This window comes from Ambystoma mexicanum, chromosome 2q (genome assembly GCF_040938575.1).
Source record: "Ambystoma mexicanum isolate Mex_15411 chromosome 2q, UKY_AmexF1_1, whole genome shotgun sequence".
Lineage (NCBI taxonomy): Eukaryota > Metazoa > Chordata > Amphibia > Caudata > Ambystomatidae > Ambystoma > Ambystoma mexicanum.
In genome coordinates this window covers 1,118,758,549-1,118,830,637 of record NC_090924.1, presented here as the reverse complement: position 1 = coordinate 1,118,830,637, position 72,089 = coordinate 1,118,758,549, and positions in this window count along the sequence as shown.

Below are 72,089 nucleotides of genomic sequence, written 5' to 3'. Positions count from 1 at the left end.
GACAATAGCAAATCGCTGAATATTCACTAAACAATTCATGTGAAATAAATGTACTTTACCAAATGTACAATCCTGCTGTTTACTTTTAAACCACAGTTTCATATTCCGAATTGTGGCGCACTGAGTTGTAAGCTGATCTAACACCCTCTGTACCACAAAGGAACATCGCGTGCCTCAACATGAACTTTTGCGGATCGACAACAAAGACAGATGCAAATTGCTGAATATTCTCTAAACATTTGATGTCAAATAAATGTACTTTACAAAATTTACAATCTTGCTGTTTGCTTTTAAATCACTGTTTCATATTCCGAATTGTGGCGCGCTGTGTTGTGACATAATATGTGTTGTCTTCCGGGTTCTGTGTAAAGTCACTTAGGACTGCAGAGGACTGGGCGCGTTTGATGACGCACCCTGTAACGTCACGGAGAGAGGCGGGGAATATGAATGCTTTGATAATATCAGGCTTAGGGGCGGGAGATATGATTTAGTGTTGCAAAAGCAAGTCAGCCAGGTCAATAGCGCCAGTCATAGGATTATCACATAATTTCGGCGCACACCAGCCGGATTTATCGTTTCTTTAGTGGACAAAAAGTCAGTTGACGCCCATAGGAAATTGTACTATTAGCGGACAAAAGGAGTGGTCTTAAAACACTTTCACCCTGACAACGAACAATACAAACAGCGTTCTCAGAACACCCCCATTTTGTGTAATTGCAACCATTTCGGGACACTGCGAGTGTTCTTAGAACACATTCAACTAGACAGATTACAATACGGAAAGCGTCCTGAGGACACCCCCAGTTTGTGTATTTACGAACAATTAAGTACACCGCGAGTGTTCATAGCTCATTTTTACCTTCCTTGCGAACAAAAATGACACATACTCTGTCCTCTAAACACCCCACCATTTAGTTTATTTACAAAATGTCAGAACAGTCGTGTTCTCCGCGGAAAAATCGAACGCAACAAAAACGTCTAGCACATAAAAAAACAAAACATTGAACCTATCTCATACTCCCCCATGCTCCCCAAACACTCTTACACACCAACACATGGCACTAAATACAATTTTTTATCCACGTTTCACCGCGCTGTACGCGTTCGACGGCGAATACAAGATGGCGGGCGCCACAGAAAATCTGACACGCTCCACGCCCCTCGCCGTCCAATCAGCGAACACATCGCATGTCCGCGGACATGACACAAGGCCATGGGCCAATCGGGGTCCTGTCCGCGGAGCGAACAGGGAAGTCCGTCCGCGAAGCGAACACAGATATCACTAATTTTTTTGCCTTACGTTTTGGTCATTTTATAAAAAACTACTGGACGGATTTACACCAAATTTGCAAAAGCATGCTTTCGGGACCAAGCCCCCGCTCCTGCCGCAAATTTGGTGTAAATCCGTCCAGCGGTTTGGCCTGTGGCCGTGTGCAAAGTTTTTTCCCATTATGTCTATGGGAAAAAAAAAGTTTTGGGACCCCCCTATAACTTTGCCCTCCCTTGACGAATCCTCACCAAACTTTGCAAAAAAATGCAGAGTGACCCAAATACTTTTTTTGCAAAGTATGGTGAGGATTCGACCAGGGACAGCAAAGTTATAAGCCACCCAAAAAGTGCTCTTCCTATGGAATCACCAACTTAACCATAACTACATGGCCACTACCGTGGCCATGTAATGTAATATGTCCTCCCACCAGCCTAATGTAATGCTATGCTTTATATTCACATGTGCCTTATCCTGCAACTTTTTTATGTAATCTTATTTTCCTGTTCTTTGTTGCGCCCTGTTACCTCTGGGTTTTGTGTGCCATACTAAATAAATAAACAAACAAACAAACAGAGTGGCAACCAGGAAGGCACCAAGTCAGTGGGGTTTAGGCCAGCTGACCTAGATCCACTTGCACCTTCTGCAAAGCAAAAGAGGCTGGAGGGCTCCTTAAGTAGGGAAAAAGAGCAGCAACCAGGAATGCACCAGGTGGGAGGGGCTTAGGCCAGGTGAGGCAGGAGGGTTCCTTAAGTAGGGAAAAAGAGCAGCAACCAGGAGTGCACCAGGTGGGAGGGGCTTAGGCCAGGTGACCTACAACCACATGCACCTGCTCCCCAACTGCAAAGCAAAAGAGGCAGCAAGGCACGAGGAGGGTGGGGCTTAGGTCAGGTGAGGCTCAAGGGCTCCTTAAGTAGGGAAAACGAGCGGCAACCAGGAAGGCACCAAGGTGGGTGGAGCTTAGACCAGGTGACCTAGATCCACTTGCACCTGCGCCCCATCTGCCTGTAAAGGGTAACTGACATTTTTCTCCCAAATGCATAGAGCAGGACCAGGTACAGTGAACACTTCCCTCACAAACAAGTACAACATTGACAGGGACTTTAGGATGGCCCATATATGTGAAAACAGCACATCGTTCTTTGTATGGTTAATGTATTCCAACAAAGAACACCTTTTCCTTTTTCACAAGCCATGATCTTTGGCTTTGCCAATTCTACAATATACTCTATAATATAGTGTACACTTTGAACTAAATCAGTTCTGACTCATAATTATGTCAGTTAAGGCACAGTGGATTTACATGATTGCACAGGATCACAAACTTTACTTATTTGGGAGGGGCTAGCTAGGATGTAATCCTAGTCTTCAATTTAGGCTATTGATGACTTAACTAACCAGCTCTAGGTGGTACTAATGTGTGTTAACGGTTGGTCTCACAGGTCTAAAATAATATTTATTTTTTCAATAATGAATTTAAAAGTGAATACGTGAATATTTAGCAATGAGTTTAAAAGTACACACATTTTGTAATTAACTAACCTCACCCAATATAAATCAGTACAGAATTATGTTGAGCAAAAGGGGTATGACCATAGTTTTATTTTTACTATACGTAAATGTAAGGCAGATGCCAGGCCACACATCTGTGCATGGCGGCATTGAAAATAATAATCTTTCCGTCGTGAGCTCTGTCTCAAGACAGCAGAGAAGTTGCAATTATGATGCATCTTTTGTAAGCTTCTATGTCGCTCTGATTTCCCTTGTGCCTTTCAGTGACTCTGTAAGGGGCATCACACAAGCAAAGTGAGGGTGGGCAGCCGGATCGTATGAGGTGCTGGCCAGGTGGCCCTAAGCAGTTCAAGGGCACTGTGCTCATGAACGGGAGATCAATGCCGAACACCAATGTACTCAGCATCAAAAAAAAGTCTCTGCTTGTGACGAGCTTGCTTCTGTGGCTTCAATTAGTGGTGGCACTCTGAGTCAAATATTCTACACATTCTCAAAATAATGTTTCAAGGCGCTCCTTTTCCATATTTCTAAACTTCATTTAACCCACGCTTATTTTCAAAACAAGGAGTCGGTAAAGTCCGTCCATTAAAATACCCATATGCTTGAAAAGCAGATTTCCACCACTTAAGGCCTGATCCATGGAATTATTTGTGCAGAAAATAGGGCACTTGTGCGCAGAAATGCGTGCAAATTCCACCCTCGTCGATTTATGGAATCGAATACGCAGTACTTTTCCTAGACTTGCATGCAGTTCACACTAGCTTAGCAAGTCTGTGCAAGCCGCCAAGGGCCTTGCACGAGAATCCACGCAGAGCATGACTAGGAAGGGTGCAGAAGACCAAAAATGGGGAAGAACTTCCAAAAATGTGGCCATTCCGAGGGACAACCTACATGCAGACCCTTGCACTCCCACTATTGTGCAGCACGAGACGTATTCATGGATTCGATCATGCAACCTCGTGGCTGTGAAATGGCCATGTAAATCCTTCAGACGATTCGCCACACAAAGGTAGGCGTGAGCACACTTGCGTGTAGGATTTGCAGAGCGGAGGTGGGGTTGTGTGTCCAATTTGGGGGTGTATGTACTCAACTGGGGTTTCGATGTAACTCAGGGGTACGTAAGCAGTGTAGCATGGTGCAGGAACGGTTTATGGGGGTTCTCACGCAGATTAAGTTTAGTCCAAGTTACAATTTTTCATATGCAGGTCTGCTTGCGGGGGACCCCACAAACTGTTTGAAGGGTGTGTGTTTTCGCGCCCGGGGCAGTGCGTATAGGTAGCTGATCTGGCACTTTATGCTTTGCGTGTTGGCGTGTCGGGGCATCCCTGACGCAACTTGCAAATACGGTTACTTTGAGTTAACAATTCCACGAAAACACAGGGTGTGCATTTTTTATTGTGCGCACAGGCTCGTGCCGTGTCCTTCTCGGCGCGTGGCACTTGCGGGATTTGTATGCACCTTTCCATGAATCGGTCCCTTAGTGTCTAAGATTCTTTCTTTTTTCTTATGAAAAGTGCCGTTTCAGGAATAGGCATACATGGTTAATTTGTGCAGTTCCTTTCATTGGAATGTAACCTTTGTACCAGACCTCCTTGACCTGCTTTTTCAACATCCCAGCACCACAAGCTCTGATCATGAGCTACAGGTGAATGAAAAAGGCTCAAAGAGAGCCTTTCCATTCGCCTCCTAAAAGACCCTTGAAGCTAGTAATATAGACAAACCAATGCACACTCTTCTTCTCCAAAACAATATGCAGAATCAGAGTTCTATAAATCCTGTACTGCACATCCTGTCTTATTTACTGCATGCCATTTTGCATTCCTGTATATTTGTAGCTTCCCACATTATTATTAGCTTGTGTCTATGAGTACCAGAAGGCAATATGATGGAAGCCTGATTATTTAATGGCTCACATGAGAAAACCCCAAAAGCCTTTCGGTCATTGTGTTACAATGCATGCATCTTGCAATGCAGGACCTGCATACAATGTGCAATTATTAAAAAATGGCGAGTATATTGGTTTCATGTTATCAAAGCAGACACAAGACAGACTCGTCTGCATTGCTGGGTTTGAAACAGGTTTTGTTGTGAAGGTATTTCCTTTGATGCAGGAACTGATTGAGGCTCTTTGAAATGTTTATGGCCAGTTCAAGTAAACTGTTGTTGACATGACATAGAAATGGGCTAGCCTCACTCACTATTTCACAGCTTGCAAAGGAATGCATGCCAAAGGAGCTATTCAGAAGAAACAATGGGGTGCGGGTGCAAATTGTTTGTATTCTGTGAGACCCTGCTGGTACACTGCTTTAGCATTTTATAAACGCCCTTGATCAGATCCTCCTTAGCCTTAACCAAACAAGCAACCCTTAATCAGGAGAAAGGCGGAAAGTCCATTATGTACTCCTTAAAGAAGCGTAATTTTCCGCATTTTAGTGACCTTTCTGCGCTTTAGTAAGAACCGCCGCAGGGGCTTCAAGGTCGGCTGCTCCAGCACCTGACCTTCGCCCCAGAGCAATAATAATTAATCATCCTGGAGCCCCATACACCCATGTAACTTCGCACCTATGATTCTCATGTATGTAAAAAAGAATATGAACCACTCGGATAATATGTTTCTGTAAATAATGATGATCTTTCATATTTTCATTACTATGTTGATGTATATTGTTGCACAGTCTGTGTGTGTAGGGCAGGAGATTTAAAACTTCAGGGCTTTACTGTGCAGTAACAGTCTCCTGAAGAATACCGGGATAAGCTTATAGTCTAGCCAACTATCCATTGAAACATGTAATGTGACTCATACTGTGCAACGCTTTCACCCATGGGCAGTCTCCAGGCACTACCTTGGCTCCACAAGAAAGTGGGTGGGGTTGGTTAGTGAGGGCAGAGGGATAGGATAGTTCCAGAACCAGGAGAAACTGGTGTCTGTGTGTGTGTGTTGGTTTGCAGATGAGTTGTTTGCGTGCACTGGCCTGTATCCGAAAGGGTGAGGCCCAATGCCTGGGTTGTTTGTTGTATGTGAATATTTGTTATGTTGAGTGTGTGTTTTATGTGTAAATTGGCTGGTATTTAAGGTTGTGGTTGAGAACACTGGCTTGTGAATCCTTATCAGTTAGGCCCAGTGCCTGGGTTGCTTGTTGTATGTGAATATCTGTTATGTTGGGTGTGTTTGTGTGTTTCATGTGTACATTGCTGGTGTTTAAGGTTATGGCAGCACATCCTGGCTTGTTGTGTCCGCAGGGGTCTGGTGCAATGCCTGGGATTGTTGCTGTGTGCAAGTGTTAGTTATGTTGGGTGTGTGTTTGTGTGGAGTTTGGCTAGCCCATGGGTGTGTATAGTACAAGGGATGTGTGTAGGAGGGGAGCAGGAGTGGGGGCGAGGGGGGAGTTGGTACACTGGGTACTCTCAAAGTTTTTCTAGGTTGCTAATCTTCACAATTCTTTTTAAATGTGACCCATGTCTAACTGTAACACATCTAAATGTGAGGCAAGGCTAATCTTTACAAATCTATCTAAATGTGAGGCAAGGCTAATCTTTACAAATCTATCTAAATGTGAGGCATGGCTAATCTTTACACATCTATCTAAATGTTAGACAAGGCCAATCTTTACAGATCTATCTAAATGTGAGGCATGGCTAATCTTTACAAATCTATGTAAATGTGAGGCAAGGCTAATCTGTACAAATCTATCTAAAGGTGAGGCATGGCTAATCTTTACACATCTATCTGAATGTGAGGCAAGGCTAATCTTTACACATCTATCTAAATTTGACGCATGGCTAATCTTTACACATCTGTCTGAATGTGACATGTGAAATGTTCAACATGTGTTGAACCAGTTGATTTTTGGGAAATAAGGAGTGATGTATGAGTTGAGGAATATCTAATAGACTACCCATGTATGTTTAATCAGCCACGTATAATGTTTAAATCAGAACAAATCCATGTTTACGACAGATCGTGGGTTTCATTTCCTTGAAATGTTATTTATAGTATTGTGGTGTGTTGTTTTAGTGCAAAATGATATTTGGTAGTGATAAAGAAGATTCAGGAATATATTTCATGCAGACAATTCTCTTTGGATTTTGCCCAATTGATATTTCATTTAAAATATTTTAGTAGCAGATGTTGGATTGGCGCTAAGCACATACCATAGTAACCTTCCTGCCATGAGTGACAGTCTTTCCTAAAGTGCTCATCTCCTATCCGTGTAGATTTACAGCATCAGCCACTGTCTTTGAGCACAGCCTTGCACTAAGCTAAATTGTGTTTGAACAATGTGTAACACATGCCATTCCCTACATACGTCGTAGACTGATGTCCCTTTAAAGAACTGTGAGCCTTGGTTACACATGTATTAAAGGCATTGCAGGCAGGCTCGGACTGGCCTATAAGGCAATAGGGCAGTGCTGAAACAAAAACACAAAATGCTAGTGTGGCCCCCTTTTTTGGTCAAAGTGGGACACTTTTTTGGCCTATTCTGATGAGTTATTTCACCATGCGGCTAGTAGTTTTGACCAGTGTTACTGAATGAATAGTCTTTAAAATGCACAATTTGCATCACATTTTATCAAAAACCTAACCCTTGGGTACTACTTAAACAGTCTGTCACAAAAGGAACGAATTGCCATTTGCAACTGTGGGGCACGTTTTCATTGGTCCGTGAGACAATTGTATGCCCCACTCCGACCCTGATTGCAGGATTGCTGGCAGAAAACCGTGGTGGCGTAGACGGCTATTCCCCAACTGGTGAGTGCAATAGAACAATGCTTTGCAGGGTGCGAAGTGTCCAGTCGCTTTACAGGGGCATGTGTGGCTATGTCAGTTGCTGGTTCTGAATGCGTGTGTGGAGGAGGAGTGTTTTGAGGACATCGGAGGATACACAAGAGGTCAGTGATATTCTTGTAGAATAATAAAACCATGTCTTCTTAGTGATTATTATGTTGGCCTTCTGTTTGGGTTTTTTATCGATTGTGTTGTTATTGTATTTGTAATCTTTGCTGTAAGTAAACTCTGAGCATTAATAAGAATGTATACGGCGCAGGCAGTGATCTTTAGGGCCTCAACCGAAGGCATTATTGCCATAAGTAGCCCAAGAAAATGAACAGGATGCTAACGTGTTTCTGGGGAGCATGGCAGAAGATAGATAAAAAATAAAAGAAGAAACCCCTACGAGCAATCTGATATCATGCTGATAGGACAGGGAGAGTGGACAAGTCTAGGGGATCAGATGGCATTCCTTTGAATTTCTATTTGATATGATAAGATATGGCAGTTGTAACGCGCCTATACACAAGTGTTTCAATTGTTTGCAGCCGGGAAGTTCGACTGGTGGGGGGCTTGGTAGTCTGGGCGCCAGAGATGGTATGAAGAGCAAGAGCAGCCAACAGGCTGTGCAGAATGTGGACTTACACTGTTAGGTAAACAGAAGCAAGCCAGCCTCAACATTTTGGGGGGAGCTTGATGATAGTTTTGAAAGCTGGTGGTGAGTAGGGATATTAGCCTGTTGTGCTGTCGCCCTCCCTGCTTTCAGCCCAGGAAGCTGAATAACTGTCCCCCGTCATTTGGCCCATTAGATGCATCTTTCACCCCAATTCAAGGCTATGTAGTGTCATAAAGTGAAGGTACTCAATGTAGGTGTGAGTCGTCTAAAGGCAGTTAAGCCATTGGCTCTATCTTAGAGGGTACACTCTTAACACCTAGGGGGGCTTCTGTACAAGCATGGTACCGCGCACCGTCACCAACGGAATTGTGATTGTTTATTGTCTGCTGAAGCTGTCACGTGATCTGATTGTTTAAATGTAAATACTTTGCTCTCCCAAGTGAACATTTGGAAGGCTCTTGCAGTAGCACCCCTTTCTGAATGGTGTCCCAGGCTGAGAGTCACAGCAGAGTACTGGCGTCTGCCTGCAACCTCCTTAAAGTGAAACGCTTAAGCCCCAAAAAGCAAGGGGCTAGCACCACCCCTGTTCCCCTTCTCAGCGACTTGAATGGGTACGCCACAGGCAAGAGTGCCAATAGAACATTCAACATTCAAAAGGATGTTAAACAATGACGAGACAGGGATCAATAGACTAAAATGCATAGGCCATAATTCTCTTTTGTTCTTCGTGATATTACTAAATGATATGATATTTATAACGCGCTTAATACCCAGAGATTTCTAAGCGCGGACCCGGGACCGAAACTGTGTGGCTCTGTGTCCTCTTGCTTCCAAGACGAGCAAGTTGCTGCTAAGCTATCCTCCCGAGAATCCTCCCCGAAAAATCTGTTTAGTATGTTTTTTAATACCGGTGTCGACATGTTTGTTCTGTGAATCCAGATAGGTCCACATTTCTTTGAAATTGTTGCATCATGCTGCAGTGAATTCCTTGAAGTAGTTTATTATTGATTCTGTATACTTATAACGAAAAATGACGACACGCACCGGATACACCATGAGAATTGTCTTGTAAGCCTTGACTGCCACCTAAAGGCTGCACTCCTCACAAAGCTCATTAAACAGCGCCGTTCTGTGTGTGACCTGCATTCGGGGAAAGTCCTCGGCGTTCTTCATTTAGACCTGCTGGTATGTTTAAATTCAATGGCAAGGTGAGACCGTGGCAATGAAAACGTTCGCCTTGCAAATCACGTTTATCTGCATCATGGAAGAGTCCAGAGGGAACACGCGAGCCGAGGTTTCCACATAAATTGCAAATGTAGTGTGTGTGAAAGGTGGGATCATTAGAAAGCACACGACAACTTCTGTCACTTTCCACTTAGGTTGAGCATTCCCGGGACCCGCAAACAAGGCACATAACGAGTTCTAAACATTCTAGAAACGACAACAGAAACACGGGTGTCACAGAAATAGAACACGAATGGCTGCGCATCGCTTTAGAATCGTGTTCGGACTAGAGCATGCACGATGGGATTTAAGAGCGTCATGAATTTGGCATTCAAAGTTCTTAATTGGCTTAACATTCCAGGCATTTTTTCAATCTGCCTCATGCCTCGTTCACGGCAAGCAGAAACGTTTTGTTTGACTGTGGAAATGTGTTTTTATTTTTTTATTTGTCGGGTGCTACCTCACTGTTAGCAACCTCTGGGTTTCTGCTGAGTTAAGTGCACGAGGAAATGACCTGTCCGGTCTGGCAAGAAAACAATGAACAATGTCGCGATTATTTACTGCTAATTCCCATTAGTCGTATTATCACTGACTCACTCGTGTATTTAGCATAAGCTAACAATGACAAATATCTTCAGTACTTACTGCTAAATCATATTACTCGAATTCTCACTGAGTCACTCCCGTAATCTTCATGAACTGATGGTCACCCTCGTGACACCGAACATGCACATAATGGCTGACAAGTCCATGCCATTGTCTGGGAGGGGGCGATATAGGGCACCTTCTCACACAATCCACCCTGGGTTTCCAGTTAATCCCCAAGACAACCAAACAGTAGATCAAGGTAGATCAGGATCCTACAACCCCCAACTCTCTAAATGCTTTGGACTACGTCTCCCATGATCTTTAACCATTGAGTATGATTGCAAGGGCTGATGAGTGTTGTAGTCCAAAGCATCTGAAGAGACCAAGATTTCAGACCCTTGGAGTCGTCCACCCATAGGGAGGTACAGAAGGGCAGGAAGATTCAAATGAGGGCAAGATAATTGGAGTTATGAGTAGTAAGAGAGAGAATATAACAGCTGGTCATCTAAACACTAACGGGAATACACGTTTAGGCCTGGGCGAACGTTCACATGTCTGATCTTGCAAGATGAGTCGAATATCATATTCAGGATTTGGAGGCACCACAATTTCTTCTGGGCTGAGCCAGCAACCCAAAAAGGTTCTGGAGCCTGCAGAGTGGGGGCCTGACTTTGACAGGTCAGTTTGGTCTGTAGACAGTAAGACATATCTTTCCAATCATAGCCTTTAGAATCTCTGGAGATGATTGGTGATTTGATAAAACACCTGCCTACATACTGTTTCTCTTAGAATTTTGCTTGGCAGCTAAAGGGCGGAACAGAGCACCAAAGCTCATTCCTTGTTCACTGTGAACTTAGATTTGTGCCTTTTTCACATGTCAATTCTTGATTAAGGCAAGTCCCACCTGCTTTGTGTTGCTTATCATGTTGTTGTTGAATGTTTGCCATGATGCCTTCGGACTGCAGCGCGTGACACATATATAAAAAATAAATACAAATAAATGATGGTGAAATTGAACTTTGTTTTGTGAAGTTTCTTACATTCTGACTCACCTTTGTGATTTTATGTTTTTTTAAATTCCTTTCCTCCTTCAACTCTCCCAAAATAAACCTTTTATGAAAACGCTTTGAAAAGCCTGTCTGAATGTCTGCCTTTGACATCTTTCCCTTCCCTTTATTTCTTACTGCAAAAAAAAAAAAAGCAAGAATAGGAAATTGACCATGAAACCCTTTGCCAAATAAACATTGGGCTCATTATGACTGAGACCTGGTAATTACCCATTGCCGGGTGCCGGTAATTATTACTCTCCATTCCCATTTGAGCCCATTAGGGCTCAATGAGAATGAGGAGGCCGGTAGCACCGGCACCGTTAATAACGGTGTAGGCCTGCTCGCGGGTGCTGTTCCGCCCGGCAGGTCACACCTGCTGGGCTGACAGGCACCCACGAGCAGACCTCGCAGTCTGTCGGTCTGGTAACAATGGTAGCGGCAAGCTTACTGGTCATAATGAGGCCCATAGACATTAGGCAAGAGAAGATATATCATTAATGATGCAAGAAGGAAAAGAATAATCATCTTACTTTGGATGTCACATAGACACAACAACAGACATTGGGCCTCATTATGACTGAGCCAGTAGCACTGGAGTAATTTTTTACCGGCACCCGGCAATGGGCAATTACCAGGACATTCTGGCCCTGCTGGACCCGGTAATTGCCCATTGCCGGGTGTCGGTAATTATTACTCCCCATTCCCATTGAGCCCCATGGGGCTCAATGGGAATGGGGAGGCCGGTAGCACCGGCACCGTTAATAACGGTGCTGGCGCTACCGTGTAGGTCTGCTCACAGGTGCCTTTCCGCACAGCAGGTCAGACCTGCCGGGCTGACAGGCACCCACAAGAAGATCTCGTAGTTTGCCGGTCCGGTAACAAAGGTACCGGCAAGCTAAGTGGTACCGTTGTTACCGGAACAGCAACCTTGTAATGAGGCCCACTGTCTCTACTAAAAAATGACATAAGAAATGTTTCAAAACATTTAACAAAACAAACATGATTAGCTATGAACTGCAATTCTCTTCTGCTATCTGCAGGATTTAATAAAGTCCTTTTGGAAAATATCTCAAGTATAATTATTTAAAATGGCCTCCCTAATATGGTGTCATTTTTTCGAATATAAAAGTTTCGAAAGGCAAACTTTCTAATTTTATTTTCGAAATGCCATACTTTCGAATGACAATTTATTTGAAAAAAATTCGAAAACATTTAGAAATGTTGCCTTTCGATACTTGGGTTAGGGTTAGGGTTGGGGCTTGGGTTAGGGTTGGGGGGTGGGAAGGTGGCATGGGAGTTGGGGGGGTTAAGGGGGAACCCCCCCAATATACACTAAAACCTTGAAACGTTACATGGAGCTGTCCAGTGCTGAAATTACAGCACTGGACACCTCCATCTAACGTTTCAACGTTACCAAAAAAAAAACATTGAAATGCTACTTTTAACATGTAAAAGTGCATTTAAATTGAAACCAATCCATGACTATTGTTGACGGATTCGTTTCAAAAGAAATGCACTTTGCATGTTAAACATAGCATGTTGCAGCTTTTGTTTTTGAAACTTTTCTTTCAAAACTTTTGTTTTTCGAATCTTTTGATTCGAAACTATGACTATGAACCCCCTAATATATGACAAATGCTATCTGCCTGTTTTCTTATATAGACACTGTTGGCATCCCTCAAACCTTTGCTTACTTAATGGGGATTGTTCATCAATGACATCTTAGACTGCACTGTATTCCAGCTTCCACCAGCTAACAACCACACCAAACCTCAGGCAATGTGTGCCTCATTGGACTGGTGATCTATATTTCCACCACCAGGGGATAGAGAGTCAACACAGTTTGAATTGCTGCAGATGGTGGCACTAGCTGTGGTTGGACCTCTGTATCACCTTGCTGTACTTTGTCTTGCTAGGGGAAAACATGTATTTTCCGATATAGTTTTGCAGCTCCTTCTCCTACACCTCTAAATTAGGGTAGACTGGTTGCAGGAGCAGAAGTTGCCACACGGGTGTTAACTCCTCAAGCTCATACTAAATGATGTTTGTTTTATTATTTGTAATGTGCTCCAGAGCCAAGGGTATTAGAGTGCAACAGTTACAAGAATATGCAAAGCTTAGTTACAGTGAATCATAAAGTGAAATACATTACTTAGAAAAGCAGGATATACAGATATTTACAGATAGTACAGGCATTGTACACAAAAATCAAGTTACCGCTGTGGGGATAGCAGGTAGGCATTACTAGTTGCATTTCCGTTACACAGGCATAGATTGTGCATTGTGCAAATTAATGGTCTGTAGATTTTATCCACAAGATAGTATTAGTTCTGAAATTCTGGTAGGACTGGTCTACTCTCAGTGAAGGAGGCAGGGAGTTCCATAGTTTGGCCGCTTTGACAGGTAAGCTATTACCTGCAATCATGCATAGTTTGAATCTGGGGATGGACAAGCAGTCCCGGTTTGCTGATCTGGTTGGTCTTAGGGATGTTCATTTGTGGATTCTTTCAGAGAGGTAGATAGGTGCAGTGTTGTTAAGAGATTTATGGGTAAGCAACACAGTTTTTAGTAGGATTTTGTCATTGGTCCTGAGCCAGTTGTTCTGTCATCTACTCTCAGAAATGTGCTCTCTTCTGGAGATACCTAAGGAGCAGTCTTTTTTCTATTGCTGTTTCTGAAAGGAGGTGCCTTACTTTTAAATGCTCACCCCACCATCGGAGCGCAACAGGGTTCGGTGTGAGTGCTCTTGTGTTCCTGTGACTCCTGGGCTTAAGGGCGCAGAGGGGCAAGCCCCGCCAGGCTTTATATAATAAATCTAACGATTGTGCTTGAGGATGTGTGCAAGGAGAGGAGGACCTGTTGGATCTGTGAGGCAGTCTTGCCCGATCGTATACAACGCTCGTGAAAACCAAGGCTGTTCTGGAGAAGCCTGACGGTTTCTGCTGTTTCAATGATGAGCTCAAAGTAAGGGTATTATACAATTACTGTGACCACAATTACTGCAACCCCCAAAATGTCGACCTTTTTAAAAAAAATTCAACCTCATTTAAACCCCATATATATGTGGAGGGATGGGTATAGTATTTAATGCATATAGACAGGGTTGCGGGGGGGTTTCACCCTGCATATATATAGGGTGAAAGGGGGTCAAAATCAAAAAGTTAACATTTTCAGGGATTGCAGTAATTTGGGCACAGTAATCACATAGATCCAAAGTAAGTGTGTAGGAGGAGCACACATTTACATTCATCCTACAACTCAACTGCCGGATTGACTCGCTGTTCAACACTGTTTGACATTGGTAGCTATCTGCAAAAACATATATTTATTTATTTATGTATTTATTTTACTGTGGTGTAGTTTGATACAAACCTTTCACACAACATAAGAATAGCAATCAAGTTCAAAATCAGAAGAATTCATACATTCATAAAATGATTGCATAGCAATACTACAGTACACCACAGAATTGAGAAGGAAAAACTCAGGATATTATGTCCAGAGATAACAAACAGTTCAACTGTAGATATCCAGGATAGTTGAGATCTTCCTCCACAGATGTGTGAAGTAAATGATACACGCTTCACTCTTACCACTTAAAAATAGCTCCCAACCTCCATGCATCGTTTCTGCATTTGTCATACCTATGGCCAACAGTGTAGTTTGTCTCAATGTCCCCAGAAGCTCGCACTCAAACAAAAGATGGTTTTCTATTTCAAGGATACCTGCCCCACACAGTCAGTATTCCCTGCATTCCCTACGATTGCCATTACCACGTTCCCTCTATCTCCCTAGTTCTGACGGTGTTGAATTTCAATTTAATATAGTCCCAGACAAGGGAATTTCCAATAAAGTGTTGTATGTATTGATGTGGTATGTTCTGATTCTGGATATGCCAGTAGAATTCAGATGCATGTTTTTCAGTCTCTAGATTAGCCATTGACTGCTGTAAGCTATTCGCGTTCAGCGGGTCCTTGAGTCAATGCTTAAATGTTCTTAATGTCATGTCCAGCATTAGGTCTCCTTGCTGTAGCCAGTGGTTGGTTGGTGAGTGTTTATTTTGGCCAAGTGGCTCTTTGGCATTAATGATGCTTGTGTAGTTTTGGCCATATGCATAAGGCTCATGAGTGTTTGAGCTGGCGCATTTGCGAGTTTCCACGCTGTGACAAGGCAGCTAGATTGAATTATTTGGGCTATGGGCAAAACATTATATTCAAGAAGATCATGTCAATGGCAGTTCACTCTGGGAATCTTAATAGCCTTTTTAACAAGGTGCACTCTATTTTGCTGACCATTTGTGAGATTTTGCGTAGCCCATAGTTCTGCTCCATAAAGGATGGTAGAGGACACCTTAGCTTGGTAAAGTTTGAGCAATGCATCAATTGAGAACCTTCCTGCTTTGTTGGCAAGAGAGCTGATGGTTCCAATGAGGATGGAGGTTCTGGTCCAGACGCACTCTAGATGGACTGTGCCTTGTAGCTTGTTATCAAGTTGCAGGCCCAAGTACTTGTAGTTGTTAACAACTTCGATTTGTCTTCCGCTCATCTCCTACTTTGTTTGCTTTACTTTTTTTCTGGGCGGCAAAATACCATGATTTTGGTCTTTGATGTATTCATCACCAGAGAATTGCAATTTGTGTATTCCTTCATGTTGTCCAAGGGGGCCTCCAAGCCCTGTGGAGTAAACTCAAGAACGGCAATGTCGTCCGCATAACCCAGCCATTTCATTGCAAGGGAGCCTAGTTTCGGGTGGATGATGGCTGGACTAATCAAAGTGGGCCCATATCAGCTTGATAAAGATTGAAGAGTATTGGCGCAACCCTACTTAAGGCCTGTATGTGTGTCTATCCATGCAGTGGTTCTTCCATGTTGGTCCATCATGATTATGACTCAGGTGTTCTTGTGTAGGGAAATAATCATGCTCAGTAGGCCAGGAGGAATATCCCAGCCAGCCAATTTGGCCCAAAGACAGTTACGGTACAATATCGAATGTGTCACTGAGATCGATCAATGTCACGTAGACCAGGGTTTGTCTTACCATCTATGCCTGCTGACTGATTGTGGTAAGGGTCAAGGTGTTAGTGGTGGTGTTGTGCCCCTTCTGAAATGTCATTTGATTAGGGAGATGATTTCACATTCCTCTGCCCATGATTCTAGTTCCTGTTAGACTATTCTGGAAAAGATCTTAGCTGGGGCATCTAACAGTGCCCGTATACGATAACTACCTGGATCAGCTGGATTGCCCTTCTTATATACAGGAACAACAATACTGTCGCCCCAGGATAGAGGGATTTTCTGAGTGATTCCAATAGTGGAGAAGAGTACTTGTAGGGCCTCAGCCCAAACATCAGTGACCGATTTTATTAGTGAGCTGGAAATGCCATTGGGTCCCTGTGCCTTAGAGGATTTCAATGCGCTAATGTGTCTACTAATATCGCTAGGTGTGAGGCAGTATAGCCAGATGGTATGTTGGTCGTATGCACTCTGTATCCACTCCTGAACGACCCGAAATGCCTTTTAAATGTGCAATTTCCATGCTGTTTCCAAGACACCATTTAGGTCCCTAGTTTCCTTGCTCTTCGAGGCCCCTTCTCTGATGATACGCCACAATTCACGGGAGTAATTCGATTAAGATGCAAAGACCAGAGCTTTCCAGTTGTTACATTTCATAAGGTACCAATGCCTTCTCAACCAATTGGAATATCCATTTTGTAAGTCCTTGTGTTTTTGACAATGATCAGTCGGATCTAATTCAGTCATTGCAAGAGCCCGAAGATCACTCTTTGGGGCTCATTTATGATCTCGTATAGCCCTGTCATAGGAATGACTATGTCTTTTATTAGTAGTGATACCAATCCTGCTAGCTGACTTACTTCTTTCAGCGGCACACATGCTAATGTTCTCCATCATGGTCACAAATGCATCAGGGGCTGAGGTTGCGGTTTCAACACTTTTTGTGGTGTTGAGTTCCTGGAACACCCCAATATGCCTCTAATGCCTTGGATCGCAGGGCACGATATCAAATTTATTTTTGCATTTTTTTTAAAGCGCTCACAAGGCCTGCGGGCTTCGAGGCGCTGTTACAGGAATTGTTTTTTTGTTTGTTGCGTAATTGTTTTTTTTTGTCTTAGTTGAGTATTTATAACGTGCATAAATACCCTGAGGTTTCTAAGTGCCGACCCGGTAATCGAACTTGTGTTGCTTCGTGATGTCTTGCTTCAAAGGCAAACACGTTGCTGCTGAGCTATGCCACCCATCCACTACAAGGGGGTTGGTCAAGCAAGTTTCCTGTAAAGTTATTATGCTCAGTCGATCTATATGTTCCAATAGGCCATCTTCACTAAGCAAGTGTGTGGAGCTCGGGTGTTCCAGTTTAGCAGGAGAAACTGGGGGTTTCCACGGTTAGGAACTCAGATTGCCCCGGCTTGACACCATATTGGCCCACCACGACCAATGTGACTCTTCTACCGATGGATCACCTTTGTTGCTGATCTCCTCTATGTTTCTACTGATTCTTGTTGATAGTATGGTTGTGGGTATCTTTGGTGCAGTGTTGGTTACGTTAGGGTGAGATTCTCTGACAATGTTGGATTGCGCAGTTGATTGGCCTTTTTCATTAGTGGTCCTGATTGCCAACCTGGATGGCATATATAATCGGGTGTCTCATGCCACAATCATGGAGCATTCATAGCCCAATTTGTATAAAGAATGAGAGTGTTCAAAGGTATAAAGAAGAGTATTCTCTGTAAAGAAGTGAACTATTCATGTAGCATGACTGACATTTTCGCAGATGTCACCTATGGCAATAATAACACTGTTAATAAGTTCTAGTGGGATGATGTTGAGCAGAAGGTACATTACATGTCCAGTTAAGGAAGAAATTCTGCCCTTTACAGAAGACACTCTCGATCTTCAAGGACCTAACCGTGTCCATTGTGGTTGAGGGCTCAATTCTGGTCTGATCAGTGTTCTCCCAGCCCCTTGTTTCTGGGTGAGTCATTGTGCCTCTAACAGTGTCCACTGTGGTTGTGGGCTTGATTCTGGTGTGATCAGTATTCTCCCAGCCCCTTCTCAGTAGGTGAGTCATTGTGCCTCTAAAAGTGTCCACTGTGGTTCGGGGCTAGATTCTGATGTGATCAGTGTTCTCCTAGACCCTTTTCGGTAGGTGAGTCGTTGTGCCTAAAATGCGTGGAGCAAGTCCTTTCCCAGTCTTGGGGGCTCCTCATTGGTGTTTGGAATCTCTGTATTACCACAGTTAGATCTATCAGCGGCTGCTGTATCTTTGCACCAGCGACTCTGGTTGTAGTGGAGTCATCCTCCACTGCTAGAAAGGAATACGATACACAATTAAGAGTAGCGGAGGTCGTGCATTTTCTATTTCGGGGGGTTATCTTTAGTGTTTCTTGTGTCCAGATTATTCAGTGGAGACTCAATGTTTCCAGACTCAAGATGAATTGGCCGCAATAGTTTTTTTAGTCTTTTAGTCTTGTCGGACAAGTGTTCATACATTGTGGTCTGCTTCACCACTTTTCTCTGTTTCTATTGATACCAAACAATTGAATTTGTATCTGGCCCACTTACCACCCAATTGTGGATAGGTGTTGGTGCACATGATGTTGCTTGCTTCTGGGAAGTACTTATCACATTTCTGGTATCTTTGCTGATTTTGTCAATTAAGCTGGTAAAAGTGCTCATGCGCTTGTAAAGGCTGTTTAGTGACATTGCAACTTTTTAACGTTGTTGCACAATTTGTTCAACTTAATGTCAGTGGCGTCGCCTTCGTCAGATAGTTGCATCAAAAGGTACTCTAGAACTGAGAACACAGTAGCTGAGGAGCTGCTGGCATTTCCACGCTGAGTGTTTTTACTTAGATCTGCATCTTCGCCAGCCTTGTCAGTGCAATCCCGCAGGCGGCAGGTCTCACCCTCAGGTGACCTCTCCTTCACCGATTGAAGAAAGAGCCGGTTGAGGGATGTTTGCATGTTGTTTGATATGTTTGTAGCAGTAGCCACCTCCTGCACTGATTGTAGTTGGATGTTTTCATGAATGTTATGTTCATCTTGATCATCTTGAGGCTCCCCAGAGAAAGGAGAGGGACAGATGAAGGATGCACTGAGTGAGGGTGTACTAGAAGCAGGCTCTACAAGATCCAAGTTAGTCCCCGGTTAAGAACAATCAAGGCTCTAACGATCGTCTCAATGGTCTTTGAGCCAAGACAAGGGACTGCTGCAGTAAGCACCTCGGTGAGCTCCTATGTGAGCTCCTCAGCTGAGTCAGAGCGAAGATCAGAGCAGAGATCGATCACCTCATGCTGCTCCTTAGGGCTCTGTGCCAAGAAATAGTCAGTCATAGGTAACATCTTAACAGCAGGCTTCTTTTTGTCCAGCTCATCAATTAGCTTCACTGTTCATTGTGCGCATGCTTGTGCAGAGCCTCTCGTTCTTTTTTCCTGAATTGCAGGGGTGTTAGTTGCTTACAATCTGAACCAGGAAAGTTTTTTTTATTTAAATTGTTCCTAGTGCTTAGGGTCTGTTGGAGTATGTTTCATTTGTCACATTAGTTACTTCCGTTACATCAGTTATATCCCCACCCTCCGCTTATCAGTGAGCCAGGCTGTAAGGAAGGGTTACTATTTCCTTGATCAGCCAACATGGCCCAATTGGCAGTTCATAGGCAATTGCTGTGGTGGCTCGGCACTTCAGGTTTAAGTTAGGTAGAGCTGAACTATCCACAGTTTTAGCTTATATGAGGCTCACAGGAAGGGGGAGAAAGAAGCTCAAATGAATCTGGAGTCCAATGTTATCATGCACTGGGCATGAGCAATGAACAAGTGACAACAATGTCACGTACTGGTAGAGCTGTGTGTGGTCCTCAGGTCCCAAGTGGCTGACTCAGCGGGCAGTCAGGCAAGCGAGTAGCTCCCCTTCGCACTCTCGTACCAGAACACCAAAACTCTCAGCAACACTCTGAAGTGGCTCTGCCAGGTAATGGTTTTTTTAATGGGTTCTGTCTCCAGCAGCAAGGAACAACAGACTCTGGTCTTTAACAGCGTTTTTCAGCATTCCCAAAAAACTCTACAACACTCTGCCGTGGCTCTGGCAGGTAATGGGTATAAATGGGTTCCACCTCCAGCAGCAAGGAACAACAGACTCCGGTCTTTAACACAGAGGTTGAAGTGGGCGGGAGCGGTCGGGAGCGAAGCTCCCATACTTTAAATTTTTAAGTTTCACAGTTCCTATACTTTTATTATTTTTTTAAAACTGTTCCGGAATGGTTTCGTTTCAAAATAAAAGTGTAGGAAGAAGTTGAAGCTTGCACTTCAGTGCACTGCACTGCACATTCCCATAAATAGCAGATGTGTTTGTTTGGGTGTTTGGATTGTGTGTGGAAGGGGGCGCAGCGATGGAGTTTGTGGGGAGCGGGGCAGACCAGCAGGGAACATAGTTCCACTACTTCTTTTCGTACACTTCGACCACTGCTTTAACAGCGTTTACAGCATTCCCAAAACAATCAGCAACACTCTACCGCGGCTTCGCTAGGTAATGGGTTTAATGAGCTCCACCTCCAGCAGCAAGGAACAACAAGCTCTGAGCTGTAGCAGCATTTACAGCGTTCCAAAAACATTCAACAAAACTCATTATACGCAGTGGATTGCTGTATTTCCACGCTAGCCTGCCGGGTAGAATGTTTTCTTCATAATGCCCCTCCACTCGAAACGGATTGGTCTTTCTTCATGCACTGCCTATCATCATTAATAGATGGATGAACTGCTTGGAAATGCACTTTGTTCGAGTAGCCCAGTGGAAGCAATAGGTACCTTGTGAGACTGTTCAACAAGCGGCGACAACTTGCAGCAACTGTGTGCCAACTCGCCTATTGAAATAATCTAGCTGAGTGTAGCACACTGTCTCAATCGCCAGAGGTAGCCTTCTGGACCCTGGCGGACTGAGGTATTCTGCTCGCTGTGCAGCTCATGCTAGGGCATTGCACTATTTGCTAGGGACTTCTTTTTTACAATATATACTTAGCTTGTGTGCATAGTCTGAGTGTTTATTTTTGTTTATGAAATGTTGGATTTATTTTGTGATAGTCCAATTTGATACCCTAATATATTTAGGAGCCCACATATGGTAAATGGTCTTAGGAGTGGGACTATATTAAGGGATCCCATAATGCCATCAACAGGCAAAAAGGCTTTAAACAAAAAAGAAGCTCAGACAAATCGCTCTCTGACAACAGGCTCTGTGCAAATGCCAGTAAGTGTGCAAGACAACCGGGGCATGCAGTCTAAAAGTTATATTGTACCGACATATACAGGAAGGATAAAACAAACCATAATTCATCAGGTATGGGATCATCAGCTTGCAATGTGAACACAGTTTGGCAATAACACCTGTAGGCGCTATCTCTGCTCTGGCACCGTTGGGGGTGGTGTAGTAAAGACTGATTGCAGAGCAGAGGTTGAGGCCTCAAGTGTTTCCTGTTCTCTGGAACATATTGATGTTGAGGACCTTTTGGACTGCCAAAATATAGACTTCATTTCTGATGTATGTATACTTGCTCCTGCTGTTTCTCAAGAACGAACGAAACATGTACATTTGTCTGTTCAGTCTGGGATCACCTGTAGTCCCATGTGGGACAGAAGAGAGGAAGTTGCTATATTTAATGCCGCCCCTAAATCAGTGGCACATCCTCCCTTATTGCACTTGACAATTCATCAAAATGTATAGCACTACTTGAGAGGTCACCTGTTACTCATGTGCAAATAGAGGACTGTGATGATATTCTACCAGAATCTTGTGCTAAATGTTTGCAAGGTTCAATACAGTGGGAACACATCATTGATGCATTCTCTTTTCTAGATTTATCTAGAATTTTGAACACAATGGACAAAGGTCACGATTTAGTGCACTATGAATTAGGGAAATTAGAGCAGCACTGCGTGACCTGTGTGCAAAAATGAATGTTATAGAAGGGTATGTCATGGCTAGTGGTACCTTAATGACTACGGCAGCTATGGAACAAAAGCTGGATCTATGGGGTTGCTAGTTAGTGATCCACAAACAGTGAAGAGAATGGGGATTGATAAGGGCACTCAATCCGTTTTTAATCCTCATCCCATATCGGCGCCATTGGAAGTAGCAAACATTATTCTGCCTCTCATGGGCCACAATGTAATTCAAGAAATAATGGAGGAGCAATGTAATGAGGGGCCCATGTTGATGGCTAATGTGGAAACAGATTCTTTTATAGGGGTGCCTCCTGATCAGGAAGATTTCCCTGTGATCCTATTTTATCAGCCACAAAAAAAGAAAAAGAAATCAAAATGCCACAAGGAAAAAAAGGCTCCAGGACGTTTTTATGCTCCCTTACATAGGTTATGGACTCTCCTCTGGATGAAGAAGATGTAGCCCCTCCAGTGATGAGTTACCCAATATTACCATTACTAAAAGACTCCTCCTATAGTACAATTACCGTCATGGTGTCCTGAGCAAAGGTCACAATTAACGTACCCAAAATAAAAACAAAAATAATAAAAAGTTGGTTAGCTGTTTGATTACATATTTTTTTGTTTAATCTGTTAAAGATGTAGGTCCAGCAGCTATAGCAACCCCACTTCTAATATCTTCCTGCTTGAATACAAAAGAAGAGAAGATAGATTTGCTATTGAAACATATAGAAAGGGACCAAATAGTGACTGGAGATATAAAAGCTGTGAGGAAGCAGGGGTGAGCACAATAACTATGCCCTCCATATCCCTGTCATCTAATGCTGTACTGTTTAGACCAGGCCTTCAACAGCCCTATGCCAGGGTAAATGACTGTCCTATCTTCATTTCTTTGGAAGATAGTAGAAAGAAATTGACGGCTCAGCTGGAGAAAATACGCCGAAGGAGTTGGTTCGACAAGAACCTAGACGGAATATTCAATTATCTCTTTCAAATATTGGGGATGTGCCTTTATGGGCACGGATTCCAAGTTTTGAATGTTCTAAGTGTCGAAAGGAGGATGTTCTATCATACATTGATCTGGAAAATACATTTGCTGTCAGAAGTCCTTTTCCATTGAATAGACGTTATGTGCTGACTTTATTTAGGGAATTACCAAGCCTTAAATGTGTGGAGAGGAGGAGCCAAGTACAAAGTTCTGCCCCAATTCTGCATATGTTGGCAACTGGAAATTGTGACATGCGCAAAGCCAATAATGGTGCCCATATCGAGAAAGTTCCTTGAAACAAGTTATCCATTGGGAAAACCTTATATTTATCCACAGAGAAATTACAATCTTCTGAAGGAAATTCCAGAAGAAGTGTGAAAAAAGAATGAAAGAGAAAACTGGTGATGTCACTAAAAGCAGAGGTGACACACCCAGAAGAGATGAAAATGAAGTAAGAATATAGACAATATAGAAGCTGATGACAAAGTAGTGAAGTAAGCATCATTTCGGGAACAAAATGAAGATTACACGTGCAGAAAAGCACTGAAGAAAATACAAAACCATTTTACAATTCTAAAGACGCAGTAATGCAAGTATACAAAGTAATCATAAGGCTGGCTACGTAGTGAATAGATTGCAGCAATGCACCAATGTATATATATAGTAATGTATAGAATCTGGATGTCCCACAATGCACTTCAGCAAACTTGGACCCCATGAATGGAAGTGTGGCCCAGCAGAATAGGATAGCTGGAAGCGAAGGAAGATTCGAGAAAGGCTTGCCTGGCCCAGTGTCAAGATTTGGGGCCGCCGAGAGCTTTGCCATGTACTCAAGAAGATACAATAATGTGAGAAGCAAGCTAAGCTCCTGTTTGAAGTGGAACAGAAGTCACTGAGGGTGGCAACATTTCTTCATTTAAGAATATTAAATACAACAAAGAGCTCAAAACCGTGGTCTCCAGTCACATGGTCAGATGAAAATAGACTTTGGGCGAGCTACACCGAGACCAGAAGATAAGGCCACGCCACACTCCCTTTTTTTCTCAGGCATAGTAAGCCTCTGCAAGGCCGAGTTCAAAGTAGTTAATTGAATGGTATATTGCAGGAGTGATGATAGATGTTGGGCTAACTGGGTGGGGAGACACGGTCAAGTACACACACTGGCACCTGGGGTACCAGCTTGCATGCTGCTAGAAAGTGGAATATTCCAGAAGGGTACAAGCGTGCCAACCAATCATAGAGGGCCACGTATTAAGGAGCCCTATAGTTCGAGAGCCAATAGTATGTTGAGTATTAGACTGACACGGAAGATGACTTGCACTTCGGATAGGCTTAATCGTCCACCTGATCTTAGAGACCCAATCACATTCCTGTATTCCATAGAAAGTATATGTAGATGTTCCCTGTTGACCAACCATAATCTACATAGGTTTTCTTATTTGCCACATAGTGTGACTTCACGTATGATGAATATTTAGTATAACGGCACTTTTTTAATAAAATATGTTGAGATATTTCTGTGTGGTGTCCTTTGATGTCCGTTGTACTTAAAGGCTTGTTATTAAAATAGCTTTGACTTTTGCCAAACTTCCTGAGTCGGTCTGATTATTGATGTATGAGTAAGATCTGCATCCCCATCCATCTCAGATACTGTTACCTCGTCTTAAGGGACCCAGTCTACAGGTTCACTTGGTAGCAGAGAGATGATGTTATCAAGGCCCATCGACCAGTAAGCTCTTAGAGATTGCGGAACATCGGGTGACCTCCACCATCTAGCTGGAAGAACGCAAGGTTTCCTGTGGAGAACAGGCGATATAGAAAGCTTGCAAGTAAAGAAGATATAGGTGGGACGGGCCCCTCTTTCATGAAATCCCTCCTGGTTTCGAAGGTGAAAGTGGCCGTTTGGAGGAGGCGACTATCCCGAGTGTCAAGAGCCGAAAGGCAAAAGGTGTGTGGATTGAGGAGAGTGGCAAATAAAGTGGGGACAGGGTACTGTGGTAATAGTAAAAAGTAACAAAGGGTTGATTGAGTAAATTCATGATGAGGAACGTTTAGACAAGCCCAATGTCCTACGCTCAAGGAACGTCTAGAAGCAGTTGTCTCAAAACCCAAGTGGGTACAACTAGGCTGCACACAGATAAGATTTTTGAGAGGAGACGATTCAAACTCCTATTGGAGTAGTCAGGGACAAGACATAGCAGTGAAGAGTGCTGAGGAAGTATATGTTGAAAAGTCCACTAATTTTTCTGTTTTTGTATTTTTATGTATTAGAGAAAGTGAAGTGTCGAAGAGCGAAAGGATAGGTTGTGTTGAGTAGAGACCGAAAAGCTATTACCTATTTGTTTTAGTCATTGTCGGCGCTGAATGAAAAAATTAGGTTGGAGTAAAATTATGAACTAGAAACTTTGAGCAGTGACTATTGGTGCACACTAATATTTATTGTTTTTCTGAAACATATTTTGTGTAAAGTAACAGTAAGTATTGACAGTCAATTGAGACTTGACAAAATGGGGGATGTTACTCCACTGATACATTTGTGCAAGCAACTGCCAAAACATGCACCCAACCTTAAACAGTATAGTACGGAATGGGTTAGGGTACCGCAGATAAAATGTTCATGCCATGGCCACAAGGGGGATCGCTGTCAAAAGCAGTTTTGCAGCACATGACCACATACCTGCATGCTGCGTACACAGGGAAGAAATTGGAGAAAAGGTTAGCCAGCTTAGAGCTTTGGAAGATGTACCAGGAGGAACGAGAAGATCCGTCTCCTGAGGATTGGATGCTTAACCAGTGCTGGGAGGAATGTGTTGAGCCTTCTGCTCCCTGTACCACACCTGAAGTAAATGACGATAGTGCAAAAGATGAAGGATTGTATCCATTAAGGGAATTAAAAGCAGCGATAGGATATAGTAATCCGATGTATGAACCACCTGCTTGTAGCAGTGACAAGAGTCCAGAAAGAGGATGGGCTAAAGAAAAAGAGGAGACATTTAAGGTCCCACAAGATAAAGAGCACAAAGCGAATGACCTAATGTATGCATAGATATAGAACGAGAGATTAGGAGATGGAAAGGGGAAAGGGATGAAACTGACAAGGTTACACAAGGACAGAACGAATGGCTGGGTGGACAGATATTGCTCAAACTTGATGGTAAGAGCATCAAGGAAGTAAGGTAAGGGGAAGATGAAGATGAACAAGATCGAAAAGACAGGGAAGGAGAGAAACAATTGAAAGAGGATTAGCATAAAAGGAAGAGTAGACAAAGGTGAGAGCAAATGTATCAGGAGGAGCAACTCAGAAAAGGAGAAAGGGAAGAAGAGCAAAGAAAGTATGACAACAGACAGAGGAAGAAAAACAGAAATTACGAGACAAAAGATGCAAAGACAAAGAAGTGCATAGAGCAAATGAAAGAAGGGAAGAGAGAAGACAGGAGGAGGACAGAGTTAGATGGGAAGCGAAGAAGCGACCGGAATTAGATGAAGAAATGGAACAAAAAAGGAGACAGAGGGCAAGCGACATTGATCACATTGAGAAAGAGCTGATCGAACCGAGTCCAGTAATATCATGGGGTGACATAGAGGAGTTCCTCCAATCGCAAGGAGCAATGCCAGGACCATCTAGGGTAAACCTAGATGAGAATTTTGAGATAGGAAGCATCTCAGATCGGATCGATAAAGCTTATCGGGAGATGAGGACAAAAAGTGAATCAAGGGGTAAGGGAAAAGAAGATCGATCCACATGTGTCCAGTCACGAGGCAAAGAAGGAAGCCCATTTAGTCTTGAGCATAGAGCCTTGTCTTTGGACCGGCTGACTTTAAACAGAGATGAGAAAGATGAAAGCCACACAGTTGGGGACTAGATATGTCAGACAAAGACAGATAAACCTTGCGTGAGGAAGAGGGAGCAAGTGCATGTGGTCCGGAAGGATGTCTGCAGATGGACAAGGAAGTAAGATGGTCAGATTTAGACCAATCTAAAAATAGGACGCCAGACCCCATGGTGTTTCCCAGAGTGACCTAAAGTATGATCACATAGTGAGAGGGGGGAATCGCCTCTATATGTGAGTTTGTTGAAGTCAATGCCACGCAGAAGGCAATCAGGAACCATGGTCCCCTCTATGAGTAGGCAGATGATGGGAGCGGATTGCGGATTTGGGTTCACGCAATTCCCCTTATTGGAGAAAGGAGGGGCCAGACCATAGTATATCCCTTGGCCCCAAATGGACAAGGATAATTTAAGATGCAAACTCGCTAGTTTAACGATGGGTGCGGGAACATTGATTTATGAGCTAGAAAAGATGACAGGAGGAAATACATTAGCCATTGGAGACATTAAGGGTCTCCTAGCAGCCATTCTTTGGGAAAGAGCTGATGATATTTGGACGAGAGCAGGTTATTTCAGTGTTACAGCACAAAACACAGAGCATGACAGAGCGCTATTTAATAATTGCACGGCGGCTGTTTGGAAATCGCTTAGGGTACAGTATCCTGATACATCAAATATGGGTACAATTATGGCACATAAGATGAAAGATGACCAAGATCTGTGTGCTTGCATTCAATATTTTCAGGATCGGTGGACCTTGGAAACTTGAGAGCCTTGGAGAAATCATTGCCTGTATTTTACCACATTTTGTGTCAGGGGTTGCCAGAACAGGTACAGAGACAGCTCAAGAAGCTAGTGGGAATGATAACGTAGCCATGGGCGGAGATACACTTGACTACGGCACATCATTGCAGACTGTTGCAAGAGAAACATAAGAAGAAGGAGGATGCTAGGAAACTTGAAGAGGCTAAGTTAGTCCAGAAGAAATGATCAAAGTACGTTATAGAAGGAGCAGTACTGACGAGTAGAGAGAGGTTGGGGATGCAGCAAGCAGTGTGTTTGTCACAGGCGAGTAATCAACGCTAATTGGATCAAGGAGGGAATGGGTTTGTGCCAACAGGCAGAGGTACAGAGTTCAGAGGAAGAGGTGGTTTCCAGAGTAATCAGGGTGGTTTTCAAAATAACCAAGGCGGGTTTCAGAATAGGCAGAATGTTAACCAGAGTATGCAAAGAGGGCAATTAAGAAGATTCCCTCCTATATGTTGGCATGTGGCATGACAGGGCACATCGGGCGAACATGTGGGAGCCAAGAGTATGTACAGAATGGGCAGTTCTCAGAATGGGGACAGCTTAACCTCCAGAATATAGCCTAAACGAGAGGGATGGGTTTGCCCAAGATCAGACAGTGAATCAAGTACAAGTGCTGCAAAAGCAACAGGCTTTGCAACCACAGCAAGCACCATTGAACCTGCCACAAGGGCAGGCGCAGCACACACCCATGCAGATACAGCAGAGACCAAACACAGGGCAGTTATTGACTCCTAGAGTAGAGGGTGTCAATATCGTGGGAGTAAGTCCTTTCAGAGGTACAGGAATAAGCATGTATCGACAATAGGACAGCTCACAGGGTGACTTGATGTGTTCAGTACTATCAGTGACACCAAATCCTCAAGAGGAACCAAGGGTGGATGTTACCATAGGAGGCAAATCTTTTTCTTTTTTAGTAGATACTGGGGCAACTCGCTCATGTATATGAGCGGAAAAATGTTTTTATCAGGAAATGCCATGAATGCGCAGGGCTTCTCTGGAGCTACAAGTAGCGTTCTTTTCACTGATGAATTGCCAGTCTATATAGGAGAGTGGGTGAACTTATCATGGCTTTTACCAGGCAGATAGCTCTGGGAGGAATGCCATTAGAACCAAAGATTTTCCTTTATAGAGTGCACATTTTGTTAACATGGTTACCCAGCCTAGTGGGTAAGATTATGAAGTGCCTGATGAATTTTTTTTCAGGCCACAGATAACTATGGACGAAGAGGGGGGACAGATTCTTCCCTTACAGCTGCAGGAAGCCATAGTGCGAGGAGAATTGTCCATGCTTGAAGGATTTGTTGACGAGGGCATGCAATGGAGAATGGTAATTGTCATTGGAGAAGGGTATAGATTGTCTGATGTCACAGATGAGGATATGTTTAAGGACAATCCGTCAGACCATGAATTAATATTCGAGATGAGTATTATATATTGGATCAAAATAGAAAGAAGCGAGATTCCACAGCGAATGGTGATAGTGCGGCAGTGCCCCACATTTTTCGACGAAGACATGGAAAAAGTGCCAACCTCTTTATGGACTACAGGTCCTTATGACATAGGCCTATTGAAGGGGGTGGGAGAAGTTAAGATTACGCTAAAACCAGGAGCAATTTTACCTCGAGCAAGGCAGTACCCAATGTCTCGAGAGGCAGATTAGGGTATTTTTAAGATTACATCAGCTGTGATGGAACAGGGCATCTTGGTGACATCAGAGTCACAGTGTAATACTGTTGTGACCCTGGGAAAAAATCAAAAGGGAGTCATGGCTTTTAATTCAGGACATGAGACCAATTAACTAAATTGCAGAGGAAGAGTTTCCTCTAGTTCCAAATCCCACAACAATTTTTTGTAGTATTCCTACAGAGGCACAATATTTCATGGTGGTCGACTTGAAAAATGCATTTTTCTCAATTCTGTTGCATGAGAATTCTCATGCTTTAACGTCATTTACGTTCGGCCAGACTAAGCTGAAAATCCCTTGTTTAACTGAATGGTATTGTGAGTCTCCATCAATCTTTAATAGAGTCCTGAAGATGGACCTGAGCAATATTGATTTGCCAAGCATTTGCTGCAGTAAATAGATTACATTTTAGTTTGCACAACATAAGATGAGTGTAGACAAGATTTGATTCGGCTAATGACTATTTTAGCCGACAAAGGATATAAGGTAGAGAAGGAGAAATTACAATTTGCCAGGAAGAGGTGTTGTACATAGGTCAGTTAATCTCACATGAGAGAAAAAAGGTTAAACATGAAAGAGCTGAGGCAATCATGAAAACACCAAAACCGCACACTATGAATCAAATGCAGCTGTTTTTGGCATTGTGTAACTACGTTAGAGCCTGGGTATTTGATTATAGTTCATACACAAGATCTCGTTTTCCAGCTTTAAAGAAAGCCCAAGTGAATAATGAGAAAATAGAATGGACTGAGGAAATGGAGGAATGGTTTGAGGAGTTGAAAAAAGCAATTTGTACAGCTCCAGTTTTAGGAATTCCCAATTATTCTGAGGAGTTCTTCGCATTTACGCACATGAATGGAACAGTCATGACAGCACTACTTACACAGAGAACCACAATTGGATATTAACCTTTGGCATTTTATAGTGGGATTCTAGATCCACTTATGAGAGAACACTTTCCGTGCCAACAATCACAGGCTGCAGCCGCGTTTGCCATTGAGAAGTCTACAAGTATTGTGATGGGGTGTTCCATGACTTTATTGTTGAGCATACTTTGTTTGCTGTTTTAGAGAAACCTAAGGGTACACTGACACCTCAGAGGGGATCTGCATACGAGGTAGTTATAGCAAATCCAGCAATCAAATTAGTCAGGTGTAAAATAGTGAACCCTGCCATTTTTGTAGCTGAACCTGTGACAGAGGACAAGCAAGTGCATGATTGCTTGAATTACGGGGATTTTTATGTTGAGATCCCAAGGGTAAAGGAGAATGCTCTAGCGGGGGGGGTTCTCTTTATTGAGGGGTCGTCAAAAATGTATCAAACTGATGGTGAAAGGCATTCAGGTTCAGCTGTGGTAAGGCATGGAGCTAATCGATAATTTGAAGTGGTAGCAAGAGCAAGACTACTGTCTCACTTTTCGGCACAGGCTCCAGAAATATTGGCGCTTATTGTCATGCTCGAGAATCACGCAGGGCAGGAAGTGATGGTGTACAGTGACTCTGCCTCTGTGACATCAAGCATACATGCAGGGCTAGCACTCTGGAAAAGGAGGGGCTATCTCCGAGCGGATGACACTCCCATGCAACACGCTGCTTTATTGGACAGGCTTTAAAGCACAACTCCCTATGGCCATTGCAATGGTTAAATGTGCAGCACATACTAAGAGAACTGACTTTATCTCACGCTGGAACTAAGACGCAGACAAAGAATTCAAATGAGTTTCAGATTAACATGATTTTTCAAGTTTTGAAAATGAAATGGCCGCCATGATTATCATTGTAAATGAAGGATTTAATCATTTGTCTAGAAAGCAGTTGATGGAAGTTCAAGGTATTACTCTGAAGGAAGAAAAGGAGCGACGGACACATAGAGGGTGTTCTGAAGCACCCCTCTGAAGTATTGTGGCTGCAGGACAGTACTGGTAAACTGGTGATGCCTGTAGCCTTATTTAGGGTAGCGTTTGAACAGTAACACTACCCTGCACATGTAACTAGGGAAAGCCTTGCAGCAGCTATTGCAGAGGATTGTTTTGTACCAAATTTGTTAGAACACATTGATTTTTATGTAGTAAATTGCATCGTATGTCAACGGTTTACTGCTGGGCACACACAACAAACAATTAGAGTAGTAATTCCTGAAGAAGGGGTGGCTGTACTGTCTTCCCCTAGTATTATATGCATTAAAGAATCAGAACGGGTCGGCCCACCACATCATGCCCCATGAGCTAGTTACAGGAAGGTGAATGAGAACACCCCTGTCACCTCCAACGAGGAGTAGAAGTGATGCCCAGACAACTGCAGAATTGTTTGGAAATTAGCTACATGCATATTTAACATGTATGACTGCTAGTATCTCTGTCATTTCAGATCAACTCTGGTGTAGGCGTATCAGTCTCAGGACACAGATGAAGGCCATTCAGCAACTGAAGCTGAAAAACATTTATCAGTACCAAAACTCTTTATTGGTTATCCTGTATTAATCTGCAACTTCACTAGGAAGTGGCATGAACCCCGATTTATTGGTCCTTTCATTGTAGAGAATATCACTCCCTCAGCAGTAAAACTTCAAGAATGACGTGCATGGGTTTACCTCTGTGATGTCAAGCCATATGCTGGTGCGACCAGAATGCCCCCACCGAAGAAGCAGTTCAGCACGTACAGACTCAATCGATGATGAGGACGAAGGACATAAAGAGTACTATTTAAATAAATGCAAGTGTGCATTAGGACTGTGGCTTCCCTGGACACTCTATATAGATATTTTAGCAGGAGTAAGAAAGTAACTGTTCTTGAGCCTCAGGAACTTATTGAAATTGGACCGTAGAAAGTGATGATTTAAATGAAAAATGCCCGATCTTGATTTCCTTTTTGACGACTGGAAAAGGGAGAAGTTCCCTGATTCGTTTCTCACTGAGTTTCTTTTTGGCCAGACAAATGGTCCTGCCTGATGATGATGCGCACAGCCTCCTTATAATGGTCTTTTATCACGTAATTTGAGTGCATCCTTATCTTGTTTGGCGTAACACCAACACTTATGTGTTTCTGTGAGAACCAATAAATTGTCCTGCAATCAGTCGATTACTAGTGGAAATAATTGAGCAATTTCGGCAGCTACCTGAGCATCTAATGAGGCTGCCTGATTAAAGAAAGTTTTTTCCTTCTTTCAAAAATAAGTACATATGCACAATGATGTTTATTGAGCATAATGCAGTTCCAGAAAGTGAGAAAAAATACAACGACATGTGGAGAGACATCAATGGTGGGGCGTCATGTACGGGTGCATAATTTATGTGTGCACAGCATCTGTTATCATTTTTCTATTTTTGCTAATTCACGCTGCTTACTTTGTTGGTTCCAAAAGGATAGAAGTCCCTCTGATTCTCCCCACTCCAGTGACCTATGCAGAGTTAGAGGTTGTAATGAGGCCAAGGCCATATGTGATTGTCCCTAAACCAGTCACACCTGTGAAGTCACCTATTTCTCTGACAAGTGTTCCTATGATCCCCCTGTAGGAAGGATGTATACTGATGTATTTAATGAGTTTCTTATGTGAGCTCCCTTGGCAAGAAAGAGACCCACGAGAAGTGCAAGGGAAGATGAATATGCGTTAAATGATTATCTAGACAGTACAACACATTTGAGGAACAACATGTGGTATAAACACATGAAGGAGGTAGGAAAGAGTCCCTCTCAGGAGGATTGTTACGTGTGCTCTCCTACCATATGCTATGGGAAAGTCTAAGATATTCATAGCTATAGAGATAGATGCCCAAACAGCTCATTGCCTGACTCACCTTGCACTCTGCCATACAACAGGTCAATTTCAGGGTGGGAAAGCATCTTTGGTATGTGCAACTGAATGGACAGCTCCAGAAGAGGATGATTATGTGCAAGATTTCAAAACAAGCGAGAGAGACCACACACCAGAGATCATGTGATAAGATAGGAACAGCGTGGCATGAAGGGAGCAGGAATCTCACAGGAAATAAATAAAAAGCTCAATTGCCAAAGAAATACTGATGAAGTAATACAAAGTTGTAAGGAGAGAGGCTAGATGCAGATCTGGTGAACAGTACTTTCTTCAGATGGTTGGGAAGAAGGGAAGAAGGCATAGTTGTATGCAGAGCTATGGCAGTAACTGGACATCATAAACCAGTTATAGGATGTGTAGAAAAGGGGTGCAAACCTCATGTCAAGGCTTGCAAAGTTACTGACATGGGTCGAAGGGAAAGGAGGCCCATTGCAGATAGTGCCTCTGGCTAGTACAGTACTGTGCTTCAGAAATAATGGCACAAGAAAAGTTGGAGAAAATCAACAGTGTAGGCAAATCTTCAGGATGTGACAGTAGTGATAATGGACTACTACTGGGACTGCGGATCCAGAGCATCCATGAAGCTGCCCCGAGATTGCAAAGGACTCTGTTCTATATTGATTGTTCACGTTCCAGCACTAGTGATTCCGAAGAGTGACTTGAACATTGGTGAGTTCCCAAAAGCAGTTGTTCACCTGATAAAGAAGAGATCTGTTGGACTCCTTGATCGAATGAAGAGGGAGAATTACTTCTCAGCTAAATCGATAGAAGCCTTTGATGCTATTCCATATGAGCACAGATTGTTCAGCACAATTGCCTCAGTCTTTACAGTTATCTTTATGCCTCGATCCAAACAATGACAAATGCCAAATGGTTACAGATAACCAGTTGGGAGCTCCTGCATACGATAAACACTACCATAAAGGGATTCAATGCTATCAAGGAAGAGCTGAAAGCCGTAAGACTGTTGACACTCTAGAATAGATATGTCTTGTACATGATTACAGATATGGATGGAGGTGTTTGTGCCAAAATCGGAGAATCACGTTGCACATTCATACCTTCTCATGATGATGAGAATGGCACTGTGACGGAGGCCATAACGATGTTGATAAACTTGCACGTCAAGATGGAAGATGAAGTAGAAGACATTGCAGATGACAGCTGGTTTGCGTCAATCTTCTCATGGGTTCCACAATGGATGTCGAATATCTTCAAGTTCCTTGAAGCCCTGTTAGTCATGATAATGTTTGGATTCTGTGTGGTCAGAATAATAATCACACAATGCAAGAAGACTGCAGTGACAGAAATGAAAATCATGATTGATTTTGAGTCTGGGTTCAAACCCAACGAGCTGACAGTTGAAGAAATTAGAGACTATGTCAAGGCCAGTGTCCATGCACCTGAGGGAACAAAATTCCTGTATCCAGGGAACCATAAGAAGTATGTTGGAAGATGGATCTACTGTTATGCTCACTTTGTTCCGACAGGGGCGTCGATTGGCCCCGAACAGCTGCGGTCTCCACCAGCGTGATGAGTAGTGCCGAGATGACTGTCTGGACTGGCCTTCCTAATCTCGTCTGCTTGATCCGTAGAAGTATTCCCCTGCAAGTGGAGAAAGGGATTTAGCCACCCGTGGATTTTACTGATGGCCCCCTCCCACTGTTCTCGTTCTCCCCACTTTTCACCTCCGATATCCCCTTTTAGTAACCTCACCTTATGTTTTTAAAGGATGAGCTCTCCATCCTGCATGGCATGCAGTGGCGCGTAGATACCAGTTTCTTCACTGGTTTGAAGGTACTGGAGGAGTTCCGGGGTTTATAAAGTTCAAAGAGTTCAATATGTCCGATGTTCACTCTTGTTCCATTCCCTTGTTGAATTGCAGCTGGTTCAAAAGAATGTTGCCTGGAGGCAGCTGATGGCGTTCAGGTAAGAGTCTGTATTACCCAACACTGTCCGGTAAAAGTTGCATGAGTTTAACTTGTTGTTTTCTCTCCCTTTATAGGTGCAGCATATGAAGATGAGGCGTATTAAAGGGTAATGCCTCCGGTGGTAAATTAGGTAAGCCTATGGTGGTAAGAGATTGTATTTGTCGGCTCACTTGGCTCACATTGTTGTTTCTTTTGTTTTTCCCCCAGGAGCTGGAGTTCGACGAAGAAAATGATGGAGGGAGAGCCGAATCGAAAGATGCTGTGGACTGTGGGAATTATGTTGATCATGTGCAATAGGCGACAGTGAAATACATATTGATAAATTCAGTGCGACAATGGTTCAGAAGTTAGCTCAGTGTGTGAAGCACCCATTGAAGAGACATGTGTTCATATGCAAAATTAGAATATCATATTCCAGCAAGGCTGGGTGAGCCTTTCCTATGTCTGAAGTTTATAAAACTGCCTGCATAGGTACTTGGTTTTGCAGAACAACATCTGCTGGTAGAGCAATGTACCTGTACCAGACAGGGAATGCTATAAAAACTAACTTGTCATCCGTATGGTGAAAGTCTAGAAATTGGTTGGTTCAGATGAGGTGTTGAAAAACATAGGCTATCGCCTCCAACAATGGCATAAACTGTTAGTCCAAGAGGTGAATAAGTATCCAGATTCAAGACTATGGAACAAAAGTGTTCATGCTTGTATCCTGGCTTTGCCAGCAGACGATACAGTGATCCTGGTCAAATCATCTAATATATCTTACATTACTTTGCTGTCTTCTGTGAGGTTTGCCTTCTTGCATGCTTCTGGCATTGTTTAGCCCATTACTTGATCTTTCTTCTTATGTAGACCATTTGAGTGGAAGGGGTGGTAGACAGAAGAGAGCCAACCAGATGTTGCAGGCCTTAGGCAAGCATATTTCAAGGTCTGCTTGTTTGACACAAAAAATGTTTTGCAAAGGTTTTTATGCAAGTTTATAAATGAAAATGTCACAAGCCATTGTTTTGGAACTATTTAAAGCTTTAAAATACAAAAGACAAACCCAGATTACATTTGTTAAATCACATCGATTGGTATGCTGGTACGTATATACTTTCCTTGATGATGGAGAGAATGATGCTAGAACCATTCCGATGTTGCATAGAACCCTTCTATAATATTTTGTTAAAAATGGTCATGTTTGGTAATGTGATTTGTGTACATTCCAAGTCCATTTCTATAAAATGAGATTGTTTTAGTTAATGGTAAGAACTGGAAACGAAAGTGCTCAAATGCAGAAATTGCAGTGTTAGCACAAATCTCAGCTTCACCCCTTCAGCCCTTTACCAAAGTGTGATCCTGAGCATCTCATTTAATCTTATATTGCCAGTCCCCAAACCTTTCAAAATTGTCAGCCCTTCAGAGTTATTTCCTTCTCATGGTCTGATCTTCATAAAAGACTTATTCATGGTTTCACTGGCTATAGGGTTGCTTACACTTTAATAGTGAGCATATTCATATCGCACACCAAAGACAATTGCTCCTTTGATATCTAATGGCAACACTATTGAAAACCATATCCCACTTCTAATCTCAATCTGTCTGGATAAACACACCTTTCTGGTAGCTTCTAATCTGCATCCACTATCCATGCTACGGTATGTGTAGCATTCTCCTTCCTTCCAATTGGTCACCTCTGTCCATGCATGAGCACTTTTGTGTTCTGTGAGGCAGCTAATGTGAGTTATCTGTCTATTATGGGTGACATGTACCGTTTACATATGGTCCTGCATTAATACTACAGGCTACACACCTTCCTGTATGTTATTGATAACAATTATCATGTATGCACTAGAACAGTAACCGATCTGTAGACTGCTAATGTTGGTCTTCAAATGCTACTTATTTATCATTCTGATTAGATTAGAGCATGAATGAAGAAGGTTAGGGGACTTAAAGGGAGTAAACATGCTTATTATGCTGCCAGACAGCATATCAACCTATAGGTTGTGAGCGCAACGGGTGGGGGTAGGGGGTGTGACCATTATTCTTGATCCCTTAATTTGTTTGGTTTGGTGGAGGGGGGCCCCAAAGATGTCTGTGCCCAGGGCCCCAAAAGTGCTTAAGATGGCCCTGGCCCTGACAATGGAATATCTGGAACCCGTGAATGATTAATAGAACACTTCTGTGCTCCTGTATCTATCAAAAAGAGATGCTCCCTATTCCCCACCTTCTTTTCAACGTAGGGCCCTTCCTGATTGACGGAAATAGGTATCAGTTCCAGACCCTGCTTCGGTCTGTCCTAACGTAAACAGTATATCGTCAGATGCAAAATCCTCAGAAAAATAGACATTCAAAGGATTATCAAAAATATTCCCACTACTAACACTCTGTTGCTGATTATCTTGTGATGGTGTCTGTTGGTTCTGGGGAAACTGATTTCTACCAGGACCCCCTATCCCAGGACGGCTTCTGGATCGTCTACCCATGGCACCATACGTACTATTTGATCTCTGCTGTAGGATCGGGCATTGTGCTCGCCAATGATCCTCTTGTCTACAATGTACACACTGGTTTATGTGTACGGGACCCAGTTGGTTGCCACCCTGTGGTGTAAACTGGTCTCTGAACTGTGTATTCCCACCACTGGCTCCTCTAGCTATCTGCTGCAATAACACTCTAGTGTTCAGGTCTCCTTTCTTCTTTTACACCTTCTCCTTCTCTCTATTAACCCTATTTTCATAATACTGAGCCATGTGTAACACTTCAGATTGTGATTTCGCTTGCCACGCACGCTCAGAAGGCATGATCTGTGATTGGATTTCAGGCAACAATCCACGCACAAATGTATCAACAAATAGCCTCTTTCCTGGCTCTGTACTTAAATCTTGACCACCAAAATCCAAAAATACTTACTCAAATCTGTTAAAATACTCTGTTACACCTTCTGATTACCCTTGCATGCAAGCCATAAGCTTATCCCATATAATTCTTTTTTCAGGGACCAGAGTTTTTAATTTAGTCACTATTCTGTCTGGCAACATATCACCTGTGGCAGTTTTTCACCGGCATTCCTCTCCCCATCTGCTCGTACTAAGGCATCCCATGTATCACCCATACCTGCTTGATCATCTACAGTTCTTATCTGCTTCTACAAATCAGCAGGAAGGATCACGGGAAACAACGCATCTATATCACCCAGCTTGAAAACTGACGAATGCAAGACAGATTCTATTCCTTTATAAAAGCCAGTTGGATTCTTCCTAATATCTGGAATTGATTGCCTAATGATATTCACTTCCTGTCAAGAAAATGGGACATGGACAAACTGTGAGACATAATGTGTTTCAATGGTGGCAGGTGTCCCTGCTGCAGCATTAGCAGGAATCTCTACTTTCGAACAAGTGTCAGAGGAACCTCCCTCATCGGCAATTGTAAAGAACATCTTTCAGGCAACAAGGCTAAATGAATTGACAAAGAAGTCAATGCAGTATCGGGCGAAAATACTCTTTTATAAATAACCATAAAATATGCGGGACAAAATTCCTTTCTCTTCATAAATTAATCTTGTAAATATTCAAGCATCACCTGTAACAATTTCCTCTGCATTGCCGGAGCATACTGACTAAACATGTCATGCAATTCAATGGGAGAAATTGAAACATCCAAAATCCATCTAAGAGCGTCTTTTGTGCAAATGTGCATTTTTTTTACTCATTGGTTTCAATGGAGGAAGAAATCGCTTCTGCACATATGAAGCCTGCCGTCCATTATCATCCATCTCATCTTTCTATAACCGATCTAGCTCCCTTTTAAACTCAAATACCTTCCCTACATGCTCATATACTTTCACCGCAGTGTCCCTTGAGCGAGCAAGGACATTCAAATCCCTCACCCATGTGGGACATTCATGTCCGTCAAATCACTCCATATATCAACTAAATACATTCCCATCCATTCTTTCAAAATATTCTGTTCAGGAATACCCCCTTGATCAGAAATCGCAACTAACACAGCCGATTCATCACCCTCGTCTACGTACTTTTTAGCCCATGTATACAATTCTCTCTTTCTGTCTTTAGATACTGAGCCACAAGTCACTATTCTTGGATCTGCTCCCACCCCTTCAATCACTACAGGTGGAGCAGAACCACCTGGCAAAGAGGTTTCATACAATTCTTGTTCAATAGGTTGCAGAAGCAATATAGCTGCCGGTGCAGACAGAATTATGGGGACGGCAACTCAATGGAGGAAGAAATCGCTTCTGCACATATGAAGCCTGCCGTCCATTATCATCCATCTCATCTTTCTATAACCGATCTAGCTCCCTTTTAAACTCAAATACCTTCCCTACATGCTCATATACTTTCACCGCAGTGTCCCTTGAGCGAGCAAGGACATTCAAATCCCTCACCCATGTGGGACATTCATGTCCGTCAAATCATTCCATATATCAACTAAATACATTCCCATCCATTCTTTCAAAATATTCTGTTCAGGAATACCCCCTTGATCAGAAATCGCAACTAACACAGCCGATTCATCACCCTCGTCTACGTAATTTTTAGCCCACGTATACAATTCTCTCTTTCTGTCTTTAGATACTGAGCCACAAGTCACTATTCTTGGATCAGCTCCCACCCCTTCAATCACTACAGGTGGAGCAGAACCACCTGGCAAAGAGGTTTCATACAATTCTTGTTCAATAGGTTGCAGAAGCAATATAGCTGCCGGTGCAGACAGAATTATGGGGACGGCAACTGTTGGCACTGGTGGAGGTGCAGGAGGCAGAACAACAATGGGAGGAAGAGGAAGAACAATGGAAAGAGGAGGAACAACAATGGGAGGAGGCACATTAGGAGGTGGTTTAGTTAAAACAGTCCTACGTTCATTCAGTAATGTATTAATTAATGTGTCTGATGTATGAAAATCCTGAGAGCGATATATCTTTTCCACATCTAGTTGAAAAGCCCTGTCCATACCTCTAATGGATTCTGACTGATTCTGCCGATCATGCAATAATGCTTTCTCAGCATTCGTCATGTGTCTATGCACATGCTTTACTCTACGTTTAAGTTGCAGCATAGCTCCCTTCCTCCAATCTCTTAACTGCATGAAATGCTGCTGGCCTTGCCTTTTTTCTCAACAATACAGATTCTAAATGCTCTAGGCGGGCAATTTCAAAACTACCATAAACTGGCAACTGAACTTCGGAAACATGTCTGGTCTGTCTGTGCCAAATAGCATTAAATATGATAGCTCCCAGGCCATACATATAATGCATTAAATAAGCCAGTGACCCTTCGGGTGGGGCTGTTTAACCATGTTCAAAGAATGTCTTTCCCTGCGGAAAAATACTGTGAAGCAGGATGACAATTCCCCAGGCATAGTTAAATCGCGATCCTACCTGGCTACGTTTGTTTCTGCAACAAATAGCAGGATTTTAGGAACCGGGGTACGACTCACCTAATTTCAAATCAATCAAAGGGTCAGATTGGACATCAAATCATTGTAGCTGGCGTTTTCGACAAACAGGCCTCGATAATGGGACCCTCGTCATGATTACCACTAAACGCTGCTCACCGTCCAGGCATTTGGCGTGCAGTACTGCGGAGGAATCGTGTCTCACTTTGCAGGGCGCCCCATCACTCTCCAATTCCGGTCCGGTAGCCTCGTCTTTGTCTAGCAATGTGGCATCAATCTTGAGGGTCCCTATTCGGGCGCCATCTGAAAGATTAAAGAATATCAAGACTTAATACCACACAATAGAAATACGCCAGTCATGAGTCCAAAGGTACAATGTACTGTTTATTAACAGGCAGCTGTCTGGCTCTCAACACCCACAATGTGTGCAAGCAGACACTGTGAGATGGGAGAGTCCTGGACATTTAAAAAACACAAGTATTTATACAGGTTTTCCACAATCCTGGACGCATCGTCCAGCCCCTCTTCGTATAATACATTTACCTAAGGTTCATAGCCTTTCCACATAACTAATTCATGTTTAAACATCTTTACATAGTTCGTTGTTTTCCCTTAAATATTTCACATGTTTTCCAAACATAAGACACAATTCCTTATTTTGCTTGCTTATATTTGTCTATCATTTGTTCTTGAGTTTAAAGTCAGCTTAGTTTCAAGGAGCAAAAACAAAGATTTCTGCAAGAAGAGCACGTTCAACTATTCAAAATTCTACTTTGCTGTTTGAGCAGGGAAGGCACTATTAGAACAGATGGTACCTAAATGATTAATTAGTATGGCTTTTGTGTAACTGCAAGCTTTCTCAGTGTAGGGCAAACAATCCACTTCAGTAGCTTCAACATTCTTATCTAAGTTGACATCATAGAAACAGCGCAAAGTTAATTTTGCTCTGCTGGAGCCGAAAACACAATTCTAAACATGGGACAGAAAGCAAGAGGCGATCAAAATAGCGGATAACTCAAAATGTCATCATATTCAGCCTGTTTCAATTCAATGCAATTTATAGTGCAATGCGAATGTGCTTAGGCCAATGTTTACTATCAGGCGGTATTCATGAAAAATATACTTTTACAGAGTTAAAAGGAGTTAATTGAATGGCAGACCGCAGGAGTGATCATAGATGTTGGGCTAACTGGGTGGGGAGACACGGTCAAGTCCACCCACTGGCCCTAGGGTACCAGCTTGCATGCTGCTAGCAAGTGGAATATTCGAGAAGGGTACAAGCATTCCAACCAATCATAGAGGGCCACATATTAAGGAACCCTATAGTTTGAGAAGTCAATAGTATGTTGAGTATTAGACTAACACAGAAGATGACTTGCACTTGGGATGGGCTTAATCGTCCACCTGATCTTAGAGACCCATCACGTCGCTGTATCCCATAGAAAGTATATGTAGATGTTCCCCATTCACCAACTATAATCTCCCGTAGGTTTTCTTATTTGCCACGTAGGTATGAAATATGTTGAGATAATTCTGTGCGGCGTCCATTGGTGTCCGTTGTACTCCCTATTTTAAAGACTTGTTATTAAAACAGCTTTGACTTTTGCCAAACTTCCTGGGTCTGTCTGATTATTGATGTATGAGTAGGATCTTCATCCCCATCCATCTCAGATACTGTTATCTCCTCTTAAAGGACCCAGTCTACGAGTTCAAATGTATAACATCTAAAGACTTGGCTCGGTTAGAATTCACTGACAATGCCAGAATTGATCTAATTAGGTTGAGCTTCTATTCAGAGTTGGTAAAGAGCCTGGGTATGAGAGAATCATTAAGCCTGGCACAGCTCGGCTATTCAATAGCTGACAACGTATGTTCCCTAATTTGACTCCAGATATGGCCATCAGCAAACCACCTTTCTACTGTGTGTGATCCTCTGGTGGTGACTGTAAATTCAGCTATAGCAATGGTCATGAGGGTACACCCTGTAAATCAGAGAATGGCACTGTGTCCCATGACTGGGCTCAGATTTTGACTGTATTGCATACAACAGGTTACACAGTGCAAGGTAATAGGTGAACTGAACAAACAACCCTTGTTTCATGAAATACACAGGACTATAAACATTTGGCATCAGACCATGATATTTGCTCAATGATGGACATAATCTGTTTACAAGAAACATGACTCAGTGGTACTCCAGTTTTGTATGTTTTTTTGATCTCTGCTGTGCACCCTTTTGTGCAGTGCGTCTTTCAAGGGGTCTCGTGGTCATAAACCTAGACATAGGATCCAGTAATACTTTGGGGTTAGACTTAAGTGCTGTGAACAAATGGGAGAATGTTTAAAGAATGCATCCTTTCAGATGTCTATTTTTATCCTGCAACAAGTTCCCTGGGATGCTTTCTAAAGAATGTGTCTGGTATTTTGGAGAAACATGACCCAGATTTGGGAGTGGGGCTTATATTGCTGGGGGATTTTCAATAGTGAGAGCCTTATGGAAAATCACTATGAAATTAAACTGTGAAGAAAGGCTACAGTGCCTGCATGAAATAGAGGTCACATTATTAGAACCACTCCTGAGGAGTGGGGTATGAGAATCTTAAAAACGGCAATCAAATAGGTGACACATCGGCACAATTCACATGGCCTAGCTCTGTTGCAGAGTCAACTCTGGGCTATATATTTCTCTCATATAACCTTTTTCAAGGAGCATAGATGTGAGGGGTCATATTTCAAGAGGGGAGTGACCATAGCCAGGTCGTCTTAACACTGGCTAAGACAACTCATAGTGACATTAGACAGATTGAAAACCTGTCTCTGGGAGTTAGGCCAAGAGATTATGTTATAATATGGAAGCCAGCTATATCTTTGAAATGTAATTCTAGGGTTGATAAGCAATATGATGAAGGACAGTTTGCTAGTATGGGGCCTTCTGAATTTCTGTTCTAATTTCAAAATGTGTTAAAGGGTCTGGTGTCAACAAGAAAATTCACCAAGGATGTGATCACATAGAATCACTCACACGAATTTGACCTTTGGGTGCAATATGAAAAGAGAAAATTGAGACCTAATATACATAGGTTCAAGAAGCATGTGCAGGTCAATACCTGTATGGTAAAATAATTGAGGCAAGCATACACTAATTGGGTAAAACTTTATTGGTACATAATGTACCAGAATGATGTTGAGTTGATGCTTCATACCCTCCAAACTAAGGATGGCTCAGGTTTTTGGTCTCTATTAAAATCAGTTGACCAACATAGTGCTATGCAAGCCCAACCGATAGGTGGCTCTCTGTGGTAAGAACATTTCAGGACCCTTTATCAGTTTTTTAAGAACTGTTATGTTGATGGATTAACTATTGGTATCTACAGTGAGTCGTCTTTTTGGCACAGTCTTGAAATTTATTTATTAAATATCTGATGTGCAATATTAAAAGCACACATTTCTAATGACCCTGCCCCGGATGGTCTTTCGGGTATGACATTTAAATCAGACCCATTGCTCTGGACAAAGGTCCTGCTTAAGCTGTACAATATTATTTTGAGACATTGGGCCTCATTACATGGTATGCGGTAACCATGGATCTATTAGCGCCATGGTTGCCGCCGGTATTTTACCGTGCCCGCCTTGGTGGATGGCGAAATTACCGCCCTACTCCAAGGTGAGTGGGGGCAATAATTCCCCATTCACCAAGGCACTTCCCCATTCCCATTTTTGCGCCCATAGGGCTCAATGGGAATGGGGAAGGAGCTATTTACGGTACCGCAAATTTCAGTACCATAATTAGCACCAAGGTCGTAGTAAGGCGGTAAGGGTTTACCGGTACCGGTGCCCTTACCACATTCTGTGTAATGAGGCCCATTGTATTTTCCCAGGTTCATGGAAGGACGCAACAGTAGTGGTTATCTTCAAATTAAGACATAGGTAAATTCAATGGTGGGGAGTCATAATGTCGAAAAAAAAATGTTGACAGACAAAAATGTCGACAAAATAATGTCGAAAAAAAAAATGTCGACCTTCGTTTTTTTTAATTATATATTTATTTTAGGGGTTCGGGAGTAAAAAAAAAGGGAAAAATAAAAAAAAAATAAAAAAAAGGGGGGCTGGGGGGGAACCCCCCCATTTCGAAAAAAAAATGCATTGAAAAAAAAGTCGACATTTTTTTTTTCGACATTTTTTTTTCGACTTTTTGACTGTCGACATTTTTGTTGTCGACATTATGACTATAAACCAATTCAATCTAGCACCCAATTTCGCTCCTGAACGCGTCCTATAAAATCTTTTTGACATTTATCTTGCAAGCCCTCAATACATGGGCTAAGCAAGAAAAATGTTTAGATCATAAACAATCTGGGCTTAAACAAGTCTCTAACACCTCTCTGAATAGTCTTGCGCTTCGCCTTTTGACCAATCCGTCCAGGGGAATAAATCAACATCTATTTTTCGCCTTCCTGTAAATAAGCAGGGCATTTGCTTGTGTCCTCAGAGCTAAACTTTGGGAGAGTCTGCAATTACCTTTTAGTTGCCCATTTTACATGAACTCCATTCAGAAACAAGGCTTCAGATTAAATTGGACCAGCAGTGTAACCTATTCAATTGGATCTTTAGCTAGCAAGGTTTGCACAAGGTTGCATTCTGGCTCCTTTTTCTTTTTAATGCATATATTTTGAAAATGTGGGATAGCTCAAAGAATGTGGGAAAACACAAGTTAGATATTCTTCTTTACGCAGATGATTTGGTGCTAGTGGATTGCAACACAATTGGACTCCAACGCTCTTTGGATGTTGTTATCCTCTTTTTCAAAGGTTTAGATTTCGAAGTTTTATATGCCTAAATCCCTAAATTTAAATTTCTGGTTATAGATCCTCGGAAAAACTATCTAAGGAGGAATTCATTCAATTGGTTATTGCCTAATCAGAAATTGGGTGTTGTGCAGCATTTTAAATTTGTGGGTGTGTATTTATTTATGTATTTATTTATTTATGTATTGTGCATTTTTGAGGTGCTTATACATCATGTAAATTGAGTTTCAAAGTGTCCACAGGGCAACAGGGAGGGAACATGGGAAAGAAAGCAAATATAACAATAAATGGTAGAGACACACATGCTAGGCCTTGTCAGCATTCATAACGTGCACGTGCAGAGAGAGAGAAGGAATGAGAAAGTGAGGAGTAAGTGCTAGGTGTAACAAAGAGTGAAGTGCTAGGGAGTAAGCAGCTGTTAAGTGCCTTGGTGAGAGTGGTCAGCTGTCAATGGAGGTAAGTGCCGGCCTGTTGTGGGATAGGGCAATGGGTGCCAAGACAAGAGCTGAGAGTGGGCAGAGGATGAAGGCGATCAGGTGTGGGGGGCCAGGGCTCAGGAGGACACCTAAGGGCCCTGATCACCAATCTCAGCAACTGTGGGGTTTAGCAGAGGAGGGGGAAGGGAAGGAGGAGGTGAAAAGGAAGGTCTTGAGGAGCTGCCAGAATTTTAGGAGATCCGGCTCAAGAGGAAGGGGGAGGCTGTCCCATCAGATGGAGCATGCCGAGGAAAGAGATTGGCCACCAGCTCGCTGTTAAGCGAAGCGCTTGACACACAGGGAGATGGTGCCGAAGGAACGTAAGAATCTGAAAAGAGAGTATTTAGTGAGAGCCAGTTGTAGATAGTGCAGTCCCCGGCCACAGACAGCATTATGGATGATGCAGAAGCCTTTGAATGTTATCCTTGCAGCAACCAGAAGCCAGTGGAGAGAGTCTAGGGCTTCAAGCCAAGGATAAGTCTTACAGCCCTATTCTGGATTAATTGGAGGAGACGTAGAGAGGAAAAGGGTAGATTAAGAAGTAGGCTATTGCATTAGTCTAGCCTAGAGACAACCAGAGCTACATTGAACTTCCAGGGGAAAGTGAGGAAAGAACGATTTCATTTGAGGGGGTGGAGTTGAAAGTGGGCCTTCTTGGCAAAATCCTGAAAGTGAGGGAGGAAGGAAGTAGAGAAGTGAAGATGACAGCAAGGTTTCTGGCTTCAGATGAAGGAGGAAGGGAGGGGGAAGGCCCATAGAAGATGGCCAGAGTGAGGGGGAGAAAGAGGGAGCAGAAGTCCCAGTAGGAAGGATCTCAGTCTCGCTAGCATTGAGGTAGAGATCATAGGAAGTACACCAGGACTCGATGGCAGATAGGCAGTCAGGAATGATGAAGGAAGTAAGTAGAGCATCAGAGGGAAGTTTGAAGAAGAGTTGTGACCTCTCCAACCTAGACTTCACACAAAAAATCCTGTCACCCACCCACTCCAAAGGCAGAACTCTTGACTGGCTGGCCGACCATAACTGTAACTCCTCTATCACATCCAACACATTCCTCCCTTGGACAGATCACAGCTGCATACAATTCTCTATCCCTACGTTACCTACCAGAAAAACACCAGTACATAAATCCGCCACCCTAGCCAGAAGCTCCAAAAAGTTAACTGCAGACAATCTACTCCCCCTTCTCAACACCCCATGCCTCGCCCCTCCTTTCCCTCAAGATCCTAACATCCTAGCAGACATACTCAAGGATACGCTCACCAATGCTATAAACTCCATCGCTCCTCTAGAAGAGAAAAAAGAAAAAAAATCCTTCCACTCAAACGCATGGTTCACAGAGGACCTCCAAGCTCTGCGTGACAAAAAGCGCCAAGCACTTAAAAACTGGCAGGCCAACCCATGCGACATCACCAAAGACTTATTCAAAGTCACTGCAAAAAAATACAAAACCGCCATCTTCAATGCCAAATCTGAATCATACAACCGTCGAATACTAGACTCAAAGTGCCACTCAAGAGAACTCTTCTCTATCTTTAAAGAGCTCACAGTGCCTCCCACTTCCTCTGACGAGATCATCAAGGATGAAGGCTGGTGCAACAGTATCCAAGCCGCCATGCTCAACAAAATAGACCTCTTACAAAACAAAATCCGCGACCACTACAATACCTTGCCAAAACAGAGTCGACACTTAGATTCCCAATCCCATAGCAAAACCACTAACATTCCCAAATTTGCCTTTAAAGAGGTTTCAGAACTAGAAGTCCTGGACATACTGAAACATCTGAAACCATCGACTTGCAAAGCCGATACATGCCCCCCTAAATTAATCAAGGACTGCGCTGAACCACTTGCCCCAATCATTACCGCATTCATTAATGCCTCATTCAAGTCCTGCTCTGTCCCAGACAGTCTTAAAGAAGCCTGGGTGCGCCCACTTCTAAAAAAGCCCACTCTCGACCCCACGATGCCTAACAATTACAGACCTATAACAACTGTCCCCTTCCTTCTCAAGATTCTAGATAAAGTGGCACACAGCCAAATCCAACTATACCTCGAATCTAACTCCATCCTAGGCACCAGACAGTCAGGCTTCCGCAAAGGTCATGGAACAGAGACTGCTTTGCTGGACCTAAAAAACCAAATAACCAAGATATTGGACAAAGGTAAACCCGCCCTTTTACTTCTCCTCGACCTCTCTGCGGCATTCGACCTAGTGGACCACAAGACCCTCACCTCACACCTCTCCCACTCCGCACATTTCTCTGACCAAGCCACCTCCTGGATAACCTCATTTCTTGAAGGGAGGGCCATGAAAGTCTTTTCAAACATTTCGAGTGCAACACCATCCATAATACACTGCGGTGTCCCTCAAGGCTCCTGTACAGCACCTACGCTTTACAATCTATTCACTAAGCCCCTATTCGAGAAACTTGATGCACTTGGGATTGCCTACACCAACTACGCCGACGACACCCAAGTGCTCCTCCCTCTATCAGGCTCATACCACAAAGACGCCCTAGCTCTAAAACTCATATATGCCACCATTCAAGCCTGGATGGCCACTAACGGCCTATGTCTTAACGGGGATAAGACTGAAATCCTTATCCTCGGCCAAAAATCCACACTGGCCAGGCTAGACAGCTGCTATGCCAATTTCAACATCGACAACTGCACTATCCCAGTCCTATCCTCTGTGAAAACGCTAGGGGTCTACATTGATGCAACCCTGTCCATGGACAAACAAGTTAGTGCCATTGTCTCCGCATCTGCACTAAGCACTAAACTCATCAACGCCATTAAACCATTCCTTTCCAAAGAAAACTGCCTTTCAATAGCAAGAGCTACCATAGGCGCTAAACTTGACTATTGCAATGCACTTCTAGCCGGCACCTCTGAAAAAAACCTAAACAAACTCCAGGTCACCCAAAATAACGCTCTAAGAGCAGCATTAAACATCTCCAAAAGGGACCACATCTCACTGGCAAGGCAATCAGTTCACTGGCTCCCTGTCAAAGAACGCATCACCTTCAAGGTACTGACTACTACCCACAAATGTATCCACCACACTGCACCATCATATCTCTCAGACACCATTCTCAGACAGACCTCATCCAGACCTACCAGACTCTGCTACACTAACCAACTCACTGTACCACGCATCCACAAGATTACAGCCGGGGGGCTGGGTTTCCCCTACATAGCACCAAAACTTTGGAATAATCTCCCCCACGCTCTAAGAGCAGAAGGCTCCCTCACAGCGTTTAGAAAAAAACTCAAAACCTCTCTCTTTAACTAAAATTCCTCTACCTACTGCCATTCAGGCACACACTGCTAACTATTGCTACTGCCCAAACTGTATGCATGTATGCCTCTGTATGCTGTAACTAAGACGCGCTTTCCCTGTAACCAGCGCTATTCTGTAACCAGCGCCACGATGCCTCAGGGCTGATTCTGTGCGCTTAACAAATGCGAATAAATAAATAATAAATAAATAAATATCCTGAAAGTTTGGGGAGAAGGTGGAAATGAGGTGTGCCCGCGGAGCAAGATAGGTGTTAAAGAGCCAGGGAACATGCAGGAAGTGGGGAGCGTGTAGGAAGAGTTCATAATTGGCTCTTTGTGTGGGTGTATTTTAAAATGGGTAATATGGTAGACACTGTGAGGGGTCAGAAATGCGAGATGGACAAGAAAGGTCAAGATTTCCCATGGTTTTACATTTTATTGAATAAAAAGGGGTGAGATGAATGCTTATCTTTCCCTCTCCTAGCAGGGCAGTCCCTGCCTATCACACTAAAGAAAGATGACCTACTGTCTAAATGTTTCTGACCCTCAGACTAATACAAACAACAAATGACTCCAAGGAACATTTGGCTGTATTCAATTCAAAAAGTTCAAACTTATAAGCTTTGAAAAATACTCCTTGTGACCAGGGTTGGATTCTCTTCCCCTGAATCAATACAGGAATTTATTTGGAGAAGTTATTTTCAATAAAGTTCTATTCAGTTTAACACACATGATATTTTCCATCAAAGGCGACCTTCTGCTTGTTAAAGTAAATGTCTCTTTCATAAACACTGGTTCCACAACTTCAAAACAGTTGGCCTTTCCCAAAATGCCTCTGAGGAAAGCAGAAATGTCCTTCTCTCAAAACACAATTTCATAAATCAAAGTAATTGTCAGCATTTCACCTTTCTCCTTCAAATGAAAACACTGTTGTCAGGATAGCACAGCAAATCTTTCTGATAATACCACACTTGTTCGTTAAATGACATATCATTAACAAGTTCTTTTCTTTTCACTTATTTGCCACAAAACAACATCTTGTTTCCTGATCCACTCGCCTGCCAGGACTGACTACTTTTAGCCCCTTTCCTGATTAACTCGCTTGCCAGGATATAAACTTCTGCAACTACAATTCTGCTTTGTGGCAATAGTTGTTCCAAGATTCTCCACACCAGTATCGTTTGTGGGGAGGTTTGAAGAATGTCTGCTTCTTTTTATGGTTTCTTGACTTTTGGTAATGCAGGTTACACGTTTCCTCCAGTTGGTATCCCAGATAAGGGGAGTTGCACCCTTGATGACTTTCTTCTGCTTCTTCACAGCATCTTGGCTGTTGGAAAAGCGGGTTTTCCTCAATTGCTGTTCCAGGAAGGGGAATTGTTCCCTTGTATTTCTTTATCCATTTTTTATTCTAAAGTATTGTTTTTGATAAATGTTCTATTCCGAGCACCCCAGGGTGACCTTTAGCATAAGGCCCACTCACTGGTCTGCTTTGGCATCTCCTGTTCCCTTGCTGGTGCTGCAGTGGACCTTTTACCTGCTTTCTGCCTTCCTGTCCGCTACCCGCATAACTCCCATGGTTTGCACTGCTTCTTCCCAGAGATCCAACAGCTCCGGCGGTCCTCCTGCACAGCAAAGCACTACTCGTTGGGCTGGGAGCACATCTACCTCTCGGTTGGGATTCTTTGCCAGACACCACTTCCCGCTGCACTTACTCTGCCACACCACTGTCCTTCATATCTCATGTCTGCAGCAGCTCTCGTTTTTCTTTCTCCTTCTGCGTTCGAACCAGCATTCTGGTGTGTCTCTGCCTCAGCTACTCCTTCAGTGTCCTCTGACATCTGCAACTTATTCCTGAGTTTAAATGTCCGGCTCAGGTGCTGCGCTCTGCAACAAATAGGCCGCACATTATGATTAATGGCATTGTTGATCCTTATTAACTCAGGGCCCCTGTTCTTCGTCCCAGTACCAAGAGCACTATGGATCCTGTATATAATGGGTTTGGTGTTTTGATGTTGAATTAGTTTGAATTGCTTTGTGAAATTAACACTGGTTTGTTCTATTTTACATTAGTACCTGGCGAGAGTCAAGTAGAATGCCACACGCATTCTGATTGGCTCTCGCCGGGTCCTTATCCGGCCGAGAATGCTTCGATTCTTGTCCTCGACGGAGTAGGGTGGCAGCCCATCAGCCAATGAGGAGGCTTGAAGTGGGGGAGACTCTGCATCTCCACACAGCTGGAGGCTTCCATCGTCCCCTGCCTGGGACGCAGGTGTTTTTTTTTTCTCTCTTCCCCCACCGCCCTCCCTACCCCACTTACCATCTGCTTCTTTTTTTTTTTTTTTGGGAGCGGATGCGCTGGGAACACTTGTGTTCCCAGCGCGTCCGCTCCCAAAGGCCGCCATGGAAAGAGAAAACGGACTCCCGTTTTCCCTTAAACGACAGCCATTTTCATGGTTGTTTTTTTTTTTTCTTCTGTCCCGAAACACTGTGGCTTTTTGGGACAGACAAAAAATGCTTTTAGTGCCCCGGTCACACATACATTGCGGGCCGGGGTACTAATCGCGAGGGCCTTAACGAAGGCCCCGGGGCATTACCTGAGTCGGTAATGCCCCCCCCCGCGAGGGTCATATTGCATAAATATAACATAAGAGTTTTAGGAATGGTAGAGGAAACTTATATTAAAGAGTTTATCACTTCCCCTGATGTGGGCCCCCTCCCAGGTGACCCTCCCACATAATACTGCCCCCAGGGTCAGGATCAGGTAACGGCTGCTTTCCCCTGGCCACATGAGAGGAGGCCCTTAACGGGGTCTCAGTGATGATCTCACTAGCTTCATCACAACACCTTGCAATATTGTGGGAGATGCAAGAGAAAACTGAAAGGTTGGAAAGAGGATAGTGGAAAGAGAAGTCAGGGGTGCTGCTGTTTCAGCAGTTGTGGTGTGAACGACCATCAGGAGCATAGGTGATGTTAGAGACCTGTAGGATAGCTGTTGGCTGAACAGGAGGAGCTTGGTTAAGAAGTCTGATAGTGAGAGAGGGTATGGATGAAGAAGAGAAGGAAGGAAGATGCATTAGGGAAACTGAGCAAGACGGTCAACGTATCCTATACCTTAGAAAATCTGGAGAAGAAGCTGACTATGTCATCATCTTACATTGAGGAGGAGAACAATCAGAGTTAAGTGTGGACAAGCATGAGATGTTGTCTGGCTGGGTAGATCCTTGGTTAAGGGCATAGGTGGGGGTTGGTGAAGGTCTGAGGATGTCAATGTGCTTAAACTGAGAAATAAGTTCCACAATTAATTTCAGAAATGTCAATTCAGTGTCAGTTCTAGAGTTGCATACACAGGTGGAAGTGAAGTCCTGATTTGAGCTAGCTAAGGGGCCTTGGAGCAATATTTAGATTTCTGTTTGCGATTTTAGAAGGATTTGAGGAATGCACAAGAGCATTTTACAACAACAAAAACATGTCAGGAGAGGTGATTGAGAGCAATACTGTGATTTTGAGTTGTCAGGTAATTGCGGTGTACGAGAACATGGTCAAAGAGAGACAACAGTCCATCGGTGGGCTGTGGGCTTTGAGCATGCTGGGGAATCCACATGAGCATGTTTGGGAATCCAGTGTGAAGATATTTCATATGGACGTTAAGATAATGGGAGTAGAGTTTGGAGGTGCCCAGGAGCACTGCAATGCAAGATGCTAGCAGGAATTGTTGGGGCAAGAAGTAGAACAGCGATTTGTTCAAAGAGAAGAAGCGTACATTTAGTATGCCCAGATGGGTTAGATCGATTGGGGTTCATACGAGATGTCTTTTTTGGTCATGAAGTCTAAAACACAAACGTTCTTAGGTAGTCAAGGGAACTCAGAAGAGACAAGGTAACAGGACTGGTAGTGCCAGTGTGGAGAGGATCATTCTTTATTGACAACCATCATGGTACAATTGTGTATGATGGGAATCAAAGTGTTAGGAACAGAGAAACTCCCATTGTGAGTTCAGCAGAGGGGCAGTGCATCTAAGCAAGGCACCTTTCTCATTAATATTGAAAACACTCAGCACAAGCATTATAGAGCTCAACACACTTTCGTTAGAACCTGCGTTATCAGGTAATATATAATCACAATCTGTGCATGTTTGGTGCACATAGTTTGTGTTTCGTGTTTTTATTTACTATCCTTTTCACATTCACGATGTAAATGTACTGTAAACGTTCAAAAATGTATAAATGCAATAAAAAAATGTTTTTGTGTCGCATTCCATAAACTTAGATCAGCTGGAGAAAACGATTTTATGTTGTTATGTTATGTTCGTTTGGTTGTGGTGTAGGCTATTTCTCTATTGCACTGGTCACAACAACAAGGGTGCTTCACAGCTCACAGAGCACATGCACTTATGATGAATTTAGCAAAAAAGGAAGTGCTTATATTTGCTTCTCTCTCAAACGCTCCATAATCAAGGTTGTCAGACACACGTTTTGTTTTTTTTCTTTCAGTTTGCTCTTCAGACGCTTTAAACTCATGCTGTTCAGTTAACAGAAAGGGTTTGGTATTTTGGAGGATTCAGACGGCATTATTGGTCGGATAACTCAGCCTCCCCACATACCACATCCCCATGATGACCATGCGTGAGACATTTTCTCTCTTTACACCTATATATGTCACTCGAGCCACAAACATGACTCACTCAGAATAGGCATGCGAGTACACAAAGGGTGCCATTGATGTACGGAAATAGATCAGCGGTCATAGATTGCATGCTCACCTCTGCAGGCCTGAAATAGAAGCAAAGGTTTTTTTTTCAAAAATAGCTCCCGGGGCATTTTATGTCATGAAAGATGCTTTTATGCAGTGCTTGCGATTAGCTTCGATATAGCTTTGAACTGCTCCTCGGTTAAGTTACTGAAGGTTCACCCGGGGAGCAATTATATTTGCATCTTATTGACGCTACAGTCTTCTCAACTTCTCATTCTTAAAATATAGGATCTCCTTTGCATTTATATAGATGTATTACTACCAAGCCATACTGTCGAAGTTTACAACTTAATTAATAAAATATTCATACTTTGGACAATGCACATATATTTATGCCAGTTCTATATCACCCATGTGCAACTGGAACCCAGATTTACTTGAAACAGAGCATTTTATATGCCACATTAATAATCCTCTGGATAATGTGGGAGAACTGTGCTTCTGCACTTGCCATTATCACCTTGTACCCACCTATAATCTTAATGGGTGTTCAAGTTCATACCCGAATTTCAAGCCAAATAATGTTCATGGGGCGTCTTTACGAGGATGGCTGTAATTCTGTGTTTTTTCGTTGGATATACCACTAGATTTATTTAACGTTACCATCATTCAGTGGGATTACCTTCATTTTTTGAGTGGTGGTAAGGCAGTGTTTATCCTCTTTTTTGGAGTCTGTAGGACTCAATGGGGATTTTTGTGTATTTACCATGGGCGGGAATTCCACCATGAGAAGTTCACTGATTTCTTTAGCTATATGCTGGAGGTAAGCCCACCACTATTATTACAAACTCATAATTTGTCTGTGCAGTAAATGCGGTGGTAAATCTGTAACTTCCACAAACGCTGTAACAGAATGATTACCACAAATGTACCACTATGCCAAACTTGCTATGGGGTCTATTGTTCCTTGTTCTGTCTCTAAACCTTCCCTTTAAATTCTAGATGTCAGGTTACAAAGGGAACTTAGGTTTTGGATGGGGTGAAGAGGCAGGCCACCTGGTTTTAGTTGTATATATAGTGTGGATTTGGGATTGTGGATCTGTGTTATGGATTTGGGGAGCAGGTACTACAGTTATTGGTTTTGTGTTGTGTTGGCTTGGGAGACATGGATGCAGATGAGGGTTTTCTGATGTTGCGGTGGGGTGGTAAGGCACTAGGTATTGGTTTTGTGGTGAGGAGACACAAAATGTCAGGTATTGGTTTTATGTTTTATGTTGTAGAGGCGTGGATGTTAGATGCTGGGTCTGGTTTTTTGTTTGTTATGGGGTTGATCAGAGGCAGGATACTAAGGAGCTGATTCGTGGAATTTATTGTGCCGATATTAGGCTACTTGCACCCAATCTTCTCCCACAACTCTGTAGATTCATGGAATCAAATTCGCTGCACTTTTTTTCTGGACTTGTATGGGTTTCGTGCTGGCCTGGCATGCCTGTGCGAGCCGTTGAGGGCCTTGCACGAGACGCCAAGCAGAGGGTGGGCGTAGCCTGCACAGAGGGCTGGGAAGGGAGCAGAACATCAGAAATGGGCACTAACTTGTGAAGACATGGCCATTCCGAGGGATGGCGTGCAGCAGTCCCTTGCAAGCCGACTATTGCGTGGCAAGAGAAATATTCATGGAATCGATCGCGCAATGTCTCCGCTGGGAAATTGCCACTCATAGTCCTTCATAGGATCTTCCACCCGAAGGCTGGCATAAGTACACTTGCGCGTAGGATTTTCAGCGTGCAGGTGGGAACGCATGTTTGATTTCGGGGTGCGTGTATTCAATTGGGGCTCCGATGTAATGTAGGGGTGTACAAAAGCTGTGTAGCAGTGTACACAAACATTTTACATGGTTTAGCACACACATTTCCTGATTTATTACTGAGTTACAAATGTTCATACGCATGCTGGAAGGGCGGCGAGACACAGGCCTACTTACTGGGACCCCATGCACTGTTAAAAGGGTGCTTGTATTCACGCCCGGGGGAGCGTGCAAAGGTAGCTGATCTGGAGGTTTCCAGCTTTGCGTGTGGGTGTGACGGGGGCATTCCAGCCGTGACTTGCGAATACGGTTATTTTGCGCAAACAATCCATGAATACACATTGCGTGCAATTTACTTTCTGCACGCAGCCTCGCTGAGTGTCCTTCTCGGTGCGGCACTTGCGCAATTTCTGCATGAAATTCCATGAATGGGCCCCTCAATTGTCATGGGTCATTTTTCAAGCTAACCTCTTATAATGCTCTTAAATCTGTGCCACACCCTCTTGCCCAGTTTTGGCTCGGCTCTACCCATGAAATCCCTGTATCACCACCAGTTTTTGTTAGGGTTTTAAGCAACTTGAGTGCAGAGAACTTAGAAATTCAAACTGTCAATAATTTTGAAATCACCAACATGTGCTTGTTCTTTTAGATAACATAGTTGATTTATGGTGTCTTCTCTGCTATTTTTCGCACTGACAGGCCTTGAGGTACAAATATCAAAAATACTCTGTCTTACAATAGGCCCTCATATGTTGGTAATAGAAATAGAATACCTCTTCACTAGAAGATTTAATACTTTAAGTAGCACAAAGCGTGCGATGCCACCAGCAAAGGAAATAGAAAGAAGTACATATTGAGAGCACTAGCAAGCCTCTTGCTAGAGCTTCTCAAAATACTGGCAAAGATCCACAAAAGCCAAGTGCTCAACTACATTAGAAATAAACATGCATTTTGCTTGTGGGTATATTCCAAAAATGTAACCGGATGTTCTGGTGAAGTGACTTCAGCCTTTCTGGAAATAAAACTTTGAGGTGTCATCCTGCTTGTTCTTTCCAAGTTAGGGTGATGCAGACTGTGCACATTAGATAAGAGGCTGAAATCGGGAGGTAGAAGATGGAGTAGTCCTGCAGAAACTGCAGTGCTGAATAATCCTGGAAAACCACATGGATGGGGCAAAGCAGGATCACTATTTGGTGACAAGGATGATGCTGGACATTGAGCCAATGAGCAGCAAGAAGGATGAGGGAAGCACAAAGACCAGACTTCAACAGAATTGTGCCTAGCTGAAAGGCCTCACAGTGGGAGACACAGGTGGAATGCCACATATAGAGCTTCCTGGAAGTTCCTTGAATGGATTGCGTGATGCTAGACAAACACGCAGAGAAAGAACTGTGAGGAGAGAGACAAGTGGAGAAATGCACCAGTCACTGGTGAGAATGAGAACAGAGTGGACAGCTGAAAAGACAAGGACGAGGCATGACAGGAAAAAAAAGTCCCGGGGGTGAGGGCACTGACGAGAAGTGTGAGAAGAAGGAGTACGGTGATCAGCTCAATGGGGTGAATTTCTGAGAAACAATGAATCCTGGAGCGTGGAGGAACATTTCCTAGGGCAATATGAGTCTTTCAATACCCAGGTACAGTTAAAAAGACTTAATGAGAAAGAGATTAACATGAGAAGCGCTGAAGACTGGAACTTGAAGTACATCCTCCTAGTGGCACAGGAGAGCATGCCTGAATTTCAGATCCAAAAAAGAAATGCTCATGCAAAACAATAGGATTTCTTTTTCTATGCCTTCCCATTCTTGAAATAGGGTTGACGCTCACTTCAGCCCTTGGAGACAATGCATATGTGGTTGCCAGATGCATGCTCAGCAATTAAATGTACTAGGAACCAGGCAATGATTCTCTTCTCCTAGCAAATCCAGGCAGTCTCTTGCACTGAGGTCCTCTTTGAGTATCCAGAGCATGATGAATTCAGGCTCTCTGAACCACCTCCTCAACTATCAGGGCCATCATTCCGCATATGAGGAGCAGTAAAGATTGAAGGTGGAGCACGGATTTTTCAAAGTGCATGTCGGCGCACCACCCATTGGCCTACAAGGGGTGCGAGAGCTGCAGGAAGGTAAAGCGAGGGCTGGCTATGAGAGAAAAAGATGCTTAGGTTGGGAGCAATAGGATGTGCAAACCAATATCATTGCTAGGTTAGTAATAGTCTCAATCCAGTTTGCTTACACAGACAAGTGCAACAACTAAATGGTGAAACCAGGGAAAACGCATTCATGCATGCAGAATGCATAACATTTTAAGCTCTCGTCTTTCAGGGGTACAGAGTCGAGGATTAACATTTGCACCGGGTGCGAGCTGTCCCCACAGGGGCCTCCTGGGGTAGGGAAGGTGCATTCTCGCCCATTAACAGTTATTTTACACTAGACAAAGAGATGGACTGCTTTCTGGAGGTGCTTTCTGGAGGTGGGTCAGTAGGGCAGATGTATTGTGACACATTGGTATGGTTTCTGGGGTGAGAGTCAGATCATTGTGTTTGCATAGTTTTTATGGTATTCCCAAAAACTAAGAAAAGATATGTTTGGGCATAGAGGGCTCCCTTTGCTCACCTAGTCATTTTCCGCCTTCTTGTGACCCCGCAAGGTGCAGTGTAAAGGGATTTGTGGGCATAGCTGTGCTGACTATATCCTGACAATGTGTGATACTGGTTGTGCAATTGAGTGTGACAGCTCTACTGTCTGAGATATGCACAGCTATGCCAGTATACCTCGACCTTCACAATCCCTTGCTGTTCCAATACTAAACAATGCACAGCTCTACCAAAATATGTCAGTCCTAACCTTCAGCATCACACTGTTGCTCTAGTACAACTAACACACAGCTCTGCCAATACACCCTCATCCTCATCGGCAGCGTTCCCTGCACAGCCAATATGCTTCAATCCTAACTCAGAGCACCACACCTGCTGTTCCAGAATGAAGCTAGCAAAGTATGTTCTCCCAATAAGACACAACCCCAGTCTCCAGCATAGCCTGCTATTCCAGTATTAAGTAGTACCCAACTTTGCCAATAATCCACAATTCTGATCTGCAGAATCCATGCCTGTTCCAGTCCTAAGTAACATTTAGCTCTACATATACACCTCAATTCGGATTTGTAGCATTCTCTGATGTTCCAGTATTAAGATGCACCCAGCATTGCCGCCAATGTACCTCGGCTCTGGCCTACAGTATCACCTGCTGTTCCATTGCTAAAATACACGGTTCTACCAACATGCCATAATCCGATCTGAACAATCGCCTGCTGTTCCAGTGCTAACATACACACAGCTCTGCCAATAAGCCTCCATCCTCACCTGCAGCAACCTCTGCATGTCCAGCAAAGCAAGATATGCGACTCTGCACAGCACCCTCACGCCACTTTCTGTGTCCTTGCTGTACATGGCTCTGTAAGAGAAAATAAGGGGCATCACTTGGACAGTAGGAGAGGCAAAGAGTGCAGAAGGCCAATGACTTATCAGTAACGTACAGTGCTTAAAGTGGGCCGGGCCGGGCCCTGGCAGTCTCCAAAAAGTGGGACTGAGCCGGGGCCCTGCCGGGGCCCCCCATCCCACACAACATTGGCGGGATGCATTATCCCACCGCAGCGGCGACGGGAGATGCGCCTGCCAGTTTAATTTCAGGCGAGCTGACAGAAGTGCCAGCCAGGCACAGCGTCGCTGAGGCTGGCTGGCACTTCTGTCAGTCACTGTAACTTCCCTGATGACCCCTCATCTGAGGGGTCATCAGGGAAGTTACAGTTCCTTTGTTTGCCCTCGCCAGGTCACTGACCCTCAGCGAACTTGCGGGCTCCATGATCTAATATGCAGATTAGTTCACGGAGCCCGCTGGTTCGCAGAGGGTGAAAGGCGCCTCGGGCTCAGTGATCTATCTGCTCAGAACATAGATCACAGAGCCTGAGGCGTCTATCTCCGTTGGCAAAGCTTTATAAAAGATGCCTTGAATTGTATACGTTTCAAGCCATCTTTTATAAACGTAGAAATATTTCTATGTTTATAAAAGACCGTTCGAAACGTGCACAATTCAAGGCATCTTTTATAAAGCTTTGTCGATGGACAAAGCCACCTCGGGTTTTGTCCGTCCTCAACGCTTTATAAAAGATGCCTTGAATTGTTTACGTTTCAAGCCGTCTTATATAAACATAGAAATATGTTATAAATGTCTATGCTTATAAAAGGTGGCTTGAAAAGTGCACAAACCATATTAAGATAAGCACACAAGTGTGCGTAAATTACTATGGTTTGTGCACTTTTCAAGCCACCTTTTTATAAACCTAGAAATACGTAACATTGGTATGTTTATAAGGCTTGAAAGGTACACAAACCATAGTAGTGCGCATACAAATATATAAATGCTCACATACATTTATATATTTGCGCACCTTACAATGATTTGTGCACGTTTTAGGCCACGCCCACAATGGAAGCCACGCCCCCAAACGAGGGCCCCCCCTCAATTTCTTACCCCACTTAAAGCACTGGTAACGTAACTGTGCAAGTTGATCCCCATCCAGTTCTTTTCCCCCTTCTCAGACTGATTATCTTAAGGGCCTTATTCACAGAAGCATTTTATAATGGCACAATCCCATAGAAAAACGCTCTGTGAATCAGGCTAAATAGGTCTTCTGGGTGTAAGCTGCATCCGGTCTATCTTTCTGAAGTAAGGGTACATCTGGCTTTTACTTGATTGAACTGTCAACCCTAAATACATTGCTGTTTATCACTAAAAGATAGCACCTGATGTTGTACGGATGCTCAGTTAACCCTCGATGTAATTATACCTGGTTGAAATATACACTTCTCTGCCTATCAGAGAGCTTCTGGGAGACTGTTTGAGTAGAAAGACCATTTAACAAATTAGTGAATACTATTTTAAACAAATAAACTTAGGAATAATGCCCACTATAGTTGAATAAACTTTAACTGTTTATGATAAATAGGTTTTGCTGTTTAGTTACCAGCAGATGAATAGATTAGCTCATGCCTCTGAATTCCATAGAATCAAGACAGCTAAGGCACCTAAACATTTACGAATTCTCGATACACACAGCTCAATAAAAATGCAGCAGTAAGGACATAGGATACAAACAAAACACATTCTCTGCCACTAAAGCAGAAAGGTAGACGTACAATGTTTAGCGAGCGAATCTAGAGCCAGATAAGCCCTGCGCATTGCCACTTTCAACCCTGAGTTTAACATAACGAACAAGAGCAAATAGAATATTGCCCTATCACAAAGTCATATACCACACATGGACAAGGACATTTTTCAGAGACCATGGGAAGTAAAACTGTTATAAGTGACTTGTCAGCGAAATAAATTCATGAGACAATGCCAAAGATATAGAAATATTGTTGACTACTAGCTCAGGTTGTGGAGCTGTTCGGTCTAGCGCAACTCCTTTATGGGACAGAAAAGGTTGGTGGCAGCCTAGAAGGTGATAAACATACCATCATCGGGTACATCAATCCACGTCCCTATGGTGTCAGTGAGAGCATGCCAAATCCATGCTTATCTAACACTTTGGGGACCCCCGAATCCTATTGATGGCAAATACACAGCACTGAGTCCAGTGCACTGGATGCCATCTGTTGCTAGAAGAACAGTTAGGACCCGATTCATGCAAAAGCATGCATTTATCCCGCAATTCCTGAAACCAAGAATAACCATGCACGAGCTGGCACGCAGAAGTTGCACTGTGCTCTCTGTGTATTCATGGAATCCCTCACGCAAATGAACCGTATTCGCAAGTCAAGGCCGGAACGCCACCGATATGCCCCCACACAAAGCCAAAAAAGCCAGAAACAGCTAGGTATAGGTCGATTTTACTAAAGAAAAAAAGGTTGCAATGACCAAAAGTTCTAAAAATGCCTCCACCAAAGGTTCCAAAACCAAATGTTCGAACCTTTGGTGGTAGCATTGTAAAAAAAAAACGGGGGCTGCAGGGGTGTCTCCCGCATCACCCCGCTCACTATACTTTATGGTAAGTTAAAAACAAAAAGAAAAGAAAAGGACCCTGTGGCGCCCGTTCCCGATCACAGAAGTGAAAGGGAACTGGCGCTGCAGGAACCCAGCGTGAAGATGTAAGTGGGGTTTGTTTATGTTGGGGATGTGGGTGGGGGTGTGTTGAGGGTGTGGGTGGGGGGTTGTTTTGTGTGTGTGTGGGTGTGAGTATGTATGTGTGTTTGCATGAGAAAGGTGCAAACATTTGGTAGTTCGCATCTTTCTCATGCGAACGTTTCGCCCGCTGTAGTTTCAGCCACGGGCAAATCACTTAGATTCAACAGATACATTTGCGTGCTCCCATATGCACATACATGCACCCTGTAAACAGTGCATGGGATAACCGCAAGCAGGCCTGCACAGGGTCCCCGGCAACTGTAACCGGCACCCCGTCAACATGCATGAGTCATCATAATTCAGTTATTACTCAGCAAAATCTAAGTGCAAACCCCCGTAAACCTTTGCTGCACCCCGCAACGCTGCATACGTGCACCCCTAACTATGATCAGGACCCTATCTGCGTCCACACACCCCTAGATCCGACATGCAAACTCTCCGCCAAAATTGCGAATCCTCCACGCAAGTCTGTATGCCTGCTTGCGTGTGGTGGAGAGTTCGAGGACCTTTGTGTGCATTTCACAGGGAGAAGTTGCACGGTCACATCCATGAATACGTTTTGTCATGCCCACTTTTTGGCATGTTGTTCCCCATTTTCCGTGTTCTGCCCACAAATCTGCCCTCAGCGTAGACTCTCAGAGACGCACAAAGCGTGCTGGTAATCCTCTCAATTCGACAAAATATCTTGCACAGCTGATTTCATGATTCGACGGGCAGGATTCTGCACACATTTTGTCACGCAAATCCGATCTTTTACATGCAAATGATTCCATGAATCGGGCTTTAAAGGAAGAAATCAACTGGAGATGAACTGTCATGGGTAGTCAAGAATCTGCATTCAACTGCAGTCAGAGACACAAGATGCTATAATTTACCTCATGCACCCAGGTGAGGGAGGTGTTTGTAAAATCACATAGCAAGGCAGCGTGCTCTGCAATTCACGCTGCTTCAAAATCACAGAAAGCCACCGGAGTACTAAATTAAATCTTTCTTGTTTGTCCCATTCCAACGCAGCATCTGCTGTGCTTGGCCTGAACGTATAGGAAACAGAGTTTAACTACAACAAACATAGCTGGAGGAAATGATTTTATGAAGCTGGTTCTAATTTCCACACAATGTGTCCACTTATTTATTTCTTCCTTTGTCAAATGCTGAAAGATTGACAGCACATTGCCAATCTAGCAGAATTCCTTGAATTTATAAGCTATCTGATAAACTAGCTCAATCTGGAAAGTGGATGACAACTTGTCCATGTGGAAAGAGTTCACTGACCTGCTCAGTACCATTTATAAACGTTTTATTGGAAGGGCATAGAGATGGCCTAACTAGCCCTTAAGTAGGGAAGTAGCACTGTTTTTAATGCATGTTTGTGCTGGTTCATCTTGCCTCGTATTGCAGTTTAATGTTCACTCATGTTGCTTGCCACAAGGAAAAGTGCTTATATACACGTCGTCTTGTGGTGTCATTGTGTATTAACGGCAAAACTGCAGTTAAGCCCCAGATTCATCACGTTCGTCAGCACACTGGACTCTGTGTGCATCCAGGCACAGTTACAATGTTGCTACACTGGCATTTCTCTCGTGCCGAGGAGGAGTCCTTCGAGTGGGCGACAGCATCCGTTATGCTCAGTGCCATTAATCAAGTCATGCCATTATCTCAATGTCCCGTTGTCTCCTTAACACTCTAATTACTTGGAAACCCGTTCAGGCTGCATCTCCTTCCCCATATCCTCTCTTCTCCTCTTCCTCTCTTCCCTACTCTTCTACATCTCTATCCGGAAATCGAACATCTTCAATGTCGTTTTCCTCTGAAACTGGCATACGCATCCCAGTCGTCTTCCCAAAAGGTTGCCAAACATTATTGTGATCGTTGCTTGACAATTGCCCATTTGCATGATCCCCACCACGCCTGGTATACGTGGAATTGGTGCTTGATTCATGGCACCTCGTGTTTCTCCACAACTGAGCTGTGACTCCAGTCCACAATCTGAAAAGTTAATGGCAAATTGTTGTTGCATGTAACGTGCAAACAGCATGTGCGTCTTCACTTGCAGTAACTCATTGGCATCCTCCACTTGAAACTTCTCCCTTAATCATCGTTAGAAGGAAGAATGCCGCTCATCTCTGGAGTTCATGGTGACCATTGTGGCTGCCTCTTTCCCTGCAGCGAAACCTCTCTTCCATAACGCCTTCACCACCTCCCAAACATATTGCCCATATCGAACATATTCCTGAGTGGCTGCCAAAAGCCACAGGGGATCTTCTGCTCCCTTTTAAATGTCCTGTCCGGTGCCTCAGTCTACCTCAAATCCGTAAGATAGTGCCTCATCATGTTAACATAAACATGGGGAGAGTTTGATCCACGTTTTCATTAGCTGTGTAGAATTATTTACTTTCTCCATAAGTCATTGATATGTACCCAAATGTGTGTTATTTCCTATGCTGTGCTCATAATGTATGGAGATGGTGGTGGGAGGGGTTGTCTCAACTATCTATCAGTATTGAAGTGAAAAAAGGATACAGCCTAGGGCATAGCCACTAATCACTTGTGACTAGAAACATTTTTTGATTCGCGCCTAGAAACACTTTTTGGTGTTTAGGCGCCATGCAAATGCTCAATTAATAAATAAAAAATCAAATAAATCACTCCCAAACAAGTTGCTTTTCATACTACATTCCACAATGTATCCCTCTGGCTTTCTTACTCCTTCTGCAGCCCCAAATAGCCCAGCTGTTTGCTTTTGTAATTGCCGAATACTGTGCTTACAGCTTGATGAACATTTGAAAGTGCATAATCTGGTGTTGCTTTTATCCTCCCTAGACAATCCATCCCAATTCAAATTGCCTGAAGAAGCAGACTTTGTCTGAAGTTCTTTTGATATTTGGGTCTTTTAGTACCAGAATCTTCACTACTAAAGAACCCATAACATTCCACATGTCTTTCTTTTCAAATTGTCATTGAGAGGATATTGTTAAACATTTTTGTCTGGGCTCCCCATTTTAATGTGTTATCAACCCCAATTATGAAAAACTGCTCAGGTTTTGGCTTGCAGTCACCAAGTCCAATACTATCTGGCTCTTTGAGCCAGAATGCAATAGAATTGGTTGTTGACCCGCAAAGTGAGCAGTCTGTGATACTAAAGCAATCGGGCTTGTTTCCTATCTTTGGAAACTCAGAGACAGACGCGATCCCAGGTCATTTAGGGGGTAAAACGAAAAATGTGCCACATATAAAAAAACAAAAGAACATGCCGACTCGGAAAAAACCGCAACAAAAAGGTGCACGAAAGTTCTTGCGAAACATAAATATGTTCCACTTAGTTGATAAAGCGATTACCTCAAGCCTAAAATTAGCTGATTCAATTAAAGAGGTCAAGTCGGTGTATCCTGACCAAGAGGAGACAAAGGCAAAGAACCAAGAGAGTGAGCATCATGTTGAAGAGGATCCAAAGGCAAAGGAGATAGTGAGCGTACAAAACGACGAGGACGAGGCACTACAGGCCGAATTATTGGAACTATCGGTCTACGAGGAAAAGGCTACGGACGAAGCAATTTCTGGAACAATCCCTGAGGAACCATTAGCTAGCCCAAGAGTAGTGGCTTGCACAGGGAGGCCTATTCCAGATAATGACATACAGAAAGTGAGTGTAGAACCAAAACCCCAGGTTCTCCTAGATAAGCCACTTAGTGAATCTAAGGGCCGAATGTGCGTGATAATACCTCCCATTGTTGAGATTAAAAATGACAAGAAAGAACCAAGGAGTCCGGAGTTTACCACACTTCAAGTACAAAGGATGAGGAACCAGGCAAAATCAATGAGCCCCAACGAGTTAAGTCAGAGCTTTGCACATATGACTCTACTGGAGAAAAGAAATGAAGTGATACTGTCTACGATTTCAACCCTTAAACCGTCGAAGCACCGGAATGTGGACCCCCAGCCGTTAGATTAATTGGGACAAAATCTGAAAATGAGACAGCAGAGGCCTAGTACACGAACAACTGATTCGACGGCCCTGATTAAATTAATGTTGGAGCGTCTACATGGAAATGAAAATCTAATTTTGAACCGTTCAAATGTGCTAAGGTTTGTAAGAGGATTCAATTCAACACTACAGCTAAGTCAATGCCTAGTCTGGGATACTGAATGGAAACCCTTATTGATATATCTTTATGTCCAGTTCATGCGTTCTGGATGACTACCCCTATATAACACCCCTCTCTTGGAATCCGGCTGACCCCACTGAGCCAAGAAGTAGTTCTGTTTTGCAAGTTTTAAAGGTTTATTTGATAATTTAAACAATATAGATATATATCACACTTTATAATAAATTAATAATTGGATATCACACTTAATCTGAGCAGTATCCAATAATGGATAGCCTGGCACTAGCACACTTGTGAATAGGAACAGAAGAATAAGGTGGTAGAGAATGCTTTATATAAGTTCATATGGATGCAATGTTGAATGAAATGCAATACAGAAAATACTCAATATGATTTCAACAAAACAATGTAATCACTTTTCTCTGGCAATCCCCTCCCCCCTTTATGCAATGCAAGGAAATGGAAGGAAAGCACACAGTTCTCAGAAATGCAATCAAATGTAATTCAGTTCACCCCAGCAAGCTTAGACTACAGAAGTTTGAAACAAAGGCCCAAAATGCTTTTATATGTGCTGGCAATGAAGTGAAAAATATGCTAAAATGCTTTTAATTCCCTCTAGAGGTTCAGGGTGAGTGGTATCTAGTTAATATTAGTCCAGGCTCACTCTAGCAATGATTCAGGGATGGTTCTTACGAGGCAAACAAATTTTTAGCAGGGAAACTGCTGTTTTCACACGTGGAGAAATTTGCAAATCGCGGTAAAATTCGCGAGAGCGTTTTTCGCGATAACAGAGGAACTACAAGGAATAGCACTATCGTTTTGGGGTCCTATGACAGCCTAGGATCTCAGCTTCCAGATGAAAGTTACTGCAAGTCTCTAGGACAAACGGTCACAGAGATATGAGCGATATGGTAAAGGTCGTTTTTCAGATTTGAAATTTTAAAGTTCAAAAAGACAAGTGACAGCTAGCAACTAGAAAATGACAGGTGACAGTGAGGAGGCAGTAATACTTAGATTAAAATAGATTGAATTATATTATTTTAACTAAGAGATTGGTTCTACACAGTTCTGCTAGGTACTCACAATATATTTTTGAAATAAATGGGCCTCGCCACGGATCTGGTCAGGTTTTAGACTGGACTCTGGTCTGGTCTCGGCAATTCACAGTGATCTGGGTCAGCTCTCTGGTTCTGCTAACAGTGGTCTGGGTCAGCTCTGCTCTGCCTCTGGTTCTGGATATTGATAGATTTGAAGTCTGGATCTCTGGATGTGGTATGGTCCGGCAGAGCGCGTTGCAGCAAATGGAATTGACTGTCCCTATCTGTCCTGACTGTCTGCTTTTATGTGTTTTGAAAATGGGTGTGTGTGCAGCATCACTAGGCTCTACCCCTCTCCACTTGTCATTGGCCACTTCATCCTCTTCCCCTTGATTGGGGGAATGAAATGAAGTGTCATCATGATGAGGTCTGTTTATGGTACAGAGAACCCACCCCTGTCAAATTACACACAATTGTAACGCTCACCTGATTCCCGTAGAGGCGCCGGTCTTGACTGGGCGTATACCGTATCTTCAAAGGTGATGTGTAACACACAGCTGGCTCTTTGGGCTGGACCTCTGTGCACTGTATGTCTGACTCGAAGGGTAAAATGTCTGCAGATAGAAAATATGGGATTTTTTAACTGGGTTATTGAATGTCTCTCTCTTCTTCCCTTTCTCTTCTCCTGTAGAACCCCAAGGTTAACGCTCTCACCTTAGGTAAGTGAACGCCGTGCTCTCCATCTGCCTCGGGGCAGGGTGCTGTAACCAGTTTCTTCACTGGATAAGGGGAGCAGGCCTCTTGACTTCAGAGGACTGCTGTCCGTCGTTTACTGCACGAACGGTAAGTTTCGAGTAATTCTAATGTCTTTAAAAGTCTTTAGTAATGATGTCTCTTGTTTTTGCAGGGTTCCGGCGATGGCGGATGACGGGCTGAAGTGAGTTGAAGATGGAGCCCGTGTGATGAATGGAAGCGCCTGGAAGCACGTAAGTAAGCGCTTGTTGCCTGCTTCACGATGCGCTCTAACTGTCTTTTTATTTTGCAGGTACAAGTTCGGAGCGGCTGCAGGGTGCCGGAATACCCACTGGGTTAGATGTGGAAAGGAGTAATGGCACGTGAGTATTAAAGTTCCCCAATGTCTTTAAACGCACCTTGTTTTGTCTTTCAGATGCGGGATGCAGCGCCGAAGGCCTCCGGAGCGTGCGAAGAGTTGGTAAGCTTTTGTCTTTCAGATGCCGGAATGCAGTGCGAAGACCTCCGGAGCGCACAAAGAGTAGGTAAGCCTTTGTCTTTCAGATGCCGGAATGCAGCGCGAGGCGTTGGTGACAGCCGATGGACCAGGTAAGTGAAGCGCTGTCACTGAAGACCGTAATGCTAACCTGTTCTTTCTTGTCTTTATAGGTGTTGCTGAAGACTGGATTCAGGATGGTAAGCCTTTTTCCTTAGGCCCAGGATCAGATGCAGAAGACACGATGAGCGTTCTGCTGCAGAGGATGCAGAATAACGCAAAGCTAGATTCATCCATCGGGTGTGGTTTACATAGCCTCCTGTAGTGCTTAGGTGTCTCCTTCCACAGCCACGCCTAGGTAAGAAAAGAGTTCCTGCTTTCCAGAAGAGTTCCAGTGTTCTGAACTTAGGGAGTGGCTCCTGCCCCACCCAACAGGAAAAGTAGTTCCAAACAGAAGAGGATCAGAGGCTCAACTGGCAGGCAAGTAAGCAGCATGGTCTGCTGCAGGTAAGTCCACCCAAGCATTATGAGCCCGGCGCTTCCAGCGCTGGGACTGGGCATATTTATGAGCCTGGTGCCACTGGCGCCAGGACTGGGTCCAAAAGGTCCCAATTGGGACTGGTTGGCACTCGGAACCTGGGTTATGGATCTGCTTCCAAGGGAGTTGGGAAAACCCTGACCTTTTGGAAGCAGAGATCATGACAGTACCCCCCCTCAAAGCCCCTCCCAAACCGGGCTTCTCCAGGGGTTTTGGCTTGTCAGGAAATGTTCAGTGAAATCTTTTGATTAAGCGAGGAGCGTGGACATATTCAGCAGGTTCCCAGGATCTCTCTTGGGGGCCGTAGCCTTTCCAGTCAATTAGGTAAAATAGTTCAGATTTGGAGATCTTGGAGTCCAGAATGCTTTTGACTTCAAACTCGAGTTCTCCATCAACTACGATGGGTTTTGGAGATTTAGTTAGTCGGGTTTGAGGTTGCATGGGTTTTAATAGAGAGACGTGGAAGACCGGATGTATCTTCATGTGCGGGGGCAAGTCCAACTTGACCGCTACTGGGTTTACTATGGTAGTGATGGAATAGGGACCAAGGTATCTTGGGTTGAATGCGCGTGGCCCTTTTAGAGGTAGATATTTGGTGGATAACCAGACTTGATCCCCTACTTGATATTGAGGGGCTTCCTTCCGATGTTGATCTGCTCCTTTCTTGTATTGTTCTTTAGCCCTTTGAAGGTGAGAAACAGCTTCCTTAAAGGCTTGGGTGATTGTAGAATGCAGGTAGTCTACTGCTGGTGTTTCAAGATCTTGGAGGGGATCCAACTCTGAGGTTCGAGGGTGACTGCCGTATAAAAGAAAAAATTGGGGTTTTCCCAGTTCCCGAATGGACAGAGTTATTGTAGGCATATTCGGCTATCCAAAGGATGTCTTTCCAAGATTTTTCAGTTTGTTGCAGCATGCAGCGTAAATACTGTTCCAGAGTTTGATTGGTCCTCTCGGTTTGTCCGTCGGTTTGAGGGTGGTGACTGGTCGATAGTCTCACATCAATTTGAGCCGACCGACAGCAACTTCGCCAAAAATGAGAAATAAATTGACTACCTCGATCCGAAATTAGAACCGAAGGAAAACCGTGCAGTCGGACGATGTTTTCGAGAAATTCTCGGGCCAGAGTTGCTGCTGTTGGCAAGCCTTTGAGCGGAATGAAATGCGCCATCTTGGAGAATAAGTCCACGATTACTAGAATCGTATTATATCCGGAGCATGGAGGTAGATCGGTGATGAAGTCCATAGAAAGCGTATGCCAAGGGCGAGGTGGGATGTCAATAGGGCGTAAGAGGCCTGCTGGTCTTTCCTTTTGACTCTTGTTTTGGGCGCATACTCCACAGGACATTATAAAGTCTCTGATATCTTTTTTCCAAGACGGCCACCAGAAGTAGCGCTTGATCTTTTCTGAGGTCTTGGCCATACCGGGATGTCCTTCCATTAAAGAATCGTGATAACAAGAGATTACTTTTTTCTGTAAATCTGTGCTGGGCAGGTATAATCGTTCTTGGAAATACAATAAGTTGTCCTTTACTGCAAAGTCCTTTCCCTGCAGATGCCAATTCTGTATGTCTGCTGGAGTTACAAGTTGCCTGGCTTTATCCTTAACTTCCTCTATGGATTGTGTGGCGATTACACCCAGAATTCTTTGTTCGGGAATGATTGGTACAGGTTTATGGTTGATCAAGTGTTCTTCCACTCCCATCCGAGAAAGGGCATCAGCTTTACCGTTTTTTGTACCAGGTCGATAGGTAATTATGAAGTCAAACTCGGCAAAGAATAATGCCCAACGGAGTTGTCTAGAGGATTGGGCTTTTGCGGTTTTCAAATATTGCAGGTTTCGGTGATCCGTAATCACAGTAACGGTGTGTCGGGCCCCCAGCAGATAATGCCGCCAAGCCTTAAAGGCAGACTTGATAGCCAGAAGTTCCTTGTCAGTAATCGTGTAATTGATTTCAGGAGGCGAGAATTTGCGGGACCAAAATGCCACGGGATGCAACTGATTGGTTACCGGGTCCTTTTGTGATAGAACTGCCCCCATGGCAAGGCTTGAAGCATCAGTTTCCACGATGTAGGGGAGTTCGGGGCGAGGGTGTTTTAAGATTGGTGCAGAGATAAATTTAGTCTTCAAATCCTGGAAAGCTTGTTCAGCCTCGGTAGACCATTCAAAACGTTTGTTTTACTTTAACAAGGCAGTGATGGGCTGGACTATTCGAGGAAATTCGGGGATAAACCTGCGGTAAAAGTTAGCGAAGCCTAACATGCTTTGCACACCTTTTACGGAGGATGGTGATGGCCATTTGAGAACTGCGTCGACCTTCTTTGAATCCATACGCACTCCGCCAGGTGATAATATGAATCCCAAGAATTCAACTTCAGTCACGTTGAAAACACATTTTTCCAACTTAGCGAAAAGTTTGTGTTGACGCAATCTTTCGAGGACCATCTTCACGTGTTTCCGATGTTCAGATTCCGATGAAGAATAAACGAGGATGTCGTCAATGTAAACAACAACACACACATCTATGAGCTCTCTGAGGACATCGTTCATAAAATATTGAAAGGCGGCCGGGGCATTGCAAAGTCCGAAGGGCATGACCTGATATTCAAATAGCCCATATTTGGTGCGGAAGGCCGTCTTCCATTCATCGCCCTCTTTTACTCGTACCAAGTGGTAGGCTCCTCTAAGATCCAGCTTTGTATATATGCATGCTTTTCTGACTTGGTCCAGGAGTTCAGGGATCAAAGGTAATGGATATCTATTCTTGACGGTGATCTGGTTCAGGGAGCGATAATCTATACAAGTTCTAAGGTCTCCTTCCTTTTTTGGAACGAAGAACAAAGCTGAAGAAGCAGGGGACTTGGAAGGACAAATAAACCCATTTGCCAGGTATTGATCCAGGTATTGTCGAAGGTGAAGGTTCTCAGGCTCGGTGAGGGCATAAATTCTACTACAAGGAGGAGTAGATCCAGGTATCAGGTCTATCTGGCAGTCATAAGACCTATGAGGAGGTAGAGAGTTAGCCTGGTCCTTCCGGAAAACATCTTGGTATTCTAGGTATTCGGGAGGTAACTGGGGAGTTTCTGAAGAAATTGCTGCCAGTGCAACACCAGGTGGAGGGTGACAAGTAGAGACACATTCTGGAAACTGGACCGTTCTTGCTCGCCAATCGATCAGAGGATTGTGTTTCTCTAACCAAGGTATTCCTAGAATAATCTGAAACTGAGGAGCCTTGATCACATCGAACACGATCTTCTCATGGTGTCCATCTTGACTTACTAGCGTCACTTCTTGAGTGGTATGCGTTACTGGTCCGGAGGCTATCTCCGTTCCATCCACCATAGTAATGACGTCCTTTACAGCCTTGGGACAAAGAGATAGATTCATCCTCAAAACCATTTCATGATCCACATAATTGCCGATGGCACTGCTGTCGACGTAAGCTTCAATTGCATGTAATCGATCCGGATTATCAGGGCTAATGAGGACCATAGGTATCACGAAATGTGAGGTCACGG